The sequence below is a fragment of the Aedes albopictus genome, chromosome 3 (genome assembly GCF_035046485.1).
Source record: "Aedes albopictus strain Foshan chromosome 3, AalbF5, whole genome shotgun sequence".
Classification (NCBI taxonomy): domain Eukaryota; kingdom Metazoa; phylum Arthropoda; class Insecta; order Diptera; family Culicidae; genus Aedes; species Aedes albopictus.
Genome location: NC_085138.1, coordinates 173,287,744 through 173,359,832, shown reverse-complemented (window position 1 = coordinate 173,359,832; position 72,089 = coordinate 173,287,744). Strand labels below are relative to the sequence as shown.

General features: G+C 37.8%; 2 protein-coding genes across 2 annotated transcripts; one reads left to right on the top strand and one right to left on the bottom strand.

Annotated features, from left to right (window-relative positions):
- Positions 1–18,263: 18,263 nt before the first annotated feature.
- LOC109401796 (prespore vesicle protein) lies at positions 18,264–41,539 on the top strand. The gene is made up of 4 exons (XM_019674410.3): positions 18,264–18,921; positions 30,568–30,686; positions 30,825–31,279; positions 40,442–41,539. The coding sequence occupies exons 2-4, from the start codon at positions 30,647–30,649 to the stop codon at positions 40,859–40,861; spliced, it is 915 nt and encodes a 304-aa protein (XP_019529955.1). The 5' UTR covers positions 18,264–18,921; positions 30,568–30,646; the 3' UTR covers positions 40,862–41,539.
- A 4,988-nt stretch (positions 41,540–46,527) lies between these two features.
- Positions 46,528–60,227, bottom strand: LOC109406163 (uncharacterized). Its single transcript, XM_019679231.3, has 3 exons — positions 60,026–60,227; positions 47,065–47,182; positions 46,528–46,989 (listed from the first exon to the last, which is right to left on the bottom strand). Exons 2-3 carry the CDS (start codon positions 47,173–47,175, stop codon positions 46,762–46,764), a joined length of 339 nt encoding a protein of 112 aa, XP_019534776.3. The 5' UTR covers positions 47,176–47,182; positions 60,026–60,227; the 3' UTR covers positions 46,528–46,761.
- Between the last annotated feature and the right edge of the window lie 11,862 nt (positions 60,228–72,089).

Below are 72,089 nucleotides of genomic sequence, written 5' to 3'. Positions count from 1 at the left end.
TCTTCGTTTCCTTTGAGAATTTATGTTGAAATTGCTTCTGGAATTCTGATGGTATTCTCAAGCAATTCATGGTGGGAATCCTTTAGGAAATCTTGCTGGAATTCCTCAAGAAATTCCTGACGGAAATTCTCCAGCAATTTCTGAAGGATTCCTAAGGATTCCAATAAAAATGCAAAAATTTCATCTGGAAATGCTTTTAAAATCCTAGTATGAATCCTTGCTAAATCCTGGTAAGAGTTCCTGAAGGAATCCCAGCAAGATTTCTCGGAGGTATTCCGTGATGAGTTCCTAGAGGAATCATTGAAGAAATCCTCAAAGGAATCATCGGAACAATTTTTGGAGGAATCTTCGAATAATCAGCGGAAGAATCTCAGCAGAAATTTCTTGCAGAATCTCATCATGCATTCCTGGATGAGTTATAAGAGGATTTCTCGGAAGATTAGTTCAGCAATTCTTGTAGGGATGACTGCTGGGACTCCTCCGAAAATTCGACCTAGGATCCCTTCAGGATTTCTTCCTGGGATTCTTCTCCAGGTATTCCTATTGGAATTTCTCTTGCAATAAATCCAGCAAACAGCAGGGATTCCTTCAAATACTCCGTCTAAAATTTCGTTGGACATTCTTGTTGAGATTTCAAAGCATTTTCAGCAAGAATATCTCCAATTATTGCTCTTGAGAGTCCTAGAGGGCTTACTGGAGGATTCTTTGCCGAAATTGCATGGGGAAACCAAGAAGAATAAAGTCTTGGAAGATTCCTACCTGAAATGTTTAGGAAAACCCCAGTAATAGTCCAGCAGAAATTTCAGCAGCAGTTCATAAAAAAATATTATTTAACCACCGTTTACTGATTTTTAAATATCAGTAGTTTATAAAATAATCTCAAGAGGATTCCCAGTAGGACTATCTAATCCTAAGTAGGAGGAATCCGTAAATTACAGCAGGAACTACTGCAGGAATCCCAGCAACAAATTCCTAGTAGAAATGCCAAAAGAATTCTTGGGTGAGTCCTTCAAGAATTCCTGGCGAAATCCATGTTAAACACCTCTGGAGGAACCACAGGATAAATTTCTGGGAGAGTCTATAGAGAAATCCCTTCATATGTATCGACAATAGCTTGTGGAGGAATCCCAGCAGACATTCCCGGATGATATTTGAGAGTGAAATCTGAATGTATCCTTAAAGAAATAACTGAAGGAATTATTGTGGAATAGTTTGGAAAAGACCCTTTCTTCAACAATTCCAGCAGGAATCCCCTAGAGATGCCCATCAGGTATTGCTGGAGGCATTAATCTTGGAATTTATTTACCTTACCGATCAGGCTAAGGCCTGGGTGGCCTCTGCTGTACATAGTAGTCGCAGTATGGACGATGGTTGGTTCTCTCAGCAGCCGATGCCGATTCGAAAACTCCAAGGGCGCGTTGGTCCTCTGCACGTAGGGTCCATGTTTCGTGTCCATAGAGAACGAGCGAACTAATCAGCGTTTTGTAGATAGTTAACTACGTGGTACGGCGAACTTTATTCGATCGTAGAGTTCTGCGGAGTCCAAAGTAAGCACGATTTCCTGCCACAATGAGCCTCTGAATTTCTCTGGAGCTCTTTGCCATCATGTACTTTGTCTTCGACACATTAATGACTAATCCGATTCGCCTGGCTTCATTCTTTAGTCGGATGTTCGTTTCCGCCATCGTCTCAAATTTACGAGCAATAATATCAATATCATCAGCGAAACCAAGCAGCTGAACGGACTTCGTGAAAATTGTTCCACTCGTGTTTATCCCCGCTCTCCTAATGATACCCTCTAAAGCAATGTTGAACAGCAAGCACGAAAGGCCATCACCTTGCCGTAACCCTCTGCGAGATTCGAAGGGACTCGAGAGTGTCCCTGATACTCGAACTACGCACATCACTCGATCCATCGTCGCCTTGATCAGCCGTGCCAGTTTATCCGGGAATCCGTATTCGTGCATAATCTGCTATAGCTGTTCTCGATCGATTGTATCATACGCCGATTTAAAATCGATGAACAAGTGATGTGTGGGCACGTTGTATTCGCGGCATTTCTGCAACACCTGGCGGATGGCGAACAACTGGTCCGTTGTAGCGCGTTCACCCATAAATCCAGCCTGATATTGCCCCTTGGAATTTCTCCAAGGAATTATTTGCAAGCAAGAAAAACCGGAAGTTGCCAATTTTCATTGGGAAATTAAAAGATTTTCCGTGGGTTTGCCTGCCTGGGTTCTAGAAGGATATTTTATGCAAACATATCTTGACACCTACAATGATCACATTCAGGAATGTTTTGATGATTCGGGTCACCTTGGCATTTGTGACAGTGTTCCGTTACCGAAAATTTACACTTTGAATGAGTCAATCCTCTGTCAAAATAACCATATCCCCAAAGCACTTCGAACTTGTGCAGACGCAGAATATAGTCGTGGACAAGTGATTGCAATTTCCTTTCTCTCCCTACAAACCTACAACAGTTGTACAGTTACTGATGTACACTAAATTCTTTTTTTACACGATCTTTTTTTACGCGGTTTTATTTTACACGATTTTTTTTACACGATTTTCTCGAAATTACGCGATGTGTTTTTGGAAAGATTCTTCTCTCCTGGTCGCAATTTACTTCCGATGGGGCTCAAATTTCTATCAGAGATCTCTCTTATCATCCTTGATACCCTGTCAAAATTTTAGGATGATCCGATAAAAAAAGTTTTGAAAACTTTTTTTACACGATATTTTTTACGCGGAACAAAAAATCGCGTAAAAACAGAATTTAGTGTAGTTAATGTCATTCTCACCCAAAAATAGAAGATCACCAATGCTCGCAGGCAGCTATGTCATTGATTCCTTGTTTGAGTGTACAGCTGGCCTGAATTATGGGAGGGCCAACCAAGCTCAAGCTAAAGCGCAAAATCTTTATGGATACCCGATCAGAAAGGCATAACAAAAACATAACATAATTATATCAACGGTTGATATCTATATCAAGGTTTGTTATATTTAGATATATTTGTTTTAATCGGTACGAAAACGTGTTTGTATTATTTCAAGGTTCTAACAAAGTCAGTTACAATAAATGAATATGTGAGTTGATCATCATTACATCAACATTACAACAAACTCAGTAATTATTTTTAAAATGCAATGTGTAACTAACCAATTTTTTTTGGTAGTGTTTAGTGCGTAAATAAACCGCTGTATGGCACTATTGTGTTTAGAAAATACACAATTGTTGATATCCTTTATTATATGAACTACCAAAAAAGCTCATGTCTTCAACAAATTTGTACAGAAAGCTTATGACTTTGGAAGGTGGAATATGAGGTAAGCAACTCCACCATTACGTGATGATATTGGGTAATTTTAAATATTTAGTTTAGTGCGTAAATAAACCGCTGTATGGCACTATTGTGTTTAGAAAATACACAATTGTTGATATCCTTTATTATATGAACTACCAAAAAAGCTCATGTCTTCAACAAATTTGTACAGAAAGCTTATGACTTTGGAAGGTGGAATATGAGGTAAGCAACTCCACCATTACGTGATGATATTGGGTAATTTTAAATATTTCTTATCATGATCCAGATCACCTGCACAGTTCGTATGTTCAGCAAAGTTGTTCATGATTCTTGAAATTCTCGAATGGTGTAAAATTGTATGCAGAATTTCACTACTACGAGTTATTTGATATGTTAAATATCATTATTCTGCTGTCCGAGGAAGTTCGGATCATCACTCATCAGTTGTCGAGAAGTCCTTGGCTCTCAAGTGGAAAATGTTATATGTAATTGAACCGCGGCGTTCACATTTGTTTACGGGATTTTATACATGTCTTACAGGTTGTCTGTTTATTATGGATGACCACGGAGTACTTTCATGGAATATTTCTAGAGATATAAAAAGTATTTCTCTTGTAGGTCTTCTAGGGAGCTTACTAGAAGTTCCTCCATAGATCTCTCCGAGAGTTTTCTCAACGATGCCTACGTGAATTCTTATTGACGATCCTCCAGTCAAATATTCAAATATCTCTCCAAAAGTTCTTAAAAAGATTTCCCCTAGAGTTTCCTCTAGAAATTGTGGTTAGAGAATTCTTCAGCAACTTCTCCAAGGATTTCTTAAGAAAAGCTTCCGATGATTCCTACAAAAAATACTCTAAAGATTCCTACGGTAATTCCTCCAAGGAATTCCTCTGGGGTTTTTTTCCAATAATTTTCAAAGGATTCCTCCAGGAATTTCTGCAAAAAATCCATAAGAAATTCCTCCACGTATTCTTCCGGGTAATCCTCTAAGGAGTTCTTCAACAATTCCTCCATGATTTTTTCATGACCTCCTCTTTGCCCCAAGGATTTGTTGATACATGTTGGGATCCCAAGTAAACCACTCCTATGAACCATCATCTCTGATCATAGAACACGAAAACACATTTCACTTCACCAATTATATTTCACCGATCAGATCACGTCGCCTTTGATCTGTCGGAGCTCTCAACTTAAACTACTAATATGAATTCAATTGTACAGTATACATATCATTCATGATAGGGATTTCCCGCAAGGTTTAACTTAAGTTTAAAATCCAACATACATTTCCTCCCTTGAGAATTTCTTCAGAGTATCCAAAAGGTAGATTCTTTAAGACGTTCTTAGCAAATTACTTCAGCCTATGCATCACAAATTCCTTAAAGGATTCTCCATCAGGGAAAGTCCATCAGAAATTCTGAAGGATCTCAGTAATTAATTAAATTCTAGTTTTAAAGTTAAACTTTTCAATCCAATTCCAATTTCTTCGAAATTTCTTACTATGTGGTCACTCAGTCTCTGTTGTGAATATCACTACAATTAACTACAGCTTTTTTCCGCATAGATAATCTGTGTATGCATATCTGCCGATCGAAATAGTTATGTAATAAAATGTCACTCTAAAAATTGATTACCCAAAAATGAGTTAATTTTAACACAACTTAATTTTTACCCAATATATTTATAACTGCTTTATAACAACATGTGATATAATTTGATTTTACTTTCTTGATTTTTTGTATCTCATTTTGTTATAAGCTTGTTATAATTGTATCAAGACCTGTTATAATTATGTTATGGCTAGAATTTTATAACTCATTCTGTTATGGAACATCTTTGAAATAAATAACTTAATCGGTTATAATTTTGTTATGTCTTTCTGATCGGGTACAATTGAAAAATACCACCGTCAAAGTGGTAAGAAAAGTAGGTATTTTCAGTGTTCTTTTAAACAAAATTCAAAACAATTTTCAAAAGGGCGAAGTGAGAACGGTCCAATCAAAGTTAGGCCATCTCCAAAGGATGTGCTTAATGGCGATGTCTGGAGCGTTCTCTTCAACTCCCACGGCAGCGCTCGAAGTTCTCTTTGACGTTGTCCCACTACACATTCATCTCAAACAAGAAGCACTTTCTTGCACTTACCGTCTATGGGTACTCGGTTTACTAGAGGAAACTCCTGTGAACCGCAGTTCAACACACACCTCGTTGTTTCCACTTTTGGTGAATTGGGACAAAGTTGTCCTTGCTCCAAGTGATCTTACAATTGCTTGTAATTTTCCATATAGGACATTTTCCACGAAATTCCCTTCCCGGGAAGAGTGGACATCTGGTTATCTGGAGAGAAGTATTTCAGACGGCATCGTATGTTACACTGATGGCTCCCTTCTAGAAGGTCGAGCAGGTGCTGGTGTTTATTCTCGTGAGCTAAGGCTGTATCAGTCTTATTCACTTGGCAGACACTGCACCGTTTTTCAGGCCGAAATCTTTGCTCTTATGTGCGGAGTGCAATCAGCACTTCAGCAGCACGTAATGGGCAAAGTAATATACTTCTGTTCAGATAGCCAGGCTGCTATTAAAGCACTTGCTTCGGCCAACTCCAGGTCGAAGATAGTTATCGCTTGTCGAACTCAAATTGAGGAGCTGAATTCAGCAAACGCTGTTCACCTTGTATGGGTACCTGGCCATTCTTCCATCGCTGGAAATGAATTGGCTGATGAGTTAGCTCGCACTGGAGCATCACATGACTTCATTGGCCCTGAGCCAGCTATTCCGGTATCCAAGTGTTGGGTGAAGCTTCAGATTGACTCCTGGGCTGCCACTCAGCACAAACAATACTGGAATAGTTTGGAGTCATGTCGTCAAACAAAATTGTATTGTACTGAGCCATCTATAGGGGTGGCAAAGTATCTAACAAATCTGTCAAAGCAGAATTGCAGCATGCTGGTCAAAGCATTGACTGGCCACTGCCGACTCAGTTATCACATGGCGAATATTCAGCAAGCTGATTCATTTGCATGTGATAGCTGTGAATCCGATTATGGAACTTCGTATCATTTAATATGTAACTGTCCAGCTTTTGCGCAATTGCGTTTCCGAGTACTCGGGAAACACTTATTAAGTGAAACTGACTTCAGAAACCTGAATCTTCAGGACGTTCTGTTGTTCTTGACCCGCTGTGGTAAAGAGCTATAGGCTCTCTTTACGCTTTATGCATTATCACAGTGCCCTTCTCAGGGCGCTGTTCGAACCCATTGTGGCACGCTTATGCGTTATTACAGTGTCCTTTTCAGGACGCTATGTGAACCCATTGTGGTACGCTTTTGCGAGTATGACGATCCTATTCCCTTACCTGTCCTTTCCCATCTCCTATCCTTTTTCCTTCCCTTCTCCGTCAGGTAAATGATGAATAGGCTCGTGTTCATGGCGATGGCACAAATTTCCCAAATGGAGGAGAACGTGCCTCTAGAGCCGACCTACTGATACCGTCAAAGTGGTAAGAAAAGTAGGTATTTTCAGTGTTCTTTTAAACAAAATTCAACAGATAACAACGTTATTGGTTCCATAGCAGATGCAATGATGATTGCTAATTACGATTGTTACGACACGAGAGACTTGCAATCTACGATCTTACGAGTATAAAGCATGCTCGTTCGATCTTTAAGTGTGCTATTTTTTAAATCAGATAAAGCACGTTCGATTCTGTCTTGACTCTACACAACCAAAAATGAAACAATTTGAAGAGTGAACGAAATTTGCCAGACTATGTCAAGTGTTGCATGAAAAATCATGCAACATTTGGAATAATTCGGAATACATATGCACAATCTTTTACGTTGATGCTTACTATGTTGATAAATGCCAACTTGATCGAATACAGTAGAACTGCATGATGTATAATCGATTGTTAGATATTATGCTCAATTACGCAACAATTGGCAAGTTGCTTTTTGATGAAGATGTAGAACACAACTGTAGTCTTTTCAATGAATACTAACTCTTTTGGGCTAATCTTAGCTTTCACTGCCTCTTATCTTGTATGCTTAAAAATACCAACAAAACTGGTTTTCAATAAAAACAGTTCAATGCAGACTGCATGACCGATGTGCACAAATAGGTACATGACAAGTCGGGAGCAACCTCTAAAAGTTAGCCAAAATCCAGCATCCAGTCACTTTCACGAGGCGTACAATTAAATTTCTCTGTGGCTCCCGCCAAGTTCAGACCAAATTGACGACTCCACGCCGCATGATTGACGTACCTAGCTACTATACCTTCTCCGTCGTGAACTTTGCCCGTTTTACTTTGACATCGAAAGGGTGAGTCAGATACATTCGTGTTCAATGTCAATGTTAGTGATTAAAAAGATACCGAAAAAAAAACTTTCCTCTGATCCGGCGCTTGTCGAACATTTTTTACAAGTTTTTTTTTCCTCTTTCTTGATTTGGTTGTGAATGGATCGTTACATAATCATATGCAATTGTTGCTTCCTTCGCTCATCAGTCGGTACGATGCTGTGGATAATTTGAATTAGGAGATAGCGAGGAAAAAATCTGAAATTAGCATGCGACTTTGCTTTTAGTTATGAAGTAGGTAGGTAATATATTTTTTAAATAATAATATAATACTTACTTTGTTGCTGTCTCACCATCAATTCGTCCCCTTAATGCTAGAACCAGGTAACTCAAAAATCATAGTTTCGAGAAAAACGACTTTGAAAAATTTTACAATTTTTCATGCTGTTGTTTCAAAGGTATGGAGCCTTTAAAATAACTATTTTTTTGCATTGATTAGGGTTCATTCACAAATGTCATAACGCCAAAATTGGCCTTTTTTGACACCCACCCACCCCTTCGTAACATTGTTTATATGGGAAGAAAATTTTTTTGTTCGAGCTGTAACACCATGAAGTACACCCACCCACCCCCTCCAGCGTTATGACATTTGTGAACAAGCCCTTATTCAGTTTCTACTCTTCCTGATACAAGAAAAAGTTTTGAACTATTTTGGTTTAAATCTTTGATAAAAACAATAAATGGTTGACAAATGGTCGAGTTACCTAGTTATAGCACTCAAAACGCAACATAAACAATGGAGGAGATGTTCTGAGATACCTAGTTTTTATCACTATTGATATCATTCTTTTCAGTTTTCTTGTTGCAGTATGCAATTTTAAAAGGGTTCACATATTTAAATTAACTTGTAATAACTGAATTTGCTAGGATGCCTGCTATATTACAACATGACACCTCAAAATGTTCATAAAATAATCGTCTACGAACAATCACAGTTTTTAGCCAAATCAATACAAGTAACATATTTTAAGTTTTTAGGCCTAAAATGAAAAACAATAGTAGATTTTAAAGCTACTAACAAAAGAATGACTAGTAACATTTCCTCGTCCAAGCGTCCAATAGCTTGTAACCTGTGCGGTTGGAAATAGATATGATTTTCCTAGTTACCTTGTTATAGCACTCAGTTCTTGTGTTCTACAATGAGATATCTAGTTTTGAAAAAGATGACTATTTTCGTCATTTATAATCATATTTCATTGGTCTTTGGATGTCAGGGTAACATAGTTCATTTTTTCTATCTTTCTTCATTAGTTCCCTTTTTTCTTTTTTAATGTTTTTATATTGTTGAAATAAGTTTTGGCCGTCTGGAAATATAATAAACTGCTTGGAAAGTATTTGGACACTCTAACCATGTTTAACAAGTTTTTTAACCCTCTAATACCCAAATTTTTTATTTTGATCTAAATATCATTTTTCGTCATCTAAAATCGATTTAAACATGTTTTGGAAGATGATTCTTTTTAATTCTCGATTTCGTGAATTTCAGTTTTTTAATTTTCTAATTTTTATTTTTGAACATCCCCACACTTTTATATTTTTCCTGGAAGCCTATTTGGGGTACGGATTTTTTGAGATGAAAACATTTTGAGATTTTAATTGATGAAATATTTTTATTCTAAATTTTTTTCACAGAAAATTTTATTTTCCGTGTAATTTTTAATAAAAAAAATTTTAGAGTGTATTCGATTCGCTTAAACCACTAAACTAGGATATAATGATTTGGGAAAAAAATGAATATGTTAATTATCCCTCTAATACCCAATACCGCCTTTAGACGGGGTATAGTTTGAGCATTTTTGTAATTTTTGTTTCGCAGAAAATCATTTTTTTTATATTTTTGGCTGATATTTAGGACTGTTCTGTATATCTCAAAATGGTTTTTGGTGTATTTTAAATTGTATTTACATTTTTAAAAACTCATTGAAATAATGATGTTTTATTCACCTTTTAGAAGTCATTGTTTATTTTGTATTGAATCGATACAATTAACATATTTTAAATTTTTCCCAAATCATTCTATCCTAGTTCAATAGTTTAAGGGAGTCAAATACACTCTAAAATTATTTTCCTTAAAATTAGGCCGATGCAAATATTTAATTTGTTTTATGTCACCCCCCCCTTCAAAAATCCCGAAATTTTGAAGGGGCGAAAAAAAAAATATGGCGGCTCATGACTCCATCTTCAATAGAAAAAATGTTTTCAAGCAATAATTTTTCAATAGTCGAAAAATATTTTTTCAATAGTAGATGTACAGTAGACGTTCGCTCGGTGCAAACGCTTTAACTGCAATGCTTTTTAACTGCAAGTCCGCTAAGTGCAACAATTTTGCAGTTATCGCACCGCTATCCGTCAAAATGAAATGTCAACAGCGATGCGATGTTTTTCGCATGCACTTTTGCTGCAATGCGATGTTTTCCGTATGCACATTGACTGCATTCTGCAGCAACTGACAGTTCTTTGACGTCTGTCAGTTGTTGCAGTTATCGAATTTCATTCGGTAACTGAAACGTAAACATGTTGCAGTTATCGAACGTCTACTGTAATTTTTAATTTTTCAATAATTTTTTTTTTCGTTTTTATTTTTTTGTTCCTTTTTATTTTTTGTCCCCCCCCCTCGTACCCGATGAGAGGTCTCGGACATAAAAGAAATATAATATTTGCATCGGCCTTACACGGAAAATAAAATTTTGCATGACAAAAATCTAATATAAAAATATTTTAACAATAATCATAAAATCTCAAAATGTTTTTGTCTCAAAAAATCCGTAACCCAAATAGGCTTCCAGGAAAAATATAAAAGTGAGGGGATGTTCAAAAATAAAAATTAGAAAAATCAAAAACCGAAATTCATGAAATCGAGAATTAAAAAGAATCATCTTCCGAAACATGTTTAAATCGATGTTAGATGACGAAAAATGATATTTAGATCAAAATAAAAAAAATGGGTATTAGAGGGTTATAGCGATTCAATACAAAATAAACAAAGACAAAGGTGACTAAAACATCATTTTTTTATAGATTTAAAAAAAATGTAAATACGCTTTAAAATACACCAAAAACCATTTTGAAATATACAAAACAGTGCTAAATATCAGCCAAAAATATAAAAATTTTGATTTTCCACGAAACAAAAATTACAAAAATGCTCAAACTATACCCCGTCTAAAGGCGGGGTTGGGTATTAGAGGGTTAAACTTTTTTTTTTGTTGATTTGGGTTACCATTGACCATCTCAGTGATCAATGTTAGTTTGTGTTAAAAACACCCTTACTTACTAAATTCGGGGACCCTGATTACTTACAAATGTGTGGATTAAATTCTTACAAGTTTTGTACTTTTTGAATCATTGCAAGACCAAAATCCTCTGAACCGCTTATAACGTCTAATGGTGGGAAATTTCTTTAGAAACTTTGTAATTATTAAAAAATCATCTATTTTATTAAAAAAAGCACTTATATGGAAGGGATAGATTCAGTAATTTCAAACTTCAAATTATTTCTAATATTCATGTCAAGCCAAGTGGCAAGTATGAATGTTTGAGAATGTATTACGAAATACAATTAAGAAAAAAAAAATCGATTTTTGAAATGTTTAAGAAACTAAATTTATGAATACAGTGTCATTTAATAGCTAAGTAATAATAGATTACGAAGTAGGTACCATGCGTAAGCAGAAACTGACTCAATGAAAAAAAAACTGTTTGAACAATTGATAGTGTGGATCATGCCGATCAGTGCTACCCGCTGATCAATGATATGCCGGCATACGGTATCAAAGTGAATTTATAAAATCTAAAAAAAACTGGCGCATAGAGATGCAATAATTAGAATAAAATTTCAAAATTCAAACTGCATTTGCAAATTTAATTGCTAATTTTAGAAATGCTCATAGAGCTGGAAAGCAGGCAACTGACACGCTAAAAAGAAGAAAAAATCCATGTCTTCTATTTATCTTACATTCAACATTTGTCCCGAACTTTTCTTCCAAGTTCTGTGCGTTGCGCAATGCGGCAATACAGCAGTGTAGAGCACGATACCCCAATGATGCAATATAGAGTACAATGTACAATTTTCCGGCTGCATAACTGAGTGTGAGGGGCATTTTCGTGATAACAGGTTTCATTTTTATTAGTTTTATTAAAATCAGTCAACTGAACTAATGATGGCTGGCCACACCTGATGCGGACAAGCATGAATATCTAATTTTGTTCCACCAACATGGGGCCTTTCTTGCAGAAGTAAAAGCAAAAGTAAATTCATACGCGTCTCCAGAGCGTTACCATATACTGAATGAAGGTTGTGAAACCCGAGTGGCACAGGTGTTTCCGAAAACATTGTTTATAGTGTAGTCTAATCTAATCAAACCTAATGTGATCTGTTATAACAAAATTCATTAATGATAAGATGAGCTAGAAAATACTAGATAATACTTACTTATAACTTTCAGTCCTGTGCGCCCGTGCTCGGCTAAAGGCAAAGAACTTCATCTTGAGTGATTGGCAACGTCGCCTTGACCTGTACGGCATACCAGGGAGTGGTTCACGTGGCCAACTTTCCGATAGAAGGGTCCGATAGATCGACCGCAGGGTACCGGTGCGACCTGCGTAGCCGACGTCCAAACACTGAGACCACCTTTTTCTTGTGACTGATCTAGCTATTCCTCGACTCCACGTGCCACCTGCTCTGTAGTTCCGAGAGGCGATAACTGATGAAACGACGTGGTCTAAAATTATCTCTTCATATTCTCTGGACAAGATTGTACGGAGTCGTGTCTCCACCACATGTGGTAGGGTAAAAGGGTATAATACGCCCCACCGGGGCAAAACGCCCCCTACATTTTCTAGCGATTTAAGCGCTTTTCGCATGCGTGATCGATTAGAGATCTTAAATATTGAAGAATAATTGCCATCAAGCTGATCCATTAGTTGATTGGTACAGAAAAGCAATAAAAATATCAAAAAGTCTGAAATCGAGGCTTGTGACGTAATATTTTACCTCTTGCAAACTGACTTCATTGGAAACGAAGCTAGTTCTGTTCGCTTGTGTTATTTTGCAACTTTTATGCAGTTGAACACTTGGTAAAAGACCCTCCTAGGAGAAGCATGTGGTGGAATTAATCCTTGGTACAGTTTTATCACGGAGCTGGACGTTTTTCTTTTGATGGGGCGTATTGCCCCGTTTGTTTTGATAAGGTAAATTTTGGAACGTTTTCGAAAAACGTTTCAAAGCTGACATAGCCGTCCCTCCATAGGCAAAGTTCTCATGCAACACTTCACTGACTTTAGGAACAACAATTTGCAGTGGACAATAGATGGAATAAGGCGCCAATTTTAGATATATTGCCATTTCTGCTTAAGGGGGGCATATTATACCTGTTTACCCTACCCTACTTCCACATGTGGTGAAACACGACTTCGTACAATCTTGTTTAGAGAATGTGAAGAAATGTTTTTGACAAATCTTTCCGGGAAATGATTTCCCAAGTGGAAAGTGAGCTGCTGGTCGACATGAGTAAGCTGTGTAAAATGAGCGATTTCGGTTGATATTTAGGGGTGGCGCAAAGGGTTTAAGTTTAAGGGAACCATGTTCAACTTAAACGGCTTCGCTATTGCGATGAGCTCGACGTTTGTGACCGGGGTGACTTACCTTTGGGCGGTTTGACCATATGGAACGGGCCCATGGTCTTGTAACGTAGCGCGGGATCAACGATTCTACGATCATCTGCAGCATCTCGGGGGAGCGTTCTGGGGATGCTGACGCGCCCTTCGTTTCAGCCATGACAAATCTGTAGACATCATCCCTAGGGGCCATGTTGGCTGCCTGGCAGAGATTTTCTAAGCACGCCCGCTTACATGCCTTAATCTCTTGCAAGCTCTTTGCGCGAAGTTCTGCGATTTCTGGACACCACCAGTATACCAGTTTGCGTCCATTTCTGAGTAGCGATCACTTTAGCATTGTGGCGTCGCATGTACAGCTTAGGGTTCTGACTAGATTATCGCTTGAAAGATCGTCGGTGTTACCCTCCATAAACAATCGCTCCACAAATGCTGGCTTATCGAAGCGCGAGGTTAGCCATCCCAGATGACGTTCGATGACCTTCGGCTGCGGCAGTCTTTCTTCGTATTCCACCCTGTATAGAACCGCGAGATGGTCACTGTACGTGTATCGATCGTCGACCATCCAGTTCTAGCAAAGGTTTAGACCCGGGCTCCAGAAGGTCACATCAATGATGAACTCTGTATCGTGCCTAAAAAATTGAAAAGTCCCAAAAAAATGACCACGTGGTTTATGGACAGCCCCATATTGTGAGGCAAGGACAATGATACACTATGCCCAGGGAGTCGAGAAAATCTTCCCGACCGGAACGGGAATCGAAAACGCCGTCTCCGGATTGGCGATCCATAGCCTTAACCACTAGGCTAACTGGACACCCTGCACTGCATCAACGTCGTTTCCTGGGACAGATGCTACCGATTGGCAATGATCATGGTTCAATGACAATGATGATTGAGTTTTGGTTTAATTTTCATGTCAGCAATAGTTGATTCAAGATAACTACGAGAGCCTTATAAAACTGACATTGAGATCAATAGTTCTTGTTGTGCTAGTGGTTTTATGCACTGAATCCCAAGTATTCTTGGAGGCGTTCTTAAAACCACAGATTGATGAAGAATAGTTGTTCTCAGCAGAATCTATTAGACACATTCTACCGTGACGTTACAACGTTTTGACGCCTTTTCGGTTAGATTTACCACTATAACTTGTATGTTCGGCCGTAAACCCTCAAATATTATTACAAATATTCGAATTTCTTGTAACAGCGCGTCACTCCATTCGCGCTTGCGGGTTGGGTTCACTTTTAGCAATTCCTTCTTCTTACCAATCGTAATCCAAGGCTCAAGGGTTCTTCTTCCCTTGGTTCGGTTCGCCCCCGTTTTTATAGGGTAGGCTTGTTCAACAGATTAAACTTATTAGAAATTTTACAAGGAATCCGAATCTGCAAAAATATTTGAGGGTTTACGGACGAATTTACGAGTTATAGTGAAAAATCTGACCAAAAAGGCGTCGATAGGTTGTAAAGTCACGTTAGAATGTATCATTATAAGTGCAATTAGATTAGGCAATGCTTTGATAAAACGATCATAAAAACGAATAAAACTAAATAGAATCAAGATTATTATTTGGGCAGCCTTTCGCGTTAGTCAAGCGGCCCTAATCAATCGCCCAGACGTTGAAGTCTCCATCGATGACCTTGGGACTTAATTCCACTAGTGCGCTTGATAGTTAACCCAGCATAGATGAGAGCTGGTGTATTGGTGACCTGGGCGGAACATAACTGCAGTAGTTCACCCCGTCGTTCTTCGCTATTGCAAAGCCCTCGTGCAACGTGGAAATTAATTCTTGGATTGGAAATGACCGGTTGTACAGATCGCCTCAAGCTTGGCCTTATCCGCTAGCCAGTTCCCGTTATCATCGGGAGGAATGCGGGTATGGGTCCGATAGTAGTACGATGTCTGTACTTAACTCCGAGACTGACTATTGTGCGGATTCACAGTGGTTCAGGTTAAGCTGTGTAACCTGCATTATCGTCGGTTGGTTCGACCTTGTGCAACCCTTGTTCGCCGTGCAAATCGAGCATTTTGGTGCCGAGTTGCGAGTTTACTCCTGTCGGGGCCTTCACATGCCCATGATTTGTGTTTTTGGTCAAAGCACTTGAAACACGCTTCTGGCGGCGCGTAGATGCTGAGTGGGCACACTCACCAGTCTACTCTGATCTTGGCGACTGCAGTCGCCTTATCCACTTCCCGTATAGGGAGCTTGATAGTAGCGATCTGCGTGCCTGCACTTTTATACTACCAATCGTAATCCAAGGCCCAAGGGTTCTCCTTCCCTTGGTCCGGTTGGCCTCCGTTTTTCTTAGGGTTGGCCTCCTGGGGCTTGAATTCCCTGTCCCTTGCGCGTTTCGCAACCGACTTGGGAGTCTGGTTGGTCGCGCTGGCCGCCCCTTTCTTCCTCTTTGGCTTTCGCCCACCAATGCCGGACGCTTCTTGCTCCCCGCGGGCCGCGTCTCCTCAGCAGGTTTCGGCCATCCTGCTCAAGCTGCAGGGCGGTTTGACCTACCCGTTACGGCTCCCGCGAGCTGCATGGTCTTATGCGCCATTGCCGCGTTTCCTGCAAAGAGGAAGCTGTCCGTTTGGGTGGATCGCTCTTTCCTGCTACAACAGCCGTGCTCCGCTCTCCAAGCAGGTGGTCGTACTCCGATGTCAATTATTGAAATTTAGAACATTGGTCGTACTCCTTCTTGGTCAGAGCCAGAAGCTGATCAGCTCGTCTAGCCGTTCGGCAACTACCAAAATCTTTGGTAGCCCGCCCCTTTTGCGGTTCAGCGTCCGCGTGAAGTGCACGCCGGTCATCATAATGTAAAGTACAGTAAAGTAAAGTAAAGTAAAGTAAAGTAAAGTAAAGTAAAGTAAAGTAAAGTAAAGTAAAGTAAAGTAAAGTAAAGTAAAGTAAAGTAAAGTAAAGTAAAGTAAAGTAAAGTAAAGTAAAGTAAAGTAAAGTAAAGTAAAGTAAAGTAAAGTAAAGTAAAGTAAAGTAAAGTAAAGTAAAGTAAAGTAAAGTAAAGTAAAGTAAAGTAAAGTAAAGTAAAGTAAAGTAAAGTAAAGTAAAGTAAAGTAAAGTAAAGTAAAGTAAAGTAAAGTAAAGTAAAGTAAAGTAAAGTAAAGTAAAGTAAAGTAAAGTAAAGTAAAGTAAAGTAAAGTAAAGTAAAGTAAAGTAAAGTAAAGTAAAGTAAAGTAAAGTAAAGTAAAGTAAAGTAAAGTAAAGTAAAGTAAAGTAAAGTAAAGTAAAGTAAAGTAAAGTAAAGTAAAGTAAAGTAAAGTAAAGTAAAGTAAAGTAAAGTAAAGTAAAGTAAAGTAAAGTAAAGTAAAGTAAAGTAAAGTAAAGTAAAGTAAAGTAAAGTAAAGTAAAGTAAAGTAAAGTAAAGTAAAGTAAAGTAAAGTAAAGTAAAGTAAAGTAAAGTAAAGTAAAGTAAAGTAAAGTAAAGTAAAGTAAAGTAAAGTAAAGTAAAGTAAAGTAAAGTAAAGTAAAGTAAAGTAAAGTAAAGTAAAGTAAAGTAAAGTAAAGTAAAGTAAAGTAAAGTAAAGTAAAGTAAAGTAAAGTAAAGTAAAGTAAAGTAAAGTAAAGTAAAGTAAAGTAAAGTAAAGTAAAGTAAAGTAAAGTAAAGTAAAGTAAAGTAAAGTAAAGTAAAGTAAAGTAAAGTAAAGTAAAGTAAAGTAAAGTAAAGTAAAGTAAAGTAAAGTAAAGTAAAGTAAAGTAAAGTAAAGTAAAGTAAAGTAAAGTAAAGTAAAGTAAAGTAAAGTAAAGTAAAGTAAAGTAAAGTAAAGTAAAGTAAAGTAAAGTAAAGTAAAGTAAAGTAAAGTAAAGTAAAGTAAAGTAAAGTAAAGTAAAGTAAAGTAAAGTAAAGTAAAGTAAAGTAAAGTAAAGTAAAGTAAAGTAAAGTAAAGTAAAGTAAAGTAAAGTAAAGTAAAGTAAAGTAAAGTAAAGTAAAGTAAAGTAAAGTAAAGTAAAGTAAAGTAAAGTAAAGTAAAGTAAAGTAAAGTAAAGTAAAGTAAAGTAAAGTAAAGTAAAGTAAAGTAAAGTAAAGTAAAGTAAAGTAAAGTAAAGTAAAGTAAAGTAAAGTAAAGTAAAGTAAAGTAAAGTAAAGTAAAGTAAAGTAAAGTAAAGTAAAGTAAAGTAAAGTAAAGTAAAGTAAAGTAAAGTAAAGTAAAGTAAAGTAAAGTAAAGTAAAGTAAAGTAAAGTAAAGTAAAGTAAAGTAAAGTAAAGTAAAGTAAAGTAAAGTAAAGTAAAGTAAAGTAAAGTAAAGTAAAGTAAAGTAAAGTAAAGTAAAGTAAAGTAAAGTAAAGTAAAGTAAAGTAAAGTAAAGTAAAGTAAAGTAAAGTAAAGTAAAGTAAAGTAAAGTAAAGTAAAGTAAAGTAAAGTAAAGTAAAGTAAAGTAAAGTAAAGTAAAGTAAAGTAAAGTAAAGTAAAGTAAAGTAAAGTAAAGTAAAGTAAAGTAAAGTAAAGTAAAGTAAAGTAAAGTAAAGTAAAGTAAAGTAAAGTAAAGTAAAGTAAAGTAAAGTAAAGTAAAGTAAAGTAAAGTAAAGTAAAGTAAAGTAAAGTAAAGTAAAGTAAAGTAAAGTAAAGTAAAGTAAAGTAAAGTAAAGTAAAGTAAAGTAAAGTAAAGTAAAGTAAAGTAAAGTAAAGTAAAGTAAAGTAAAGTAAAGTAAAGTAAAGTAAAGTAAAGTAAAGTAAAGTAAAGTAAAGTAAAGTAAAGTAAAGTAAAGTAAAGTAAAGTAAAGTAAAGTAAAGTAAAGTAAAGTAAAGTAAAGTAAAGTAAAGTAAAGTAAAGTAAAGTAAAGTAAAGTAAAGTAAAGTAAAGTAAAGTAAAGTAAAGTAAAGTAAAGTAAAGTAAAGTAAAGTAAAGTAAAGTAAAGTAAAGTAAAGTAAAGTAAAGTAAAGTAAAGTAAAGTAAAGTAAAGTAAAGTAAAGTAAAGTAAAGTAAAGTAAAGTAAAGTAAAGTAAACCACATGATTGAAGCAAAAACAGATCACCGAGAAGTTAAGAAGTAACACGAGGCCCCAATGTTCCTTAAAAAAGTTACCCTTTACAGGAGCCAATCACAGCATACATTTTACGCCACCCTACATCTCTATCGGTGAACTCCCAAAATAAACCTATGATTTGAGGTACCTTGTTGTAAAAGTCCCATCTCTACACCGTCGAAAACTCCAAGCGCAGCCAATTTAACCAAACATCTATAAAAGCGATCGCGTTGATTAGAGGGGCCATCATTTGCTACCGTGAAGCCGTTCGGTCAATCCATTTTACGAATTTCTCCCGCGAATCGAAAAACGCGCGCGCGTTCGACCATTCACCACCGTTGAAGCAAGAAGTGTGCTGCTGCTCCACTGTACCAGTACCAGTAGTGTGCTGCTGTGTCGTGTGACTTTTTCCCCGGTCAACTCTTTGAAGAAGAAAGGAAGCATATCGTGCCGCAGAAAAAAAAAGCTCACAGCATTTCCGCGTACCGACCGGAGTAGTGCAAAAGCAGAAAATCCAGTTGGACCCAACCAAGCCGATCAATCGTGATCTTCAGCTCAGAGCTTTCACGACTTTTACCCGTTGCTAGTGGTCAATTGCGTTCCAGTAGCGTTTTGGTGCTCCAGACCCAGAGGCAGTTGCGATTAGTGGCGAACAGTGCAAGTGCAAATTTGCGGTTTGGTAGGTTTTCCGGAAGTGTTTGGCATGAGATCAAAAAGGGGTGGTGTGTGAATTTGAGGAAAAAGGACAAATGTGAGATTGTGCATAATGGACGATAAATTTACAGAAACGGCCTTTTGTCGTTCAGAACAATTGACGAACATTGAATGGACTGTTATTATGTAATAATATGTTATCGAGCGTTGTCGTCATGAACGTTGGAAAAGCAGAACCGATCATTTAAAAGTGGAGTGATTTAAAGAAAATATCCTATGAGGTGTATCCTGAATGGACTGTGACGTTGGTTGGAATAAGAATGCCTAAGAAGGAAGAAGCTCAACAACTGTTTTTTTTTTATTGACTTGATTATAATTAAAAGTGACTAACTGATCTGGATTGTACGAAATAGACCCGGATTTGAAAAGCAACTTGTCTCGTACTGCCAAGCGGCTCGAAGAAGTGTTACATAGTTGACCAGAAATATGTGTCTATGGTTTTGATTTTTAAACATTAATTACTTTTTTTGCATGACAAACTACGGAACAGTCAGTGAAGAAGAATTTTTCAAGATTATTTTTCATGCGGAAGATCAAACTTTGAATAACATTTCAAACTAATAGCATAATTTTAACTCCAGTTTGGAATATTTTATGTTCTAGTATTATTTTTACATTTCTATGTTTTAGTTTCGAAGTTGTCATAAAAATATGAGGTTAGAACCATTTATTTCAAAGCTCTTGAATATTTTTTATATGTGGCTTGAAGCTGGGAACAAATACATCTTATTTTTTTTTTGTAATTTCAGTGTTTGTTTTTCATTTCTGTTAAAATTAAGAATTTAACTAAAAACTCACATTTTAGTTTAAAAATATTTAAATTTTAAATATAAATTTTCCAATACGCAACTTTTTTGTTCTCTGAATTTATTTAAGTTCACATTTAAATTTACGTGATTCATGCTAACGTAAGAACAGTAACGATATTCACAATACGTGCGACGTGAGACGAGACATAACACATTATCAAGATATTAAAATTGACCTTTCGTCCAACTATACGGCATTTTGGAACTCGGAAAGCTGATGATCATTTTTAATACAGAATCCAGAGTTCTAAGACGTGAATGTGAAAAATAGGTATATTAAAGCGGTAATCTGTTCGACTTCCTATACAAGACTGGTGACTTGAAATCGATTTTTGATCCATTTTCAAGCAAAGTTAGTCACTACATATATCTCATTCTCTGTAATCAATGCTTCGTTTAAGCTAAAATTTTCATTTTAACTCGCTATTATTTTATGCTTCAAGATTTTTAAGATGCATTTTCTCGTTTAAAAATACATCTCTAGAAAAAAAATAAATTTTGCAAAAATGAACATTATTTCAAATACTAATTAGCTGATAACACGACTTTCATCAGTTTCATGAAAATGCTGGCTTCATTTTAATTTTTTTAGATCTCGATTCTGAATTCAAAACATGCAAATTTTTGGTCATCGATAAAGGGAGCTATCTTTCGATTGATTTTGTAGACATGTGTGTTTTGAAATATAAACGAAAATTCAAAATAAAATTTATATTAGCCTTATTACACAAAATAACGATTAAGATAATAATGATTCTTCTGACATATGCAATAAGAAAATATTCGGAACGAGCGTATTTGACATTCGCCAGTGATACTCTATGACGATTAAATATAGAGTGACTTCCTTCGGTTCAAACATAAGCACTTCCATCTGATGGATCAATATAAATTGAATATCAATAAAACACATTCATAAATGCTATGAGCTGGTAGAGTAAATCAGATCACAGAATACTGCAATGAAACTGACTATATCGCCAATACATAATAATTTCCGCTAGAAATTAGTTGAACAACTTGACCTGCTCCCAAAATCACGGGCAAAATGCATTATTGGAAAGGGGTCGCGAAGAACCTTCATCTTTAAGGTAATGAAGGAAAATTACTGGTTTACACAATAAAACAAAGTCATAAACTTTTACCAATCACCAAGCTCATGTGTTGATTAGATAATGTTCCATCTCAAGTAACCAAAAGTTCAGATAAGAGGGTACTTTATAAGCTAAGCAGCTTGTTAGAGGTCGCTTTTAGCCTTTTAAGCAGGTTCATTTTTAAGTTATTTCGGAACTTGAAAGTTCACATAAGAAAGTCGAATGCCTTCTAAGCAGCTTCTGACGGAACTTTCTCAAAATTAATGTGAAAACAAAAATATGCTTTCCAGAATCATCACAACTTGTTGTTGCTTGTATTATTGGGAAATGTGCTCAAACTTACTTTAACATTTTTATTTACTTAAGCATATGGCTCTCCTATGTAGATTTGAATCGGGACCTCCTGCGTGATAAGCTGCCGTCATACCGCTGCGCTGCTACAGATACATAAGATGGATAAGTTAACTTCGTTACTGTACAAGTGCAAACCTAGATGTCGAGAGAGAACTGCTTCATGTCAATTTTCATCCGCTTTGCACTTCATTGCAATTTTGGTATCGGGGTAGAGTTTAGGGCTTAAACGCAGCGAGTGCCAGTTCGAATCCGGTAGGTGTCATATTTTTTATCATTTGCATTACTTATTCATTGATTTGACGAATTTAACCCGGGAGCGGTCGCGTCGTGTACTGAGTACACGCACCTTGAAAAATGCACTTTTTTGGTAAATAGCGCGAGCGTGGCGTCGTTGCAGGTAATCAAAGACGCGACTGCTCGAGGGTTAATATATGAAAAGTTGCATATAAAGATGTTTTTGCTAAAATGATAAAATCCTTAGAATATCAAGCTACTGAAATGAACTTCAAGGAACTAGAAAGTTCCAACAATGTTCCGGGTTGCAACTTAAGCAGCTTTCAAGTTCCACAAAGTTCAGATAAAGTTCCGCACGGAACTTTCTAGCTGCTTAAGAAGCTAACAATGAGCCTTGCTGGAGCTTATGTGCAAAGTTCCAGCGAGGCTCATTGTTAGCTTCTTAAGCAGCTAGAAAGTTCCGTGTGGAGCTTCATCAGAACTTTGTGGAACTTGAAAGTGCATTTTGTCATGGAAAGCGGAACTTTTGGGTACCGTGGGTACACAGTCATGGATCACTTAGTGGTATTTTTCACCTTCAAAATTCAATTAAAAATAAAAGAAAACAAAAACTACGACTTTGAAAGCACCGTTGACTATGTTTTGATTCGAACTTTTTATTACCGATCCATTTGAAGTATAATCGCAAGTCATTTCCGCGTAAAAAAAGAATATTTCACTGTTTACAAAATGCCCTATTATGGATCAGCTTCACAGAGTCCCACATATTATGGATCAATTTTTGCCATATTATGGATCAGTGCAAAATTACTCAAAATTCTAACTCTAATAATAAATTTGCGTTTGTAAGGCTAAACTACGCAGTGTATTCATTATTTTACTGATGGAGTACCCGATTTTACAACAGGAATAAAGAGAAAACAGAAAAAAGTCCCGAATCCATGTACTTCGATAGAGGTGCGCCACTAGGGTTCAGTGATGCTCTCCATTTTAAGTGTTATTATTGCAACTCTGTGTTTCAAGACATCTGGTTTTCAAGGTTACATGTTCTTTAATGATACTTTTGATACTTTCAGGTAAGAATATTGTATCAAAAGCGTTGAGTGGAACAAAAATCTATATTTGTTTAAAGTGATCCATAATAGCGTCAAACGATCAGTTTTTGGGTCATATTATGGATCACTGTTAAAAGTCACATTATTTTAGTATTTGAATCCCAGAATGAAACAAAACTTCTTTTAATAGATACATACATATCTTATCCAACGTGTACGAGCGATTTTTATATCAAAATTGATGGATTTCGACACTTTTAGAGCTTACCGCTGCAGGAGTAGCTTCTTATGGAATTCGGCTGTTTACTGGCAGATGTGAGAGGACAACACTATCGTTGCATTAAAATACATTTAATTTTTAGATTGAACTCTTGTTAATGACTTTTTATCTCAGAAAACAAATAGGATCATGCTACAAAAATGAATTTCGTGCCGAATTATATGTTTTGAGCAAGATATTCGACTTCAAACATCAAAGTGATCCGTAACTGTGTGTGATCCATAACTGTGTAGGGACGGTACTTGGGCATGTTTTACAGATATTTACGCATGCTTTATACATGATTTATTGTAGAATCATTGGAATAACTTCACCTGCAAGCTCTGACGAAATCTCTGTAAGGATTCCAGATGAAAGTCTAGGATAAATTCACGTAGAAATTACTGAAAAAAAAGTTCTGAGGAAACATCGGTAGCAATTCTCGGAGGAATTGCATCAAACATGGTTTCAGAAATTTCACCATGAATTCCAGAAGAATTTCTCAAAGCAACAGCAAGAGATATTCTTATAAACTATCACCACAATTATTACCACAAAAAATCCTGGAGGAATCCCAAAATGAATCCTCAAAAAATCCATACGAAAAGCCCTATAAAAGAAATCCCCTGAGAAGAATTGTTTGATTCATTCCTGAAAAAAATAATTGAAGACGTCCATAGACATTTGTTCAAGACATTCCTGGATACAACCCTGGAGAAATTAATGGATGAATCCCTGGTAAAATTTCTATTCGAATCTCAGTAGGCACGCTAGAGGAAATTCTGAATGGAAAATCTCTAGATAAATTCCTAGATGAATCCACGGAATAACTCTACCCAGGTAACTAATAAGTATTTGAATAAGCCGTATTCCGGTTTTATATCTGCATTGTGCATTCGGCCTGCTTACTGCCGTAACATAGCAGTTCGACTGCTAAAATGCCCCATATTAGCAATTCAAATGCCACTTAAAATCTGACAGCAGTTTGGTAGCATTTCAAATGCACGGTATATTTTGGTCAACAAGCATCATAACTGCTACTTTATTGCCATAAAATTGCTAAGAGAGATGAGTGATGCTGAAACCACAACACATTTACGTGCCACGGCTGTAGAAGTTATCATCATTCGCATGTTCAGTCAATAATAGGTAACAACGAATAAAATCAATGTGAAAATATGCATTGGCAAATTAATTCAATGGTTGGTTTTCTATGATCGATTTTATTATCGCACCTGCCGAGCTCATAGCATAACGAAGCAACTGCTGGTGTAAAACTAATGTCTTAAATAGATCACAAATCCAACGCGCTTTATCAGATCATTATCCAGTAGCGCGGTTCAGCACCATCGTTAACCCGAGGATCAAGGGATCGAATCCCAATTTGGCCGAAAGCAGCAAAAAAACAGCAATAGCAGTTCAGGACGAGCCCCAAGCTTCAAAAGTTCCACAGCAGGAGAGTGAGAAAAAAGAAGAGAAAAGGAAGCCGCAAAATGAGCAGGGGAAATATTTTGTTTTTATTTTTGACAATCTTGGGGATAGGAGGGATAAGCATTTAATCAGCCGTATATCGGGCCAAAACCTGCATTTAATTAGCACTGATGGCGCATATACGGCAGATTAGCATTTTATGACCTGCTGTAAAGGTGCATATAGTGCCGAATTAATGCTATTTTAACTGCTTATTGGTTACCTGGGTAGAAATAATTATTGCAGAAATCCATACAGAATATTCAAGATACATGTAGAGAAGTGAATGTAGAAATTCTTGGAAAAGTCCATGCCCGAATATCAGCAAGAAGTTCTGAAGGCATCCCAGTAGGAGTTTCTGAAGGAATACTAACAAAACTTTTGGAAGAAGATCTGAAAAAAATCTGAGGGACATATCAGAAGGGATGCTAAAAACCATGGAAGAGTCCCCGGATTAACTCCTGGAGGAACAGCAAAAAATCCTAGAAAAGTCCCAGCAGAAATTGTTGAATTGATCGCAGCAAGATTTTCTCGCGGAATCCCACCGCAAGTACCAGAAGGGTTTCCAACAGAAATTTTGGAGAAATACATGTAAGAATCCCAACTCCTAAAGCAAACCCAGCAGGAAACCTACAGTATGTCCCATAAAAAAAAATGCGAAAGTTTTCGAAAACATTGTTCACCTACTTCCAACCGATAAACCATACATTTGTCTATTGAATTGTATAGTTGAAGCACTAATTTAACAGAGGCAAAAATTGATACACTTTCTCTTGCGTGGCTATCACAAACAAACAGACGTAACATTTTAATGATTCCAATCGTACACCGATTCAATGGTTTATTTATTATCAATCCTATTGACAATCGGAGTTTTCGACTAGCGAAGTTGGATTTTTCTCCATATCCGTGCGTCGGACCTTACTTCGGAAGTGGTGCGCTGTACCCAACTAACAATTGCAAGTCACAAACAAGCAAGCTTGCTGAATTGTAACTCGATAATGGTAATGATAGCAGAACTAAAATTTTGCTCTATACATACTTATTCATTTTATTTTTCAAAATTTCTTTCAAATTTGTATATTAAGAACGAGGTTTTTTGGTAATGTAGTACTTTTTACAACGGTGCGCGTCCTGAAGGGTTAATTGAGTTTCAATGGATTTCAAGAATCCTCAAAAGTCTATTTTATTGATTTCCGGTGATTTGTTCAATTGGTTTTACCAGAGTTTTCCAATAAACTTACGAAAGGCTTTTTTTCTGAAGAGTAATCAAAATTTTTCTCAGAAGATGTGTAAGAAAATTTTCAGTAATCATTACTAAAACCATGGACATGGAGGAATGCCAGGAGAGATTACTGATGAGATTTCTATATGAGTTTTTGATGGAATCTTCGGAAGATTTTTTTGATAGAATCTTTTGAAAATTTTTTGCAGGAATATTTGGAGAAATTCCTGATGAAAATCATGGAGTAATTCTTGCAGGAATTTCTAGAGTTTCTGGAGTTCAAGAAAAAATGGTTGAAGACTGGAAGAATTTTTGAAAAAAATACTTGGAAGAACTTTGAAGAAATCTCTGCAAAAAAGTTTCTCAAGAAATGTCTGGAGGATTTTCTATAACAAACATCTAGATAGTTTTATGGAGAAATCTCTGAAGGAATTTTCGGAGGAATCCATTGAAGACTTGCAAAAGAAACCTTTGAAGATATTTGGGATGGAATCAACGGCAGGTTTTCTAACGGAAAACCTGGAGAAATTTCTGAAAAGCATTCCAAATTTATGTTTTTTGAAGCAATTTATTAGAGAAATCACAAAGGGATTTCTACTGGAATTCCAGCAGACATCTAATGGTTTCGGCTTGCAGTCACAGAAATAAGCGTTGGTTATTTATGAATAACCAGAAATAAGCGTTGCAGACATTTATGAAGCAATCTCTAGAGAACATGGAACAATTTTTGAAGGAATCAATGGGAGATTTGATGTGTATAGTGAGTGATTTTTTCTTTCTAAAAAAATCTATAGAATGTTTTCTAAAGAAAACTATGTGTAGGGTCCACTTCCGGAAGCAACTCTCGCAACGGCAAACTCCAGCTCTCCAGTCCAGAAGCTTTTCTCCGGTCGTTCGGATTCACCACATTCCCACATGTTCGCTGTCCGCCGTCCGCCGACGCTCCACTTCCTCGCAACTGTCACTCTACACGCTTATTCGTAACTGCTCATTTCGCACTATCTACACACTCAATGTAAACATAGAAAGTGCATGCCAGTACAAACCCTACACTATGGTCGAATTTCTAAAGAAATCTATAGAAGATCTTTTAAAAAATCTCTAAAAAATAATCTGAGATGATTTTTCGGAGACAAAGGGATTACTAAGGGAATACTTGATTTTTTTTAACCCTTCAGTGCGCGCGCTGTTGTAAAAAGTACAACAGCATTAGCATTAGCATTAGCATTAAGCGAGTCGCACAAATTCGTAGGTGGTACAGTCCTAGACCGCTGTTATGAGGGTTGCCTCCTTCCCCTCCGAACCAAAGCACAAAGATTTGGGACTAATCTCTGACTCTTGGACAAGACTGACGCAATCCTCCAATGGTCGAGCACTGTCCTGGCCACGTCCTTGCGACTGCTGAGGAATGGGAAAGGATGGTTAGTTTCGGACACCTATGAAAAATGTAGACAACTCTACGATCTCTCAGGCCTAGGTGTCACGGGAATTTGGGTGTTGTTAGTGGAAGGGTAAACTTCAAAGGATACGCTTGGTTAACGTTCAGGCACACCATTGTTAGACTGCTTCGAATCAGTTGTCTGCCCAATTCATCCAGGTTTCCTAGTCATCTTGTTGGCATTTGGTTGAATTACTAGATTCTGCGGTTGATAATCTGAAATATAAAATAATATTAACATCGTACGTCAAATAAGCTACATATTAGTGATACGCTCGCCACAGTTACATATTTTTAAAATATTATTTATATCGTACGATACATTTACCTGAATCCTGCTGAAATAAAATGTTAATTAGCAGTACATTGAAACACAAATACTACAAAACACAAGGAAAAGAGCATCAAACTTTGATCTTGGAATATTTAAAAATACGGTAAATATCAAGATCAAAATTTGATTTGGTAGATCTTACACCGCAACGCACCATTCTAAGGTGATCTACCCACGTTACGGGGACGCTGTTGTAAAAAGTACAACAGCACCAAAAAACCTCGATCGTTGTATACAACGTGCGCGCGGTGCAGTTTCGGTTGCTTGATGGCGCGCGTCCTGGAAGGTTAAAGACGCTTTAATGCGGGTCATTCGCGTCATACTTAATTAATACTTGCATGGTTTTCTATGGGAATCCATGGAGAATTACTAAGGAAATCTATTGAAGGGTTTTTAGGTAATCCCTAAAGATATTTTATAGGAATCTCTATATGCGTTTCTGAAGGAAACGCAGGAAAATCGTTGATTATTTTCCTGGAGATACACAGAGAAAAATGTGTGGGTATAAACCCCAAGAAGAATTTTTGAAGGAATCAGTGGAGGACTTTCCTTGAGGAAACTTTTCATAATTCAGCCCTGAATGATTTTTTTAAAGGAATTCTGCAGACATTTGGAAACTGTGGTAGAATATCTAATAAAATCGTTGGATTTATATCGGGAGGGATTCTTTAGAAAAAATCTGAATATATTTCTAGATGACCTAGGGAATCTTAAAAATAGTTCTAGACGAATTTCCAAAACATGTTTTGCTTTGTTTCTTTTTTTTAATCCATGAGGAAGTTTCTGTGAGAATTTCTGGAGGTATTCTTCGAAAATTTTCCAAAGAAATCCCTCGAGGAATTTTCGAAAGTTTTTTCTTGAAAGAAGAGAAGAAATTCCGAAGAAATGCCTGGTGAAACTTATGAAGGAGCTCCTGGTATATTTAATTTGTTTTGAGGAGAAAAAGGAATTGTTGACTTTTTGCGGTGAAAACGACTAGACTTGTTTCTGCTAGATTTACAAGAATTCGATACAAAACATTCAAAAGATGATCTTTCAGTTCATACAATTGTTATCTCCAGTAAATATTTCTTTGGGCGTTTTGACTGGAGATAACAATGGGGCACGTTCGGTGTAGTACTAGATTTGTAGTAATGAGCTGAATTTTTGTATGGTGAGAAGGTCAATTCTCCGTTTCTGCAATGAAATGATGCAAAAAGCGTGGGTATTATGATTCCTTGCCTAAATTGATGCTGTTTGAGCAAAACTTTGGATAACTATGTTGTTTATGTTGCAAGAAATGGAGAAAACAACAACACTATTACCCAAAGTTTTGCTCAAGCAGCATCAAATTAGGCAAGGAATCATAATACCCACGCTTTTTGCACCATTTCATTGCAGAAACGGAGAATTGACCTTCTCACCATACTAAAATTCAGCTCATTACTACAAATCTAGTACTTCACCGATCTGTCCTATTGTATGAACTGATAGAGCATTATCTGAATATTTTCCTTTTAAAATACTTCTTGTCAACACTATACAATATTTCCATAAATGCCTTGAAATCCTCGGAAGTAGCCTCAAATATGTAAAGTAAGTAGCCTCAAGACACTCCCCAGCGGCAGCGTTAAGGAATTTTTAGAAAGAAACTTTCACCAGAATTTCGAAATCATATCGATTTTTCTTATCTCGCTAAAAAAAACTAAAACAGTTTCTTAAATAAAATAGTAGTTTAATTTTCAGGTAAACATTCATAATCTACAAAAATTCGTATTTTTGAAAATACGGAAGAACGTAAAAAATACATGATCAATCTTAGATACTGTTAACAGTGGAATCTTGAGCGTCATCCTGTTTCCTTCTAGCCTTAGGCCTTCTCGGTGCCCCTCTGAGGTTGGCGCCTTAGACGGGGGCCAACCTGACCAACCGTACGCTACGGCTCTGATCCTAGCTTGGCTGTCAACTAACCCAGACAACAACCGTATTGAGCACACATGAACAATATTGATCATCAGTTGTAAAATTAACAAACTAAAAAATCGCCAAATCTTGTTGGTTTTTGTTTGAATTTCTTTTTATTCGTGAATTTTAACTTAAGCTAATTCTTCACACAAATCTTATTGGAGCTTGCATGGATATTTGATAAAAATACACTGAACGGCAATGGGGCACGTTCGGTGTAGTACTAGATTTGTAGTAATGAGCTGAATTTTAGTATGGTGAGAAGCTTTGTTCTCTGTTTCTGCAATGAAATTGTACAAAAAGCGAGGGTATTATGATTCGTTGCCTAATTTGATGCTGTTTGAGCAAAACTTTGGATAACTATGTTGTTTATGTTGCAAGAAATGGAGAAAACAACAACACTGTTGCCCAAAGTTTTGCTCAAACAGCATCAAATTAAGCAAGGAATGATAATACCCACGCATTTTGCACCATTTCAGTGCAGAAACGGAGAATTGACCTTCTCACCATACTAAAATTCAACTCATTACTTCAAATCTAGTACTTCACCGATTTGTCCTATGGCATAAACTAGTGACCCCAATTCCAAACCGTGCCAAAAGAATAGTGAAGGCTCACAGAAGTACATATTATAACCTCGATTATAAGTAGTTTCTGAGATAGGATATCACACTTTCTTTACTGGGTTAGCATAGTGTCCATAATTTTGGCCAGACTGTTTTTGACCAACTTCAAACTTCGCTGAATTTAAAACAAGTGGTTCCCAATAGGTTCAAATGGGCCAAAGATTAATTACTCTCCTCATAAACAGAATATTGACCCCATTAAGTTCAAAACACAGAAAAACATTGAAACCTCTCTAGTCGATAACGCGTATGTAGGGCACGGTGCTCTCTAGTTTAATGACGTAAACCATAACTGGGTCATTCCCCCTTACACAATTTTTATGACTTTTCACGAGAGCAATAAAATGACAATAAGTTGTTGGTTTGGTTTAGCCACGTCGGATGATAACAAGGTGCCGATTTGATCAATGCCAACGAAAATGGTATTTTGTTCAACAGTTTTATCGAACTGTATCGTTGTTACATAATTATAAACTGATTTCGGTGAATTACCAATCGTCAAGTTCGATCGGTTAAAAATGAATGCAAATAATCTGACCGATGAAGCGGGTGGAAAACAATAACGGCTATGATGTCATGACCATCATCTCTAGCGTAATAGCTCTTTCTCGACAGCTCGGGCTTGATAAATATTTCGTAATTTGGATTCACTTTCCTCATTTTCACACCTGTGTGCTGTATATTTCAACCAACAAACCATTAAATGAAAAAAGGTCAGTAGATGATGAGGTAGTTTGTATTGACTGTTTTTTATCTTTCCTCGTTGCAGAGGCAGATTTTCAAGTATCGACCAATAATCTTACATCGCTGGGCATCACTTGTGGCGGAAAAAAACGCAGCACTTGAAAATGAAAGTAGCGGTTGCAGCAGTCTTGCTGATTTGCATTAGTGAGTATCGATAGTTCCCTGTAACTTTTTCTCCAGTTACTAGTTACGTCGTCTTGTAAAAAAAAAAAATGATGCTTCACTACCCTTTCCCGATAAACGAAAATCACTAAATCTCCTTCACAATTGTTGTTCAACCAGGTGCCATCGAGGCGCGAACCAAAGCGGAGAAACGAAAGGATTTCGAGTATGACTACGACTCGGCGGCAGCCAGCGCTGGCTATGGGGGCTCATATTCGCCCAAGTCGGGATACAGTGCCGGAAGTGGTCTCCGCTCGATTGCGCAAGGATCGGCCGATCAGGCGACATCAGCTGTAGCCAACCAACATGCGGCAGCCAAACAGGCAGCTTATGTCGCTCAAAACACACTCGCCCAGGCAGCAGCCCAAGCCGCGGCCACCGCACAGGCAGCTCTTCACGGAAAACAGGTTCTTCTGCAAGGTCTGGAACAGCAGAGTCTGGAGGCACATCAGGCACTCGATGCCGAGATTCAGCAATTGCAGCAAGCCAAGCGTTCCGCCAAAGCCGCGCAACACGCTGCCCAACAGGCGTTGAACCATGTGCAAGTGCTGACAGCCGCTCTGAACAACGCACAGGTGAGCATATAACGAGCCGATTAAATTACGCGTGGCCGGGTTTGGCTTATCGTTTGACTTCTGATGCATTCGATTAATGGTGAGGATAAATCAAGATGACATAACACGCGCTGCATCGGTACACGACTATTGCGTGGCTCCAATCGGTTTTTTTTTCGGTCGATTTGAGCTATCGCTAATTACTGTGATTCACACAATATAAAAGTTTAATGCAGACCTGTCAACGGTTTTAAACGGTTGACCACATTTCACATTAACAATACCAACTAGCAGATTGTAAATTTTCGGGTTATTAAATCGCTGATTAGTTTCGAAATTTTAACTGGCTCGAAGTTTTATCTCCACAGTATTTGAAAAGAAAATAGTAACTTAAGCATTTAAAAAAAATGACAATTTTGTTCGCTGATATTTACATATTATAACACAGTGACGCATTTGTTTTGCCGCTGAAGCAATTTTGAGATATTTTTTAATTTATAAGACATTTTGCGATTTTTATGACTTCTGACACTACAAATCACTAAACACGATAATGATTTTTGAAGCAATCATTGAATACCTACATTTGTTGAACAACATCTAAACAAACTATTGAAGTGGAACATCGTGTTTTAGCAAAACAAACTTAAAAATTGATTTTGCATTTTAACATATGATATTTACTTGCATTCAACATTTGTTCTTTTCAAACAACAGGTTGTTTTGTATGACACATTTTATAACTATTGCACGGTATGTCTGAACCAGCAGATTAAAAAAATTGAATGTAGGGTAATTGTTCCCTTCGTTGTGGTAGTACCTAATGTTGCGGTAGTGGCAATTCAGTACTTTTTCGGCTGAAATGCCACCAAAAGGCATTTTTAATAGATGTATGATGCTTAAATTATGAGATTGCACCATTCATGTGCTTAAGATTTGCCCAAAGCCCTATTTAAAAAAAATATTTTTCTTAAAATTTTTGCTGCTGTGTTCCTATTGTTGCGGTAGTGTTCCTAATATTGCGGTATCCCCAGTGCCGGATTTAGGGGGGGGGGGGGGGGGGGTCAGGGGGCCAGGGCCCCGGGCCCCCACATTTTAGGGGCCCCCACAAAATTCAACTTCACGAAAAAAAATGTAAAGCAAGAAAAAAAAGTAGTGCAAGAAATATCTCTTGATATGATTTTTGTCATAAGAGCTTCGAATTACTGTTTACTGCAAGATGTATGTGATATGTTGTGATTCTTTTGAGTAAGACTGCAGATATTTGTCCATCTATTTATAAAATTTAAATTTTGCTTCCAAAATATATTAACATTCATTTTTGTTGTGCATTTGCTTAAGAAAAATCACCGGATATCCTGAAAAAAAAATACAACTAATTCTAGAGGAATTCCAAACCTCTATAAATTACAGTTCCTGCTTAATTTGTTCGTTTTTTTTCTGTCAACTGTTTTTGAAAACATTTTGAAGAATATTCTACAAAGTTCTTGAAAGAATCAAAGGATTTTTTTTTTCGAAATTTAGAATTGTTTTTGGAACTCTTGTGTTTGATTTTACTTAGACAGCTTACGACTTACTTAAATCGGAGAACACCAAATCTGTTGAATCATTTTTTAGAGAAAATCTAGCATGAATTTAAGGCAGATTGTTGTGAAAAGTTTAGGTCCAAACTTTTTGAGTAGAGAGATTTGCTCACTGAAATGAGTATGAATCCATGGCGAACTCCAAACGAAATGAATTGAGAAAATTTCAGTAGAAATTTGTAGAGAAAATGGCTAAAAACTTGTATAGGTTTTCTGATTAAAATTTTTAAGAAATTTAATAGAAAATTTTATTGAAAATGGAGTGAAAAATTCCTTCAGGAACTTATCATAAACTTCCTCCAAAATGTCTTTAGCATTTTCAATAAGAATATTCTCTGTGATACCAGAGTAATGTGGAAAATTCTTTTGAAAGGCCGCCAAAACCTTCCCTAACAGTCGCATTAGAACAAGTTTTTGTTAAGTGTTCCTTATTTATGGTGATCGACCAGCAAGTTCTCCAGAGAGAGCAGCAGAAATCCAATTTAATTTTCTTTGGATTTCACAAAAACGACACCATCGATAACGCTACAAATTTTACTAGTAATTTCTTGAACATTTCAGCTATAAATTCTTGTAGTTTCTCTATGAACTCTGGCTAGAATTTCGACTAAATCTGGGATCCAATGTGGCGAATGTACTCTTGAAAAGAATTGTTAAGTTTGTATAATTATAATTACTTTCACGCTAGAATTTTAGGTCTGTTATAAATAATTCAATGGAAGTTGACATTTTTCCTAGTTCTGCTTATTGTTATAGATCCACAATCTTCCACAACTACATTAATATCTTAACTAACATATTTGCAAGAAAGATTAATATTTTATAGTTTTTTATTCCATGTTATATGGGCAAAATCTATCTTCTTTATACAGGGCCCCCACAACGCTGTGGCCCCGGGCCCCCACATTTGTAAATCCGGCCCTGGGTATCCCATATGATTTCAATGGGATACCGCAACAATAGCAACCAAAATTAAATTTTACCTCCATAATAGGAACAGTGTGCCTAATGTTGTGGTAAGCGATTTATGATCGAAAACAGAGAGAAACGATAGTTTTTATATTTTTCCAAGCAAATCTGGATAGAAAACTACCAACTAACGTTTTGCAACCCTTTATTAGATGGTACGATCATTGTTTTTTAAATGAATTTACCTTAATACCACAACGATGGGCACACTTACCCTACATCGGGTTTCTTTCCATAAAACATCAGTATTCAAACTATATTTTCATTTGCAGAAGGTTTCAAAATATTCTATCGGTGAAAGTTTTTCCATACATTTTGTATGGGAGAGAAATTGACCCAAAATGAGGATTTCAAGCAAATTTGTATGAAAAACGATCAAAAAGATGGAAAAATAAAAAAAATCTCCGATAGAATATTTTGAAACCTTCTGCAAATGAAAATATAGCTTGAATACTGATGTTTTATGGAAAGAAACCCGATGTACATTCAATTTTTTTAATCTGCTGGTTAAGACACAGCGTGTATTGTAAAAAATAATGATTAGAGTTTGGTGGAACGCAAAAAAAATGCATAATTCGTAATTTTAGGTATTAAATTAGAATTAGAAATTGATTATTGAAAAAAAAAAAAACATTCAAATGCTTAACGTTTTGCAGTGGAAATTTGATAAAAATGTTGAAGTTGTCGTTTAAAATGCATTCATATATTTATTTAGAACAATATACAGTAGACGTTCGATAACTGCAACATGTTAACGTTTCAGTTACCGAATGAAATTCGATAACTGCAACAACTGACAGACGTCAAAGAACTGTCAGTTGCTGCAGAATGCAGTCAATGTGCATACGGAAAACATCGCATTGCAGCAAAAGTGCATGCGAAAAACATCGCATCGCTGTTGACATTTCATTTTGACGGATAGCGGTGCGATAACTGCTAAATTGTTGCACTTAGCGGACTTGCAGTTAAAAAGCATTGCAGTTAAAGCGTTTGCACCGAGTGAACGTCTACTGTATTTGTATTGATAAGACTTCCACAATTCTACGCCATACATCTCGGTTCGTTGCTGCTTCTCTCCAATCTCGATACCAACCAGGGATACTTACCAACATTTTATTTTTGTGTCATTTTAAGGAAAATATTTTAAAGTGTATTCAATTCTTTAACTATGTTAGAAGGGTTGAAGAAAATTGTTAAATTTGTTAATTGTTGTGATTCAGTACAAACAGTGGCATCTAAAAGGTGACTAAAACAACAATTTTCAGAGATTAAAAAAATGTTAATATGCTTTAAAAGACACCAAAAACTATTTTGAGATATTACAGAATAGTCCTGAATATCAGCCAAAAATTAAAAAAAAAATGATTTTCCTGGAATGAAAAAATACTAAAATGGTCAAACTCTTTCTGGCATTCAATTTTTTTATTTCTTTCCCAGGAGTTTAATATGGAGTTCCTTTTGGGTTTCTTCTTGGAGTTTCTTTATGGATTCCTTTTCAACTTTCACCAGTGATTCCTCCTGAAGTGCTCTTTTGCATTTTTCCAGAGATTCCTCTTACTGTTCTTACAGGAATTCCTCATTGAGTTCCTCTAAAGATTCTTGGTTCTTCTTCTTCTTTATGGCTCGACGTCCTCACTGGGACTTGGCCTGCCTCGCTTCAACTTAGTGTTCTGAGCACTTCCACTGTTATTAATTGAAGGGCTTTCTTTGCCTGCCATTGCATGAATTTGTATATTGTGAGGCAAGTACAATGATACACTATGCCCAGGGAGTCGAGAAAATTTTCCCGACCGGAACGGGAATCGAACCCGCCGTCTCCGGATTGGCGATCCATAGCCTTAACCACTAGGCTAACTGGAGACCCCAAAGATTCTTGGTAGAGTTCTAAAATAGAATGCTACAGGAGATCCTTCAAGGATTTCATCAATTCCTTCTTGTTTTCTTTTGAAGTTTCCTCAGTTATTTCATCGCCAACGTTTCGATCCTCGGGTTTGGATCTTCTTCAGGGCTCGAAGTTAACTTGTGAAGTGCCGTGTTTGCACGGTGGTAAGTCGGGATTTTGATGGAATGGCCTTATTAACAATTTTGTACCCTTGCTAAATTAATGGGAGAATCAATTAATGGGGGTTTTCTACACTGTCCGGAGTTCTTGCACTTTAAACGGATGTTTCACCGTCGAAGAAAGGGAGATTAGGTATACGGCACTTCACAAGTTGGTTAACTTCGAGCCCTGGAGAAGATCCAAACCCGAGGATCGAAACGTCAGCGATGAAATAACAGAACCAACGCTTATTTCTGTGACTGCAAGCCGAAACCATTAGAAGTCCCACCAAAATCAGTCATCCAAGAAACTATGTTGTCTTTCTTCAGAAAAAAACCAGATAAATCCACCTAGGGGAGATAGTGCCTCAAAATTTTGCGCAGTTTTTTAGATGCAAAAGGGGATTGAAAATACTTTGATCGGGGTTGTTGCGATAAAATTTTAATTTTCTCATTCAACGTTGACCCATTCATCTGCATATTTACACTTCGGGAATCTGAAACTGTGTGGTTTGATCCAGTGAATCAAAATTCAACCATCACGCAACAATAATGACAATGTCGCAACCTGTATTTGTTGCGACAAACAAACCCATGCAACATAAGTTTGTCCCAACTTGAAAATAATGGGATTAACATCGTACACCACGAGTTTTGAGATTTTTAAGCCTTGCATTGCGATTTTCGAACGGTAACTTCGAGTCGGTAAACACTGCAACTCTGGTGAAGCTCTATCATTAAACAGTTTCGACTTTGGGTTAGCAATAATTGATTATTCACGAGTTGAAAAGTACGCAACAAATTCAGCTTCCGTTTTGTCTGCAACAAAAAAATTCGAGATCATGTCATTATCTGTTGCCAGTAGGGATAAAGAGTAATCGTCGCACCTTCTTTGGTGCTTGTTTTGTGCCTCTTTTGTCTGACAATTCTCTTTTGAAAATAAAAAGAAAAACGGGTTAAGTACGGTTCCTTTGAATTCCACTAAGAATTTGCATCCTTTGACAGATACGTATTTCGACCTCAACTGTAAGGTCGTCTTCAGTGTCTTGTACTTGACTTGACTTGACTTGGAGTCGAGTCAAGTACAAGACACTGAAGACGACCTTACAGTTGAGGTCGAAATACGTATCTGTCAAAGGATGCAAATTCTTAGTGGAATTCAAAGGAACCGTACTTAACCCGATTTTCTTTTTATTTACAGATATTCCCCTAACAAGCCCAGGTTAATCATCATCTCTTTACTGGTTTGATCGCTTTACACGGCCAATAATTTGGTAATATCCAGGCGCGTAATCTCTGGTGGTGTATCTATTTTCGTACGTAATTTTACTTGGTTACATCGATTTCCAACAATAATCACACTCATCATGTACACCCTAGTTGGCTCCGGAAAGTGTCAACAAATCCATTCCAGCGGACACCAAGAAGCAGTATCATATTTATCATCTACTTTCTAATTCGGAGGAATGATCCGGAGGGACACCCGGAATCGGTTTCGGAACACTACCGGCTCTCCATGAATATCTGTTGGCATTTTTCAAAGGTAGTTCGTGACATTTACCTCAAATATTAGAAACAAATGGTTTCTCTGTGACTTTCTTGTAGAACTGGTCTAGCCGCACAAGTTTTACATATATCATATTCTCTGGTTGAGTTTCTCAAATGAGCTGTAGGTTGTTGAATTTAGATATGGCAAAATAACATTTTCAGCACTGATTATCAGAGATTTATTATTCTTCAAATAACAGCCTTTTCTTTCGAGTTATACTTATGTAGAAAACAGTGGCATGATCACTTAAGTTTATCGTTCATTTTTCGGCCAAACGGTATTCGGTTATAAAAGGCGTTTGGACAAAAAGCATTCGGACAAATGACCCGGAACCACTCTAGGAGTTCTTCTGGTGATTTATTGAGGAGTTCCTCCAAAATTTCCTCATGCAGTTCTTTCGAGGTTTCCATATGGAGTTTCTCCAGGAATTTCTCCTAACATACCTTTTGAGGTTTATCCTGGAAATCCAACAGAGATTCCTCATGGAGTTTCTACAAATATTCAGGGATGTATCCTATAGTTCGCTCAGTTACGATCCCTCCTGATGCACATCCGGAACCTGCAGTTTCTTGTGATTCCTCTTCTAATTCAAAAACTCTTTCCAGAGTTTCATCTGGGAGTTATCCTAAAGTTATTCTAATCTAAGGATTTGAGTCACAATAGACGTTCGATAAGAGCAACATGTTTAGTTAGGGTGCCTGTACCAGTTATCGCACTACCTAAGGAAAACTACTTCTACAAAAATAAGAAGAAGACCGATGAATGTCGTCAATACGTCAAATGATAGATCTGTTTTCATGCTTTACAGGAAAAATATAAAATTTTGAGCCAAACCCACTTTTACTATTTATTACGACGTGTGCCAATGATAGGAAACCTGTACCAGTTATGGACATACTTTTTAATTTCGGTTCCACTTCGCACTATTCACATGCATTCCTTATGGGATTTGCCATAACTGGTACACTATGGCGAAATAGGGTGCAAGGAAGCCGAAATTTTAAGGAAAATGATTTATTTCTATCATAGTTTGAGCAAAATGTGAAATTTGAATGAGTGCAATCATCTTTTATGAACATGATCTATTGTTCACATATTTTTTCTTGATGATTTGCATCGTTAAAGGTTGAAAATCAACTATGGCGAATTTGAGGTACTATAGCCATAACTGGTACACTGAGCCTACTGAATGTTTTTTTTTCTGTACTAGAATCGGCGTCTATTGTGTGGTGTCCTTACACTGACACCTGGGGTAAACGGATCGAAGCTGTCCAGAAGCGTTTTATTAGATAATATCTAATCTAAGTCATTTTATGACCTCAGATTTTGCCACCCTACGAAGAACGCTGTCGCCTTTTGGATATATGATTTATTGCTAAAGCAGCATTTGTTGGAAAGCTGCTACTGAACGTAATTGACTCTCCCACTCTATTGCGGCAAATAAACATCAATATTCCTCCTCGGATCAACGACTTGCTGCGGCTGGAGTTTCATCGCACAGATTATGGCCAGAATGAACCAGTTAGGGCAATGTGTATCGTTTTCAACAGTGTCGCCAGTGTACCTGTTTGATTTTTGTGTATTTGTAGATAGTTTTATAAGAAGACGTAGACAAATGTTCATTAGAAATCAATTCATGTAGACATTGAAGTCAGATGGACAAAAATAAAATAAAATGAAATGAAATGAAAATGGAATGAATAATTGCTATAACTAACAGACATAAAACAAACTGGATAAACTGAAACAAATTTTTGACTTTTTATTTGAGAAATCTTTTGACAGAATTTTTAATATTACTACTTGAAGTACTAGGCCAATCTTAAATTTCAAAATATATACGGAAAACCTTAAAATTTACATCAAAATACACAAAGATATACAGAAATTCCAGTAATATGTCCATAAGATGCGTATCATTTTTGTATAAACATTCCATTACTAAAATTGGTACGCATCTCATGGAAATATTACTGGAATTTTTGTATATCTTTGAGGATTTTTGACATAAATTACCCAAAAAAGTTTTTTGACGAAACCCTTAAAGATAACTTTTAAGAAAAGGCCTCGAAAAGTTAGTTAAAATTATGTTTGAACTCCTATACGACGACTTTAGGAAATTTTGAAAAAAAAAAACAGCAAATGGAGAAATTTATGTGCTAAGCTTTCATTAAATTATTCAATAGAGTACAATTCTGGAAATTCATGAAAAGGATTATATTTCATATGAAATTGTCGAATGATGAATGCTTCTTTTTGTAAGGTTTTCAACTGAATTCCTGGAATATCAGGATACAGATAATGGAGATTTATCCACAGTAAAAAATAGCAGCATGGCGAAAGTTGTTCATCTTGCTCTAACTCTAGCCTATCTAGAGGCTAGAGTTAGAGCATATAATATAGGCTAGAGTTAGAGCAAGATGAAATACTTTCGCCATGCTGCTATTTTTTACGGTGGATAAATTTCCATTATCTGTATCCTGATATTCCAGGAATTCAGTTGAAAACCTTACAAAAAGAAGTATTCATCATTCGACAATAAGGAATATGAAAAAATTAACAAAGCAATAGAAATTTTGCAATAATTTTCCTAGATATCTGTTTTAATGTCTCACTATCGGTAATTCTTAGCAACTTATTTACTTTGGCATTGTTCAATAGGTCTTTCATATTATGTAATTTGTTAAAAGCGATTCTCCTACTTTTAGGAGATCCATGGAATTTCCATGAAAACTAAATTTCAACTCTGAATGTTTAACTCAAACGTAAATTCTGGGCTGCTGTAGCCCAGTGAAAGCTTGTGTGTATCATTGGAGAAAACTCAACGGATGCAGATCCTCATCAAAGATGTGGTATATAGCATAATGCATGGTGGCCTTATAGCCACCAGATATGGCGTGATTCGGTGATTGTAGACTAAAACCGTCAGAATAAAGATGTATTTACAAATCTAGTGTATCGGTATAGAGTAATGCACGTGGTAAACATTATTGAACAAATTGAAACCTTTTATCATTTTCCTCTATTATTTCCCTCCAACAGGTTGCCTCTGAACATGCCCAACAGGCTGCTAGTGAAGCCGCTGCCGAGCTGGCGTCGCAAACGCAGATGGTGGGAGCAGCCAAAGCGCGTGTAGAGAACATCGAAGAACAGCTGAATGCTGCCCGTGTAGACTTCGAAGCCACTCAGGAAGCTGCCCATAAGGCTGCTTCGTCGGCTCAAGAGGCTCAGAACAATGCGGCCGAAGCTGCCGCCCATGCTGCCATCACTCACCGTAGCGGAACGGTCGCTGTTGAACACCAACACCAACATCAACAAATCCAGGCCAAAGCATTCAAACCAACAGGTCTACTAACGCAAGGAGATGATATCAACAGTGCCGAACATGATGCCCCAGCCAATCATAAATTCAACGATTTCAAACCCGCTGCCCAGTCTTACAATTACCCAGGATACAAATAACTTACTGCGAGTGACTCTTCCAAACAAATGTAGCGACCTCTCTATGTTTTAATAGAAGCGAAAAGAGATTTACCTAAACGTTTAATTATAAGAAAAGCGTTCCGTAATTGCCAGCTTCGATCGGCGAAACGAAAGCGATCGAAATCGCTATATTATATGTGGTGAATTTGATTGACCATTGTGCACATACCGAGCGTGATCTGCGGAGTTGTGAAAGAAAACATCTCTATTATAACGGCCGGCATGAGTTTCTCAAGCGCTGAATAAACTAAAATCTCGAGAGTTTATCGCACAACCGGCTGCCCATTAGCGTCAGTTTTGGGTGTTCGGTTCATTCGTACAGTACCTATGCAATAGTAGTACGTAGTTGTAGTTCGTCTATTATGATTTTACATTTCCTAGGCCGTTAGCTAATTTTGACGAATAGTTACCAGTATCACTTTAGTTTTAAGGCACTAATGTATATTTATTGAGAGAATGATTTGGCAAGTCTAGCAGCATGCACCATCAATCAAGTTGAACTCATGCAAACTCACAGTCTTGGATTCAATAGACAGTAGGTTATTTATTTCAAAATTGATGCGATATGTTTTCGATTCATAGTTTAAAACTGTTGTTATTGTATAAAATGCTTCATGCTTTCTTAAAATTTAAATAAAATAGAACGTTACAAAAAAAGCTCGTGGAATGTTTCATTTATGTAGAGAAAACTCAAAGATCCATATCCTCTCGGCTTCATCATAGCGGCATTGATGTTAGTGATGTCAGTACAGTACACACTTGATTGTCAATGGCATATACATCGAATCACGAATATTTATGTATTATACTTATACTAATAATTTGTCTAGATTGAAAATAGTCATAATTATTCAAAATTAATCACAAAGCTGTTATTTTTTATTAAAAGCAAAAAGAGTGAAGAAAGTCCATATAATCGAAGCGATAATCGTTCAGACTATTACGTTCATTTCATTCATTTATTTAGTTAACATCAAATTCATGATAATACTGAATTAGCAATTTTCCGCCATAATACTGGATTTGCAGCTGCAGCTCTCCAACGTCGGTCACGCCCAACACTCGCCAGCTCACGCTCCACCTGGTCCGCCCATCGTGCTCTCTGCGCTCCACGCCTTCTTGTACCAACCGGATGATTATCAAACACCAACTGTTGTCCGGCATTCTTGCAACATGCCCTGCCCACCGTATCCGTCCAGCTTTAGCCACTTTCAGGATGTTTGGTTCACCGTAGAGTGCAGCGAGCTCGTGGTTCATCCTTCGCCGCCACGGCGCCAAAGATCGTCCTTAGCACGCGTCGCTCGAAAACTGCGAGTGCTTGAAGGTCCTCCTTGAGCATGGTCCATGTCTCGTGTTCATAGAGAACCACCGGTCTTATTAGCGTCTTGAACATGGTACATTTGGTGCGGGGGTGAATCTTTTTTGACCGCAGTGTCTTCTAGAGCCCATAGTAGGCACGACTTCCACTGATGATATGCGCCTTCGTATTTCACGGCTCACGTTATTGTCAGCTGTTAGCAAGGAACCGAGGTAGACGAATTCTTCTACCACCTTGAAAGTATCCCCGTTTATCGTAACATTGCTGCCAAGGCTTGTCCTGTCTCGCTCAGTCCCACCTACCAGCATGTACTTTGTCTTAGTCGCATTCACCACCAGTCCGACCTTTGCTGTTTCACGTTTCAGGCGGGTGTACAGTTCTGCCACCGTTCCAAATGTTCTAGCAATAATATCCATGTCATCCGCAAAACAGACGAATTGGCCGGATTTCGTGAAGATCGTACCCCAGCTGTTCAGCCCGACTCGTCGCATAACACCTTCCAGGGCGATGTTGAATAGTAGGCAGGAAAGTCCATCACCTTGTCGTAGTCCCCGTCGAGATTCGAATGAACTGGATAGTTCACCCGAAATCCTTACGCTGTTCTGCACACCGTCCATCGTTGCTCTTATAAGTCTGGTAAGCTTCCCGGGAAAGCAGTTCTCGTCCATGATTTTCCATAGCTCTGTGCGGTCGATACTGTCGTATGCCGCCTTGAAGTCGATGAATAGGTGATGCGTTGGGACCTGGTATTCACGGCATTTCTGGAGGATTTGCAGTACGGTGAAGATCTGGTCCGTTGTCGACCAGCCGTCGATGAAGCCGGCTTGGTAACTTCCCACGAACTCATTTACTTTAGGTGAAAGACGACGGAAGATGATCTGGGATAGCACTTTGTAGGCGGCATTCAAAATGGTGATCGCTCGAAAGTTCTCACACATTAACTTGTCGCCTTTCTCGTGGATGGGATAGATTATCCCTTCTTTCCACTCCTCCGGTAGCTGTTCGGTTTCCCAGATCTTGACTACTAACTGGTGCAGACAGGTGGCACACTTTTCCAGGCCTATCTTGATGAGTTCTGCTGTGATACCGTCTTTACCAGCCGCTTTGTTGTTTTTGAGCTGGTGAATGGCATCCTTAGCTTCCCTCAGCGTGGGAGTTGGTTCGTTCCCGTCCTCTGCTGCACCAACATAGTCATTTTCTCCGCTGCCTTGGTCCTCGGTGCCTACATTCTCTTCGCCATTCAGGTGTTCATCGAAGTGCTGCTTCCACCTTTCGATCACCTCACGTTTGTCCGTCAGGAGGCTCCCGTCCTTATCCCTGCAGATTTCGGCTTGCGGCACGTAGCATTTGCGGGATGCTTTGAGCTTCTGGTAGAACTTACGTGTTTCTTGTGAACGGCACAGCAGTTCCATTTCCTCGCACTCCGCTTCTTCCAGGCGGCGCTTTTTCTCCGGGAGGAGACGGGTCTGCTGCTTCCACTTCTGTCTGTATCACTCCACATTCTGTCAGGTTTCATGCTGCAGCATTGCCGCCTGCGCTGCATCCTTCTCCTCCAGAACCACTCTGCACTCCTCGTCGAACCAATCGTTTTGTCGACTCCGTTCTACGTACCCGATAGTGCCTCGGCTGCGTTGTTGATGGCTGCTTTGACTGTACTCCAGCAGTCCTCTAGAGGGGCCACATCGAGCACACCCTCGTCCGGCAACGCTGCCTCGAGATTCTGCCCGTATGCGGTGGCGACATCTGGTTGCATCAGTCGCTCTAGATCGTACCGGGGCGGCCGTCGATACTGTACATTATTAATAACGGAGAGTTTTGGGCACAGTTTAACCATCACCAGGTAGTGATCAGAGTCGATATTAGCGCCACGATAGGTCCTGACGTCGATAATGTCGGAGAAGTGCCGTCCATCAATCAGAACGTGGTCGATTTGCGATTCCGTTTGTTGTGGTGTTCTCCAGGTGTAACGATACGGGAGGCTGTGCTGGAAAAAGGTGCTACGAATGGCCATGTTCTTGGAGGCGGCGAAATCGATGAGGCGTAGGACATTTTCGTTCGTCAGTTGGTGGGCGCTGAACTTTACAATCCTCGGTCTGAATTCCTCCTCCTGGCCTATCTGAGCGTTTAGATCCCCTATGATGATCTTGGTTTGGGCAGCGGTCGTACTCGCGTTCGAGCTGCGCGTAAAATGTGTCTTTGTCATCATCAGTGCTTCCGGAGTGCGGGCTGTGCACGTTTATTATGCTGATGTTGAAGAATCGGCCCTTGATTCTCAACCTGCACATTCTTTCGTCGATCGGCCACCAATCGATCACGCGCCTCTGCATGTCGCCCGTCACTATAAAAGCTGTCCCCAGCTCACGTGTGTTGCCGCAACTGTGGTAGATAGTATGATTACCTCTAAACGTTCGCATCATGGATCCTGTCCAACACACCTCCTGCAGCGCTGCGATTCCGAACCCGCGGTCCTTCAGTATATCGGCGAGTATGCGGGTGCTCCCGATGAAGTTGGCTTCGTGGTCGTGCGGCTAAGGTCACCAAGCCTTTAGTCGCATCGTGCTAAGGAGCGCGGGTTCGATTCCCGCCGCAGCTGTCAGGAAAAGTTTTCGGCTGTGCCACTGGGCGTTGCATGCTAGTCCGTTGTCTAGTGTCGTGCTTCCTTCAAAGAGCAAATAGCTCACTGGAAGCATTTAACGTGTCTGTGTCTTTAAAAAAAAGTTGAGAGATCTGCAGTTCTACGTACCGAGCTTCCAATCGTAAGTCGTTGTTTCGTTAGTTTCGTTGCTCTGGTCGTCGCCATTGGTATCGGTTCGCATTTTTCTCTAGTTGATTTTTCGGTGCTAGTCTTTTTTACCGCTGGCTCGCAGGGCCTGACAGCAACCCATTAGCCCAGGGAGCTGGGCTTACCTTCCCGGAAGCTACGGGTTCTGCATTGGCATTTCCTTCAACTACAGTGCTAAATAGCTAGGCTCCAGCGCCAGTCTTCGCCGGGGTGGTGTTTTTAATGGGCGCCCAGGAGATAATATTTTACCTGAGCTTCCACCGCCCAATTATGTGAAGAATTGCCGTATAATATATACGTACATGGTCATTTTTCACAAAATTGGCCATAACTCAGAAAAAAAGAAATGTGCATTCCAAAAATTTCAGTGGTCAAATGAAATAACCTTCTCAAAATTTTTTTTTTGTAAATTTTCCGCGAATTCGGGCACTGTTTTTCCGGCTTTTCTTAACGAATTTTCTCAACTGTGTAAAATTCTGTGAAAAACTTTCTCCACTTCATATTTTTCAGGGCTCAGGGCTACATGAGAAACTTTGCTTTCGTTTTCTAAAAAAAAAACTTTATTTTTACGGTGCTTCGTTCTTGAGTTATGATTTTTCAAAGAAAAGGCTTACATGACACATTTGGACATTCTTCAACAAAATTGGCCATAACTCAAAATCGAGAAAAAAGTGCATTTCAAAAATTTTAGCGATTAAAGCTCATGAAATAACCTTCTCAAAAATATTTTTTTGAAAATTTTCCACGAGTTCGGGCATTGTTTTTCCAGCTTTTCTTAACAAATTTTCTCAACTGTGGAAAATTTTGTGGAAAACTTTTTCCTGTTCATATTTTTTTGGATTTCTGAGAAAACTTGCTCTCATTTTCTGAAAAAAAAAACTTTGTTTCTATGATGCTTTGTTCTTGAGATATGATATTTCAAAGTAAGGAGTGTTAGGGGAAAACAAAAAGTTTCCAGCTTAGTTTTCCGGGAAATAGGTGACCCTGAATTTTTCTCAATTTTTTTTGTTCATATATCCATGAGCCCCGCTTGTGGAAAAAGTTTCATGAAAATCTGAGACCCTTAGGCCCAATTTGTACGTTAACAAAAAAATATCCTCATATATGACAAGAAACTTACTATCGCCACAAAGTGAATTATTTAGGGTTTTATCAAAGATTTAAACCAAACTAGTTTAAAATTTTCTTTTTTTTAACAGAAAGAGTGGTATAATTTACCATTGGTGCTAAAAAATATGATTTAAAAGGTTCTATACCTATTATTCGTACACAGGAAAAAAATCTTTCGCTGAAATACTATAAAGTGTAAATAGTAGCAAATATCCAGCTAACGGCTAACTTCAGAAAGTGTTGCGAAAACAATATTCAGCAGCGAAACAGGTAGAGTTCGGTGACTTAATACATGACCACGATTGCGCTACATTTTCGTTGAGGAAGGAGATTCGGGTATCTGGTCTATTATTTGTTGAGCGTTAGAGTAGCTATACGCCGTGACCATCACGACATCAAGATAGGACAATGTAGGACAGTCGAATGAAAACCACATTTTTCGATCCAATAAATTACATTTATTTTCTACAAATAAATAATACCAGATACACACAGACACTCAGTATACTTAGTTTAAATTGATTCAGGAACAGTTTCTAATTCTATATTTACAGGGTGACAGGCAACAACAACTGCAGCATCGAACATTACTAGAGAGGCAACCAATCATTTTCCGACATCATAATTGTTCTACATATCAAGAAGCCAGGTCAGGTTTTCCTCTTCCACTTAGCGCCGACGCACGAATCCGGCGTTCTTGAAGATCTTCAAGATGCGCTCGCGGGGAATTTTGTCAGCGGCTCGCTCGAACACGGGCATTTCCTTGTCGCCGAACCAGGACTCCTTGGCCAGCGCTTCGGCAACGTGTGGGTTTTTGTAGATGTTGTTCCTGAACTCGGCCGGGTACTGCGCCTCGTTCATTGCATTTTCCACCACAGCCGGATGTGCCAGAGAGGCCTTTTTGGAAATCGAATAATGGATAATGTAATTTGAATACCACCTAGCTTTGCGAAAAGTGTTGAATCATCTTACCTGTTGGTGAACCGGTTCATGTTGGAGCGCCAAGGCGATCGGTTGGTTCAGATAGATCTGGGCGGAAGCACCGGCGCAGAGCAGAGCGAAAGTCAAGATGAGTGCATTCATTTTTGATCTGAAACGGAGATAGAAATTAGAGCGGGTGGATTGATTAATTGTGTGTGGGCGTTGCATAAGGTGGTGGTCGCGTTTGGTCAGCGTGAAACAAAATGATTTATGTTGCGCACACAGTTTTTCGGAATGCGTCCGTGTTGAAAATCGCCTTCGGTGGCTTATGGGTTAGACAACATTAACCCACGCCGCGACGAAGCGCAGACTCACGGGCCTCTAAGCATGAAGCAGCCTGTAAGCGGTGGCTGCCATGCATTGTCGTAACTGATCTAATAGCGATTATTTTAATTATGCCGACGGGCGATAATCTGGGAGCACTTTCCAGTATCAATAAAAGTTTAGTTTTAAGTTAAATATCTTTATTTATTAGTAATTAAAATTTGGATCGAGTGTTAAGTAATGCGATGAAAATGTTCTATTATTCAATTACTAACAGACATGCTCATTTTGAGATGACCAAAAATAAGACTCCGTAGTTTATGGACACTAGCAGGGAAACAATAAAACTGCTGGAAGGGAAGAGAACCAGGCCGATTTGCTCAAGCTCGGGAGAGAGCAACAGAATGATTCCATTCACCGGATTCTTATAAAGATATGGGAGGCTGGAGAATATCAGCTAGATGTTTTTGTGAGGTTCGATCAAGGACAAGCTCTAACCCTGCTCCTCGGTCCATAGTGGTCCAGATTTGAAAATATGTGGCAAAAATTGCCAAATAATAGTAGTCAGCAAGTTTTAGCCTGAATGAATATACTGAAACATTATTGAGCTCTCAATTTCATATTAAAGGCATTTTTATTATTTGTCGATTTCTTCGAACGAATTCCGAACAAAATTGCTGTTTTTCATACAATTTGCCTTTACACATATCATTATGGCGCTAATGTTTTGGCAGTTCTTGGCAGCTGCAATTTTCCCTAATCAACTGCATACTTGGACGAGCGTTAGAACCGAATATCTGCGCTGGGAGTAGATGGGAGCGATTTATGAGACACTTTGAAGTTGAAGCACACGAATTCCTCGTACTAATAATATGTGATGGTAATTTTAAAGCAAAAAGTGTTATTTTGATCTTTTTTTTCTATTGCAGGTGCCTAACATACCCAAGAACTTACGAATAAACTTCTGGAAGCCATTGAATTACTTATATTATTCGACTCTTGAGGTGGTTGAACTTGCTTGTGTTCTTTATCAAAAATTCAGCAATTTTCCATCAGCAACTATTTAGCGCTGTAAAAAGATACAAAATCATGATTTCCAATTTATTTAAAAGACAGTCAACGCTCCTGATATTGTAGATGAACGATCGATATACTGAAACCCATTTTAAGAGATGTTCAAAAAATGAGTTTCTGCCAGCTTTTCTCAAAATTGGACCATTGTGCGGTCAGACTAAGGCACGAGTGTCCTTTGCTGTACGTAGGAGCCATCTCCAGTCTACTCGGTGTGCTCTCTGCGAAGGGCCCGCAGATCGTCCTCCACTTGATAGACCCACATAGCTCGCTGCGCATCACGTCTTCTTGTACCGGTCGGATGATTCTCGAGAACCATTTTAGTCGGGCTCGCGGTGTGGATGATGATTGGTTCTCTAAGCAGCTGATGCAGCTCATAGTTTATGTGCCTTCTCCAAGTAAAATATTAAAATATTCTATCGGTGAAAATTTTTCCATACATTTTGTATCGGAGAGAAATTGACCGAAAATGAGGATTTCAAGCAAATTTGTATGAAAAACGGTCAAAAAGATGGAAAAATCGAAATTTCCCCGATAGAATATTTTGAAACCTTCTGCAAATGAAAATATAGCTTGAATACTGATGTTTTATGGAAAGAAACCCGATGTACATTCAATTTTTATAATCTGTTGGTTCAGACATAGCGTGTACCCTCTAATGCAATGTTCAACAGCAAGCACGAAAGGCCAACAATTTGCCATAACCCTCTGCGAGATCCGAATCAACTCGAGAGTTTCCCTGACTCTCGAACTACGCACATCATACGATCCATCGTCGCCTTGATCAATCGTATCAGTTTATCCGGGAATCCGTATTTGTGCATAATCTGCCATAGCTGTTCTCGATCGATTGAATCATACACCCATTTGAAATCGATGAACAAGTGATGTGTGGGCACGTTGTATTCGCAGCATTTCTGCAAAACCTGGCGGATGGCAAACATTGCCCCACGAACTCTCTTGTAATCGGTCATAGACGGTGACATAAAATTTGAGAGACCATCTTGTAGGCAGCGCTCAGCAGTGTGATCGAGCGATAGTTCCCGCTATCCAACTTTTCGCTCTTTTTGTAGATGGGGCAAATGATACCTTCCATCAATTCCTCGGGTAATACTCTCAAATCTTGGTAATGGCCCAGTGTAGTGTTCTCACCAGTGCTTCTCCACCGTATTTTAGAAGCTCGCTTGGCAGTTGATCTGCTCCAGTGGCTTTGTTGTTTTTCAACCGGCCAACCTCCTCCTCAATCTCTTGAAGAATAGGGGCCGGAAATCTTTCGTCCTGCGCACGGACTCCTAGATCCATGGGCGTAGCCAGAGGGGGCCACGCCCCCCCCCCTGGCCGCCAGATTTATTTTTTTTTAATATCGAGCCAACTCAAATATTAAAAATAATGCAGAATTCCAGAAAAAAAAATCTCAAAAAAATATTATTTTAATAATTTGGGTGTTTGTCCATAATTATCAAACCTTTTTTATTCGATAACCACAGGAAATTTCACCAAATATTTCTCCAAGATAATCACTTCAATCTTATCTTAGATTTTTTTTTACCAAATAACAAGCTTGGTTAAATGGCTAAATTTTGTATTGTTTATTCATGGAATACAAAAACAGAATGCCAAATGCCGGAACCGGTTCCGGTAGAGAAAACAACTGTCTTTGTCGAAACATATGCTGCTATAGAGTGCAGTTATGTGCTACCGCAACACGAATTTTCACCAAGGTTGCGACCATTCATTTGCAAAGATTTACATTCATTTGCTATTATCTCAGTTCAGAAGCATGCTATCAAAAAACAATGTATGGATGAATTTAACCTTGTAGTTTTATCTGAAAGTTTGCCGAATAACATTGGAGTCGCACACGCATTCCAAAGTCGTGAGTGAGCTGTGAAGACAACTTTCCACAGCGTGAATGAAATTTACATTCACCACGTGGAGAGTTGCCTTCACAGCTCGCTCACGACTTTGGTATTCGTTTGCGACCCCAATGTTATTCGGCAAACTTTCAGATAAAACTACAAGGTTAAATTCATCTATACATTGTTTTTCGATAGCATGCTTCTGAACTGAGATAATAGCAAATGAATGTAAATCTTTGCAAATGAATGGTCGCAACCTTGATTTTCACAAGTATTTAATTAAAAAAAACGTCATGTCAAGAGCAAAACACCTGAGATTACTTTACGAATACTTTCAAGGACTACTTCAAAAATTCCTTTAGGCATTTATTCAGGAACTTCTTCAGGGATTTTTTTCAGAAATTTCACAAGGGACTTCTCCAGGAGTTTCTCCTTCGTTTCTCCTTCCATCGATATCTTGCAGGGTTCCGGTTGTGATTGTTTCAGGTTTTGTTCCATGAAATGCTTCAAGAATTCCTCCCACGATTCCTTCAGATTTTTTTATAGATACTTCTGCAAGGATGCATCGACGATTTCCTCCAGGATTTTTTTTATAGCTTCCTTCAGTGATTCCATCATAGATTGCTCCAGAGAATTATTCAAGAGTTCCTCTATGGGTTACACCTCCGGGAATTCATCCTGGGATATTTATAGAGATACCCCCAGTGATTGTCCCAGTGTTTTTTCGAGGATTCCTCCAGGAATTTCTTCGGTGATTCTCAAAGGAATACCAAAAATTATTGCAGACATGCATTCCTCCATATTTTTTTTCCAACACAATATTTTCCAGTAATTTGTTAAGAAAGATTTCCTGGGATTTCCCAAGGAATTCCTCATGGGGTTGCTTCCTGGATTCCTCATGGTTTTTTTCAGGAAGGGAGGAGTTCCATGTTTTCCTTCAAGAACTCCTCCAGGGATTCACACGGTAATTTCTTCTGTGTTTCTTTCAGGAACAGCTCAAGGGATTATTTAAAAAATCCTCGAACGATTCCCCTGGGAACACTTTTTAAAGAGTTCCTCTTGCAATTCTTTCAGGAATTAATCCAGTACTTCCTCCATGGACTGTTTAGGGATTCCTTAAGGAATGCCTCTAGGAATTACTTCCGGGATTCCGCCTTGGATTTATTCAGAAGCTTCTGCAGGGGTTCCTTCAGGAACTGCCGCAGGGATTCCTCATGGAGTTCCTCCAATAACTCTTCTTAGAATTCCTTCAGGATTTCTCCAAGGATTCCATCTGCAATTTCTTCAGGAGTTCTTCCTGGGATTCCTACAGGAATTTCTCAAGGGATTCCTCCGCGAATTTCTTCAGAAATTCCTCCAGGAATTATTCCAGGGATTTCTCTGGGAAGTGCTGCAGCGATTTCTCTAAACAATCATCCTGGGATTCCTTCAGAAATGCCTCTAAAGATTCCTCCAGGAATTCTTCTAGAGATTCCTCCATGAGTGTTTCCAGAGATTCTTCCGTTAATCCTACAGGCATTTCTCTAGGATATCCTCCAGGAATTCCTCCATGGATTCCTCCAAGATTTTTTGCAGGGCTTAACTCGGGAATGCCTTCTGTGATTCTTTCTGGAACAAATTTATTTCAAAATTTTCTACATAGATTCTTCCAGGAACTCTTCTTAAGATTCCTTCAGAAATTTCTCCTTGTATTTTTTAAGGAACTCCTCCAGGAAATAATTCAGTACTTCCTCCAAGAACTGTTTAGGAACTCCTCTTGAAATTGCTTCCGGGATTCATTCTGGAGTTTCATCAGGAACTCTTCTGAGGATTCCTCCAGAATTTATCCAAGAATTTCATCTGCGATTTCTTCAGGAATTATTCCTGGTATTCCTCTATGAAGTTCTTAAGAGATACATCCACGAATTTCCTCAGGACTTCCTCTAGGAATTTAATTTCATCTTGAGATTCCTCCAGAAATTCCGCCAGAAATTCTTCTAGAGATTTCTCCAGGAGTTCTTCTGGAGATTCCTTCAGGAATTTCTACAGGTATGCCTTTAGGATATCCTCCAAGGATCCCTCCAAGAATTTCTGCAAGATTTCTTTTTCAGAGATTCCTCCAATTAATCCTCCAGGTTTTCCTCAACGCATTCTTTCAGAACTTCCTCCAAGCATTCCTCTAAGAATTACTTCTGGGATTCTTCCAAGAATTCCTACAGAAAATTATCCAAGAAATCTTCAAGGAATTCCTCTAAGGATTTTTTCCAGAGACTCCTACAGGAATTCATCCAAAGATTTCTGAGGGAATTACTTCAGGGTATCCTCCAAGAATTCCACTAGGGGTTCTCCTAGGCATTCTTCCAGAGATTCATCCTTGGATTCTTGCAGAGATTTCACCAGCATTTTTCAGCGATTCCTCCAGAAATTCAACCAGATATTCCTCCCGAAATTCCAGGAGTTTCTCCTGGTATTGTTTCAGGAATTCTTCCTGGGATTCCTTCAAAAATCCACACAGGCATTCATCCAGGATTTCATCCATGAATTTCTCCAGGGTCTCCTCATCAGGAATTTCTTCAGGGATTCCTCCAGGGATTTTACCAGGGAATAATCAAAGAATTCCATCATAAGTTATCTCAGTAATTCATCCAGGAATTTCTCTAGGAAATCCTTCAGGGATTCCTTCAATTTTCTCTAAAAATACCTTCTACAAATTTTTCAGGAATTCCTCCAAGATTTCTTGTACATTTATCTACAGCAGTGCTTCCCAAACTGTGCGCCGCGGCGCCCTGGTGCGCCGTGGACATTTCGCAGGTGCGCCGCACGCTTTTGAGTCAAAACAAAAAAAAAATGTGATGCAAAACAGGGAACAATTTTTATTCCATAAAACTAGTATCGCTTCACGACATTTTCCAAAACTTATCCCTGCCTTCGAATATTCAGTGGATTCTTTTCAAATATTTTGATTTTTACCAAATTTTTAAATTTTCGGAGTTTTGGGATTTTTTTTTATCAAGATTCTGAAATTGTTGTTTGGACTTCCAATAGTTTCCTGTAGAGCACCAAAATCTTTTTTTTATAGAGCCGTTTTTTTTGCTATGACAAAGCCAATTTTGAACCAATTGAAATAAAAAATTGTACACAGAGAGACACGATCAGTACTATCTGTGGAGCGAACCTGGTGTGATGGTTAGAACACTTGACTATCACGCCGAGGACCTGGGATCGAATCCCACTCCCGACAAACTCGCAAAAATGTGAGTTCTTCCTTCGGAAGGGAAGTAAAGCGTGGGTCCCGAGATGAACTAGCCTAGGGCTAAAAATCTCGTTAATACAGTTAAAAAAAAAGTACTATCTGTATACGTATAAAAATCGAGTCAATAGTTTTAAAGTTGACTGAGTTGTAGTTGTATTTCAAGAACCTTTATGAAGTTCTTTCCAGAATAATATCCGCTGCCAACTACTTTTCGAGACTACATATTTTACTAACATTTCTATCAAGAACGGTTACGTGAGAATTTCAATTAATTTTGTGCACTAAAGATACACCTCAATATTAATCAACTTTTTTAATTCGTCGATCGGAAAAGCCATCCAAAACTCATGAAAAGAAGTTTCTTTAAGCCTGTCACAAGGCATAGTGATTTTTGAATCTAAGCTTTCTGAAATCTTCCACACTACTTTGCTTAGCATCGTTGAAAAATTGTAACTCCTGCAGCAATAAAAGATTCTCATTAAATTCTATTAAACCATTTCAACTCAACCAGAGTTCTCAGTATATTCCGACAGCTTAAGTATTTTCAGCTGAATTGTTAAGAATTAAAAGTTTACTTTATGTGAAGAAACTTGTGTCATATTTAATTAGTTTCTAAGATAAAATCGATATGGCAATTGAAATCTCTTAAGTATTCATGAAATAATTAAACAATCGAAAAACAAACATGTTGAGACATTCAATTTTATTTGGATTTTAAGAAAATACGGTAAGTACTTTGCATTCTTCACGTTTCTATATTTGAATTTTTGATTTTTTAAAGAAAATTTCTCGTAAAAAGATGTTGGTGCGCCGCGTCAGTTTCGAAAATTTCAAAAGGCGCCGCGATAGCAAAAAGTTTGGGAACCTCTGATCTACAGGCATGGATTCCTCTAGGAATTTCGCTAAAAAAATCCTCCAGGAGCATCTTCAGGGATTTTTCCACAAATTCCCCCAAGAATTCCCCCAAGGATTCCTTCCGAAATTCCTTCGAGCATTTCTCCAGGATTTTTTCCAGAAATTTCCCTAGAAATTCCTCCAGAAATTTCACATGGGATTTTTTTCAGAAATTTCTCCCAGAGTTCCTCTAGATTTTTCCCCAGAAATTCATCCAGTATTTGTTGCAATAATTTCTGTAAAAAATCTTTCAGGAATTTCTTCAAGGATTCCTGCAGCAATTCTCGAAGGAAAACCTCTTCCATCGCTTTGCGATCGCGTTCTTCCTGCTGGCGCTTCTTTTTCCGGAAGACAGAGCTCAGTCTTGAGCCACTTCTACGTTATGCATGCAGCTGCTCGATGTTGTGCCGCGGCGTTCGACTTCGACGCGTGGTAATAACCGTCGAAAGTTTTGAGCGCATATGTACAGCGACTAGGTAGTGATCCGAATCTAGATTCGCACTGCGGCGCACATACCTTATTCATTGATTATATCCGAGTACCCGAGTAGGAACAGATAACTGACGCATAACTGCAGCATACCGAAGTCAGGTATCATACCAAGACGAGGTATTGGTCGGTCACCCAGGTATTGAAAATAACTTATTTTGGTATTTTCTTGGTATTGATAATATATCAAAAATTAGTATGAGGAAGAACATAATACAATCTGCTTTAGATATTATAAGATCAAAATAACATCTGAGGAGATCTGAGTCGTAGAACATCAAACCAAAATCTAAAAATGTCAGATCATTGATTGATTAAGTAAAAAAAACTTGTCGCGACCGGAATCGAACTTCCGATCTTGTGCTTCGTTGGCAGTGCTTTAACCACTGCACTATAATTCATTTCTGTAAGTAGGAGGTAACAAGAGCATCAATTTCTGCGTTTTCGAAGGAGATTGAGGCTTATCAAAGTTGTGTTGGTTTGGTCGCGCCATGTTATAAGGACTGTTCAATTTATAAAACGGACAACTTTACAAGGCTATAAAAAGAAGACGCATAGTTCAAATTCAACCACCTTTGCTTCGTTGTTCAGTACATCATCTGTCATTATAGTGATCATTTTTGAATCGAATAAAAATAGTTTTATTTTATAGAAAATCGGCCAGGTGTTAAATAAGGTGAATTTTTCGATTGTTGAAAATTGAAAATATATATAAAATTACTATTATCACATGGTATATCGTTTTAAATACCAGAAAAGTATGTGCCATGCTGCAGCAGCATGAGTAATAAACATTCTGGCAAAATTTAAACTCAATCGGAAAATTAAGTGTTGAGATATTAAAGTCTCAAGTAAGATTCGATTTTTTCAATAAAATTCAATTGTAAAGCAAAAAGGGCATGAATATATTAAATAATCATTTTTTTATGCATCCAGTCGAAAGTGGGAATAATGTGGTTTTGAATGCAGACAATTGCTTCTTAATAGCATTGCTGGTATGGTAATTGTGCGCTATTGCAGACACAGTAATCAAACCGGTTTCGTTCTTTGAAGGTTCTTACAAATAACAATGCAACGTAATGCAAGTTTGGCACAACAATAATGTTGGAAATGAAAATTTTGCATCCGATTATTATTAAATAAGGTGTACAATAACATAGGACCAACTTTGCTGAAAAAAAATAATAATAAGATTCGCTAGAGTCGAAAATCTGCATCAATGGAGCAAAAAGTATGAAATTTTCCGATATGACCATCTTTATGGATTAAATTTTTGATGCAAAATGCAATTATAAGTAAATTTTTCTTCTGTAACATTCAAAGAGCAATATTCTACTACTCTGGACAAATTTTTAGCCGAATCCTTGATGTTATTGCAGCACAGGACTTAAATGAACATTTTTTCATAATTTCTATGAAAATAAGGCAATTCACTATATCAAGCCGGAGACTGCTTGGTGCATTATTACTGATAAACTATTAAGCTTTACCTTTAGTAGAATATTTTAAGATTCCAATACATGGCAAACTTCATGAAAATGTGCATATTAAGTATGTGGAAAGTTATGTCGAATTTTGAGAAATGGGTTTTTATTGATGTTTTACGAAAACTGCTTCAATTACACAATAAAGAACATTTTGCTTAATGTTATATTTTTCCTACATTTGAGAATAGCTATAGAAAGTTATGCAAAAAACTGATAATGGTTTTATTGAAAAATAAAAAAGATATCGCACAAGCAAGTTGTCCGTTTTACAAATTGAACAGTCCTTAGATGAGTTTGTGAAAGAACTAATTTTGATCTTGAACAGTAATTTTTATATTTTCCGATTTTTGGATTGATCTTATGTTGTAATTTTCAGATCTGATGGTTTCCGGAAGTTGTAAATAAAAATGTTAAAAAACTTATTTTGATCTTTAGCAGTACTTTTTAGATCTTTCAATGACTATGAATGTACTATTGGAGAATATTAATACATAATTCATCCAAACTTTGCAAACTGAAGGGACAGTATGGAAAATGAAAGTGAATTAAGGCTCAGTAGAGGATCACATATTTTTCCTAACTAAAACAAAATAAATTTTCTTCAAAATGCCATACAAACCGACAGAAATGAGAATATCTGACTATAGTTTAAAAACAAAATGAACAATCGGAGATTTCTTTCCACCACCAATTGTGAACTGTTGCCTTTGGAAACATTCATGAGATCGTGGCCTGTTCGCATACCCGAGGCAGAATCGTTACGATATTAGTTGGATGAAACTCGAAAGACTGGTCGTTTGCTTCGGTATGTTTTGTTGAATATTAAATCAAACAGTTCGTTTCGTAGTGGTCATATGGTGCTTAGCTGTTGATAAAGCTCTTAAATTTTCAGATGATCAATTTATTGGATTCGTACAACAGTTGCAAGCTCGACATTAATCTGTAAACCTAGATTATAGTGTCATCGAAATCAAATGGAAAGGTCTGAGAAGCCACTGCTGAATTACTTACAGTGAGGCCAAAACTGGGCAAAATTGCGGAGTTCTCGACTAGCGTAACTCTTAATTTTCCAATACACCTTCAGTATCGGACAAAACAATAAAACGACCGGTCCTATTTCATACAAAATGGCGAAGTTTGACGATATGGTACTCGGTTTCTATTAAACCGATTTGGCTAAAAATGGTATCACGGGAATTTCGATTTGTATTAAATTGATTGAGTTCTGTTCGCTATTTCCAAAGTTACAGATATACGGTGCAAAAAAAATAATAACACAAATTTTTTATGATGTATTCCTTTCCCTCCTTCTCAAATAGATGATGAATAGACTCATGTTCATGGCGAGGGCACAAATTTATCAAATGGAGGAGGTCGTACCACTGGAGCTAACCCCGGTTTCCTGAAAACAGGATATTCAACGTCATGTCCTGAAAAAACGATCATTGTCAAGAATTGATCATTGGCAAACTTTTCTAGCACTCCCGGCAGTATGTAGTATTGTAGTATGAAGTATTCGATTTGTTCGACTTCAACCTGTCTGCTCAGGCATTCCAGCGAAAGGTTCAGCAGCGGAGGCATCGTGAGCTGTGATAGCATTATTCGACATTGGATGCAGTGAATTTGAATACAGGCGAGAATCTGTCCAAATATGTTAACGTAAAAAGCTTATCTACATACATGTTTTTTTTTTTTTATTTTCAGTAACTGCTTGAGTGACCTGTTGTTTGTAATGTTTTAATAGTATGAAATTGTTTGTATTATAATGTAGATCCTTGTAAGTCAATCTCTGTAATGTTTGTCGAAAAGATACGGGGTTTTTATGCCTTTTGGAGACTGGCAATCACTTTTCATGGCCAACTCCAGGAGGCTTTTCCCCACCACCTTCATTAAGACACGAGTCAGATGAAGCGAATAAAGAATAAATAATAAATAATAAATAATAATAATAATCAAAACAAAGCTACCACCATAAATTTTCATATAACGAAAATTCGTTGAGAAACACGAAATTTGTTAGCCTATTTATGTCTAATGATTCGGCGTTTACTTATTAACTACCATGCGCCTCCATCTCAGTTAACTGGCAGCTGTGAAGAGTTAAATGGAGCCTCCTGGTATTTCAATTCTCTGGCATCTAAAGTTGTAGAAATTGTCAGAGTATTTATTTTTTATTGGAAAATTTTAAACAAAACGAAGTCAAAACATTATGTACCATAACGCAACCGATTGATGTAGTGATGGATATTTGACCGTTGTAATATTATAACGACAATAATAAATCATTATTTATAGTGCCGAGTTGCAAATAGTTATTTATGCAGGAAGTTGCACAAAGATGATTTTTTGCACAAGTCTTACATTTATCCAACGAGCCTTGTCGAGTTAGATAAGAACGACAAGTCCTGAACAAAGTTTTACAACCAGTTGCATACAACTTTTTCTAACTTTGAAAATTCAGTACATTCAGTACAGTTCTAGCTGCACAAGCATGTAGCTAGCAAAAGGATCCACGCGCGTGTTTTTGTTCGTTTAGGTCTTATGATGTGGTTGGTGTGCATGGAGAAAAGCAAAAGTAGTTCCAACAGCTGATTGCACATCAGATCTACAGTTCAAATTGACATTGAAATCGTCTTGTTTTGAATTAGAGCTGCTCATTGGATGTAGAAGCAGCAGCTAAATATACGGAAGACGCAGCAGTTAGTCAAATGTGTATGCTGTCAAAAGTGCTACTTGCATGTATAGATAGAAACATTGTCATCAACTAGCAAGCGTCGCTACTTGCTCCTTCAATCGCTTAGAAACATGTGGTTGATATTATAATCACCAGATGAGATTACAAACTAACTAAAAATGTTGATTAATTGTACATTTCAATCTCATAAATCCATAGAATCTTGCTAGTTGAAAGTCCATTCCATAAGTAAACATATCTAGACATCGTTCATCACTAATTATGATCAGGACAGCTTATTTTAAATTATGCATATGTGCAGTAATATATGCAAATCTCAAATGCTCGTGTTCACTGTAACATACTTATTTCTACACAGTAAATGTCATTCACTCTAAAGTAGGTATCACATTTCATAGACTCGCATTATTCGCTGCACCAGTTGGAAGATCTATGCGACTTGCAATATTATGCAAGGACAAATTCCACGCCGGATCGCACAAGGAAATCCTGTTGCTCATTTCTTGCTCGCTGTTACCGTTTGAGATTGATTGACAGCTTGCTCGGTTAGTGTCAACTGCGCAATGGCGGTGCTGGAGGGCCCATGCCTCAGCACAAAGTGTCGTTGTCACAACTGAAAAGGCTATTAGAACACTTAACATTTATGTAATTGCCCCTTAGTTGATTTGAACTTGAACATGAACTAAAGTAGTAGGTATAGCCTTGTACTTGGTCTTGTTTGGTTCGGTTAAGTTATCAGCCACTAGCATATTTATGTAAAGCACATGTTATTATTTCACAAAACAGATTTTTAAAGATTCCTTTAATCATTCGGCGTTTGTCGCTTATCCAGCATCCAAGTCTTTTGTATTCACTGCGGCGCATTTTCTTCAGTTTCACTTTTTTATCGACAGTCTTATCTAATATCACACTTGTTATCACGGCTTATCACACCCCATTACAATCAGATCACCACACTTACCTATCAGACCGTTTGGCGCTTATCGCTGAAGACAAAGTTGTCCTTTTTGCTAACGGTTCAGAACGAGAGTACAAACTAGCTGCTGACGAAACCGTGCTCGCGTTCTTATATATCGTACGTGCTCTATTTAGCAAAAAACAGGGCCGCCGTCGTCGAGCTGCACAAGTCGCTTCTGTGATTACACTGCCAAACACACGCCTCCATTTCAGACCCGTCCTGCGAAAGGCAATCGATACTAGAGCTTTAGTCGACGCGTCGGTGGCGTCTAGTCCACGAGCGGTGTTCGTTGTTTGATTTAATTGTGGTGGTGTATAATGAGCCAGCACTATCGGCAGAATTGCTGAACCTGTTGTCTCGTCGCGTCGGTATCGTCATGATAGTGTAAGGTGCCCTGATCGAGCGGAGCAGAGCCTCCTTCAAGACCCGTTTCTGTCGCTGACGTCACGGATCGATCATAAAAGGCGAGTTCTGGTCTGTTGTGGATCGGGTTAGGACGTACTTCAGTTCATTCTAAGGAGCACGGGGATAGATGGCTCGAATTCAAAAGAACTTCAACCTATATTATCGCCGGTTTCCTGCAATAGAAGCACAACTCAAAATTTATCATTTTTGAGATTTTGATGGCAAATGATGAAAAACTATGTAAACTTTCATCTCATAAAGACCCGTTCCAAAATTCGTTGAGTACCGCAAGATTTTGGCATTTTTACTTATTTTCTGTTATAAAAGCACAACTCAAAATCAATCAAATTTTTCAATGGTAGTTGAAAAATAGTTATGCTAAATTCATGAAATAAATAGTTCTTCCGTCCCTTTCCATGATACAAAAATCAAAATTCGTTCAAATTAATCAAATGATAAGTTAAATAAGTAAGCTTGTAGGAGGTGCTTCAAGATACCCAATTTTCAAACGCTTATTCTGAAAATTCATATTTTTTGAGTTGTGCCCCTATTGCAGGAAACCAACGATATGTACCATTTCTAATTTTCAACTTTCCTTTTCTACTAAGTACACCCAAATTGCCGTGACACCTGAGAGAGATCCTAGAGATGTATGCATCTTTTTTGATAGGTGTCACTTACAATCTCTTAGCTATCGCTAACACCTGATCAGAAATTGAGGGTGGGACATTCCGAATAAACTCATCCTATTTTCGGCAGCTTTGTTCTCTTCGTCATGGAGAACTAAATCATACGGTCATGTTTCAGGTAATTTGGTCGACAAAAGCCGTCATGTTAAAAAAATAAAATTGCCAAAAAAAAAATACCCAAATTGATGATTTCTTCGAAATGCTGTCTGAACACAAAGAGTAATGATTGATTTGGAATTTAACCACTAGGTGGAAATACTTACTAACTTGCTTTCAGTCCTGAGCACTCACGGTGGTGCAGAGGGCCGAATTTAAAGATCTCCATCCAGGGCGATTGTCGCCATCGCCTTAACCTGCGGCCAGGTCAGATTTCTGTCAATTTGCTTTATTTCGTTATTGTGACTGCGAAGATTTCGTTCCCGCCCCTGCGTAGAGTGTGGCCGAGGCCGACCCACCTCCACTTTGGCTCCCGAATTTCTGTCGTTATCGGCTTTTGGTGACATCGACAATGGAGCTCCACGTTGGAGATCCAATTGTGAGGCCACCATACACGCACGAATTATAAACCGCAGGCATCTATTGATGAAGAGCTGCAACCGTTGAGTGTTCTTCGCAGATACACACCAAGTTTCACTGGCGTACAGCGTCACAGATCTTACGATCGAGTTGAAAAATCGAATTTTGGTGCGTCAACTCATCTGGATGTTATTACATCCATTACATTTATTAAACTCGCAAAAGCAGCCCTCGTTTGCTTGATCTGTGCATCTATGTCGATCTTGGTGCTGTCAACGGCCGCCATTTGGCTACCAAGATATTGGAAGCTTTCAACATTCTCCACTGCTTGCCCAGCTACCGTAAAGCTGGAAGGGTTGATCGTGTTTATATCCAACGATTTGGTCTTGTTGACGTTGATAATAAGACCTGCCGTCGAGAAGCGATTGGCAAGATCAAAGAGCTTACTCTGCATATCAGAGCGTCGGTGAGCTAGCAGAGCAACGTCATTAGCCAATTCGAAGTAATTTGGGTGTTTCATGGTAATGGGCTGTCACAGCAATCTACGATTTGGTACCAGGATCTCGTCGATTACGATGAGGAACAGTAGCGGTGATAGTATGCATCCTTGCCACACTCCAGCAACGACCCGGATGGGATCGGACAAAACACCGTTCAATAAGGGCGATGATTTTCTCAGGGTCACCGTTGCGCCTGAGGGCTGCTCGCATACTTTTGTGATTGCGACGGTCGAAAGCTTTGTCGTAACCTATAAATACCATGTAGAGAGACTCTTGGAATTCAATGATTTGCTCCAGGATGATCCATCCATTTATTTAGTTCAACATCAAACTCATTTTCGGATGAGTTTCATAAGTTTTGTACCTTTTAATCCACCCTATTTTGCTTATCCTTTGACAGATATGCGTATTTCGACTACCACCTGTAATCTTCCTCAGTGTCAGTTATCCACTCCATAGTTTTTCTATAAAGTAAGTACTAATTTATGGAAGTATCGGTTTTGTGATCAATCCCCTTAAAAGTGAGAAACGATTTCCATCTTTTTTATTCATTTATTAACTAAAAATATATGTTTTTTCAGAGAAATAAGCATAAACCTGATTTTTGGGGGTGCTTCATGAAAAAACGCCTCAAATGTACATACAAATCAAAAGATAGAAATTTTGTGTCTTCGGCAAAACAAATGCCTTTGAACAAACATATGTTTTTAGTTTATGAATAAAAAAGATAGAAATACGGGCTTGGACTTCGATCGCAGCAGTCTGCGAGCGCGCGCGCATGCCTAAAATTTTCTGGCTGTCATGTTTTTGCTCCTTAAATTTTTGATTCGACCGATCGTTTTCAAACTCATATTTAAAGAAATGTTATAGTGCTTTGGTGAATTTAGTTATTTTAACACGTGACCACAGGTTTGATCCGGAGTTCCCATACAACTAACAAAAGTTCAGTCTCGCGCATTGAAAAAAAATCGTTCCGTCGAGCACCAAAGTTATCGCCACTCGCGTAGATTGCAGTGGGAAATTGTGTGTGTGTGCGTTTTTTTTTCTAACCCGCAAAGATACTGTTTGACGGTAATAAGTGACCACAATTTATTTTCGCGCTTCATGTTTTGTCGTGCGTTTTGCGAAAAAGGAGAAAAAGTTGGAGTTTCATTTCTATTATTGGAAAATATGAGATAGCGGCAGTACGATTGCGGCGAGCCTTCGAATGTAGGATGACCAAGCAACATAGGTGGTCGATTGGTCGGTTTTACCGTCAAGCTACTTAAGTATGCGAAGTGCGAAAGGATCTACGACTAAATACAACGAAGAGTGAAAAAAATGAAAGCGGAAACTCAAGGACAATGAATCGGATTATCAACGTTGGACTACGAAAACAGGCTAAAATTTGGTGAGATCTTTCCAATATTACCTACTTGTTTAAACATAACTCTATTATATACATTGTCATATTTTTCAAACATATTTATCAACACCTGGAGCGTTTGGTACGGTATGTCCACGCATCCTTCCTCCCCTGTAGATTCGAAAAGTACCTTGACGAAAGAAAAAATGTTCTGAACTCCAGGTACTTTGAAGAATCATCTTTGCGGTAAATACAACGCAGTAGGCCTGGCCGCTTTGACGCTTGTGTCATATCTCTGATATGCTGCAATCATCAATATTGACAAGAAAAGTAATTGGGCCTAATCTAGCCCGATTACTTTCCAGGATGCTTTCTCGTACTGGCTGCGTCTGTATTAGATTAGATTAGATTAGAAAAAAGATAGAAATACGGGCTTGGTGGTCTAGTGGCTACCGCGGGGCCGGATCACAACGTCCGAGGACATTCAGTCCCGGACATTAAGTCGCGTTTTTTTGCGAAATGACGTCCAAAAGTTTGGATGTGTCATAATATCCTATGTGCCTTCTTCCCTTGGGCTTCGTGGCGCATCTGCAAGTTCGGACGTTGTGCCCCGAAAAAATGCGCCATAAAGTCCTGGGACTTTATGGCCTCGGACGTTATGATACTGCGCCGGCTACCGCTACCATGGATCGCATCACCGACCCAACGGTGACTCCCAGATCTCCCATCCTTTCCGTCTAACAAATACCCCAATCCGTGCTGGTTGTTGGGATGCAGAGGTGCTCTCGGTCTTTAGTAGCAACAACCAGCACACTCTAGCATTCCTTTCCCTTCCCAACTGACTATAAGGACGTTGCCGGCGTCGTTATTGATCAAAAATGTATGAGCTACTTAAATTGCACTTTGAGAATAAGTGGAGTGTCCCAGCCCTTACTCATTTGGATCTCTGTGCAATTGGTTTTTAAATTTAGATAAATGTATTGATATTTTTATTTTATACGAAAGAGCACCTTTTTCTGAGTCACTATGATTTTTTTCAGATTTTTAGAACCTTATTTTGATACCTAAAATAAATTTCAAAGAGATTTTTTGAAATCACCTTTTGACAGCTGGACAACTGTTTGACAGCTCCGCCCAGTACAAACTGCGACGAGGGGTGATTCGACAAATCGCTCCCATACAAACTTCAAATTGATTTTTAAATAGGTTCCCAGGCTCCAAAATTCATGAAAATTTGGATTTCGGCTCAGTTTGACATGCAGATTCAGAATATCGAATTATCTCAACACCGTTAAAGAAGCCAATTGGTACCAGCTCAGATCAATCACGGAGGTGCAACCGTTCGTTGACTGGTATAGTAAGATTTGATCGTTTTGATCGTTTAAAAAAGATAAAAATCGTTTCTCACTTTTAGGCGAATCGATCACAAAACCGATATTTCCATGGATCAGTACTTATTTCATTGAAAAACTTTGCCGAAGACACTAAAATCACAAAAATCATATTTTTATGGTCAAAACAATTTCGATCACGTCTGTGCTCACACAAGGATCCAGGAAATTCAACTCGAGATTCGTTGCACTACATACACTGGGAAACACTCATCGGCTTTGGTAACACTAGTTTACAAAATAAAACGAAAGTCGTGAACTTCCCTCAAAGACCAAAATTTTTGAAGCAAAATTAAGTGCTGATTTCGAAACCGTGCTTCAAAAAATTTAAAGTAGAACATTTTTTGAGTTTTAGCTCAATATCGAGTTTTACAACTTTTTCAAATATGGAATTTCATAAAATTCAAAAATCTTGCGTTTTGCTCAACCAAATTTAAATCTTTTTCCATAAATTAAAAGCTGAATATAATACAATTCGATCATCCCAATGCAGGTTTTATGTCAGGCTGATGCAATTCAAGATATTGGCGAGTTTTGGGAACGATCTCCTCAAATTTTGACAAATTTTCAAAAAATATATGAAGAGAAATATTTTTTCCAATAAGAAAAAAACAATTTAAAAATTCTTTCTCAATGTTTATTTGACATATTATATGTAAGCGAGTTACAGTAAAAAATTCAGCTCAATCGGAGCATTGATTACGGAGAATGAGATGTGTGAAGTGAGCGACTATGCTTAAAAATAGAACAAAAATCGATTTCAAATCATCAACCTTGTATGGAAAGTCGAAAAAATTTCCGCTCTACTGTAATTTTTTTCCTTCGCGTTTTCGAACTCAGGGCATGATTCTACACCAAAAACGATCATCAGCTTACCGAGTTCAAAAATGCTGTAAACTAGTGTAATGGTTTCTCAAACTCGTTTAGCAGATTTAGCAAACTTATTCACAAAAAAAAACAGTAAAATTAATAAACAACTCTAATTAGAAATTTTATCATGAAAAATCATAATAACTTTATTTTTCAACGGATGTTTCTAAACTTTGAACGAAGATATGACTTCATCCGGACTAATAAGTAAGCAAAAATATCTTAATGGTATTTGTTTTCTGGTGTCTGAGCTATTCATTTTTTTTTTATTTCAAAGGATTGCCTTGATAGTTCAATAGTTCAATAGTGTATTTTCAAAGTTTCGGGATCCAATTACAATATAGTATCATTAATGACAACAACCATAGAGTTATTAACAGAAGGAGTGAAGGATGAACGAAAAGTTTAACTTTAAAACTAGAACCTAATCAATTAACTGAGATCTTAAAAATGGCACATTCATAGAGCTTTATAGAAGGCGTTCAAGGATATACTTGTTAGAATCCCAAAATGGCCGCCACAATGGCCGACTTTGGCACCTTTCTTCGTGAACAAAACCAGTGTACCTGATCTTCACATTTGAAGCTCATTACAAGTGAGCAAGAACAGAATAATAAAACGCACTGTTGTTTGAAGCATGATTCTTGAGATTTGTGTGTCGTCTGATGTTCTGATGTACTGTTGAAGCGGGATTTCAAGACGTTTGTCCTTAAGGTGGGCACCATTTTAGTCTCCAGGGGAAGGCTGTTCCATAAGCTGACACCATAAATTAACACACTACTTCTCAGTTGAGTTGAGTGTGATAGGACGATAATTGTTTATATTTTTGTAAACAAAAGACATAAAAGACATAAAACGAGCTCACGAATGCTAGCGCAGGCCGGGCGAGGGTTAAATTCGAACGGCAATACCAGTGAATCAAAATTCAACCATCGCGCAACAATAATGACAATGTCGCAACCCGCGTTTGTTGCGACAAACAAACCCATGCGACATAAGTTTGTCCCAACTTGAAAATAATGGGATTAACATCGTACACCACGAGTTTAGAGATTTTTAAGCCTTGCATTGCGATTTTCGAACGGTAACTTCGAGTCGGTAAACACTGCAACTCTGGTGAAGCTCTATCATCAAACAGAACTTTCCGACCTTGGGTTAGCAATAATTGATTATTCACGAGTTGAAAAGTACGCAACAAATTCAGCTTCCGTTTTGTCTGCAACAAAAAATTTCGAGATCATGTCATTATCTGTTACCAGTAGGGATAAAGAGTAATCGTCGCACCTTCTTTGTTGCTTGTTTTGTGCCTCTTTTGTCTGACAATTCTCTTCACGGGGCAATACAGAAAAGAAATAACATTCAACAACACACTCACTATTGCCAGGGCCCGTGGCGCAAGTGGTCACACTTTTGCTTCATGGGTTCGATTTCAGCCAATTGTTCTGAGAGCTGCTGATATTGACGCTTTCTGAGCCCATGGGTCAAACGGATCCGGACACTTGGACATCGGCGAACGGCAACTCATAATGGACACTCAATCGGACTGGAAAAAGGATCAACCAACAACTACACATCAACATCCTCGTGCTCAATATTCTACCTTGGCCTTATTGCGACATTTGCACCCATTTAGACTCGGCCGAAATTCATTATCATCACAGTCGAATTTCGCACACGACTTCGCAGCGGCTGGCATACACAAGTTCGGTTGAGTTCATCACAGGGGCGTTGGATGCACAACAGGTAAACAAAATAAGTTTGATTAGTGTGAAATATCGCTGGGGAATGATGATTCAGAGGATTCTCAAATTATCACAGTAGTCTAAACATTAATGAGAAACCCAATATTACTGCTCACACCTTGTTGAAAGTGAAAGGTTCCGGTTTAGGTGTGGCCGAGATGGATCTTGAAACAAGGAAACATGGGTTAGTATTCCTAATCTTTTATTCGGAGAGACGAACCAGCCAAGGGCTGAAAGTCTCTCTAATAAAGACAAATCAATCAATCAATCTTTTATTCGGTGTACACTGGTTTAAAACAGAAAAGAATAGGGTTCCGATGCATGGTCAATGTCGGTATCATTTCTTGACGTTCTCGTTAAGGGATACGATTTTGACTGAAAAAGGAGCGTGTTAAAAGCGGAACCTATCAATTAGAATCTTATTATATTATTTTTGGCTCATTTCAAAGATAATTAACTAAATTTACGTTTGATGTCTTCAACTTAACGTATTTAACGATTTTTGTATATAAAAATGTTATGTAAAGTTAGCACATTTTACCACGCTTCAAAAAATGAGGCAACTTTACGTTAAGTTTTAGTATGTAAATTTCAACAAATATGTGTGGTTCAATGTCTATGCAGTAAGTATCATTCATTTTGTTTCAAATAAGCCAAGAAGAATTAAAATTGAATGAAAGATGACAAAGATATCACCAAATCACTTTTCCATGTTTTACGATAGTGACCCCAAGCTTTTGGTCGATGACATCAAGGATTAATTTACTTAATAACTTTTTTTTCTAGATTTTTCAATTAAGTTCTGCAAAAAGCAGTTGAAAGCTAATAGAAAATGGGTTATATTGCCGCTCTCATTTTAAAATTTGGTCGACCCAACTTCCAGCGACACTGCCGTAAGTTTATATTCATTTTTTAGAAAATTTGGCAACTTTGGGTTAAGTTTACATACAATTTTTTTTGAAAAAGTTTCTTTCAAATCATGTTCAAAGTTTCTTTGACTTATTATCTTTTAAATGAAACCTAGGGTTTTGAAATCGGACGCAAATTGGCGGAGATATGGGCCTAAAAAAATGACATGTTTTTGAGGGGGAGACCCCAAACTTTTGAACGGGAGTGTACGTGAAGCAAGATTATACCAAGGATTATACTGAATGGGTATTTTTAGCAATTACAAAAAATGTTGTATGTAACTCGTTGCAAAACTCGATTTTTTCAGCACTCGTCGTATTTATCCAACTCGGCAAGCCTCGTTGGATAAATGTACGACTCGTGCTGAAAAAATCATCATTTTGCAACTTGTTGCATAAATAACTATTTGGGGGCTTAAAGTGAGCCAAACAAGGTTTGGTTGTGGGGTGTGGGTGTTTAAGTGGAGTCAAGCATGGAGTCAGTCATGTTGTTCATAATACCACAGCATGATCACTCGAGGGTTAATGGGAGTGGAGGGAAGAAGAGCCCACCTCATGTAAGGTTTACAGATTTCAAATGTTTCACCATACTCATCATGCCCCCTATTCCCTCATAACAACGGAAAGTAGTCAAGCGACAAAGAATAAGTTAAACATCGATTAATATAGCATGAGAGCGTGTTGAATCTACCTGAATCACTCCGTTTGATCGGATGCTGCGAATAGGAAACGAGCAACCCAGCACGTTTTTCACTGGTCGTGCAATCAGCGGAGCCTTTACTTAATAGCAGATTCCTGATTCACTCGAGATGTAATAGATAAAAAAATACATTATTTTTGCACTATACGTATTTATTCTGTGGGGATCTCCTATCATGTATGTACAAGATCGCACGTACGCTTTGTGCATACCGGTTCCCGTCGCTGAGCGTTTGCAGGGATCTCGCAGATTTCCGCAAGAATAGTCTGGTGCGTGGTGGTTTGTGGTGTCGCCGTACCGGAAGGGGGTAAACCGGTTACCGGAATATCAAGGTCGCACATCAGAATGGGCAGGACAGGAAAAAAGGAGAGTGTAGAATTGAGAATAGAATAACACCACTCAGATTGGGAATCCAACGTTGTTATAGAACCTGCTTCCCGTCACGTGACCATTTGCTATCGTATCAGATAGTGCGGTAATGTCGTAGTACAACAATTGGCTACAAAAGTTTAAACATCAAAGAAGAGTTATATGTGTTCTCTGTAAGTGGGACATACAAACATTTATTATATAGTTGAGTATTCATATTTGTATTTGTAATCGTTTGTGTAACAAAACAGATGCAAATTTTCACAGATTTTGTTTTGATTTCGCTATGCAAAAATAGGCTCAGTTGACTAATTGTTACCGGAAATATGCCTAAAGTTTGTCTGTATTAAACATTCCGAATCAGTTTTTTCATGTAAAACGACATATTGATTTCAAGTTATACTCTCTTCACATATTATTCAAAAAAGGCAATCAATTTAACGCCCCATAGTAATTTTAAATATTATACAACAAAAGTTTCATAAACAAAGCAGAAAGTGAAACATACTTCAATCAAAACTTTTCATAAATAGTTGAATTTTGAGCAATAAAACCTTAAAACTTAATAAATTATCCAACAATTTGAAAAAAAAATACATACCATTAAATGTTTTGATAAATAAATACGATATTTCCATAACAAATTTGAACATTTACACAAATTGTCATAAATTATTTATCAAACCATAGCATTTCCGACGCTGTTTGTTGCTCAAAAATAAATTTTGATTTATTTATGTACTTTCTGATTTGTTTATGGGTTCCTCCATTTCTTTATTATCAGTTACTAGCTGTCCCGGCAAACTTTGTCTTGCCGCAAGTCTTGCCGTCTTGTGGTGGTTTGACAACTGTTGAGCTCAAAATAGCACCGCACTCTAGATTGATTTCATTTCGGTCGAATTGATTTCCTTCCCAGTTCATAGAAAATCAGTTCTTTTTCAATTTTGTTACTTTTCTAGTTGATTTTCGTAACTTTTTGTACATATAAACACAGCCACCATGAAAACGAATCGAACCGTGCAAGAGCCATCCTAATCGGTTCAGCCGTTTGTGAGTTTTGTTGCCTCAAAGGGATTTCAAACTCATTTTTATATATATATAGATTTATTATGTAATATAATTACTTATTAGGTTTTGCACCGACTTTTTGAACCCTCTAAGCAGAATACCGTCTTCAAATAAGTCAATGAGTGTAATCAGTTTTGTACTTTTTAATTCCACCCTGTAATGATTATCATTCAATAGACACGCGTATTTCGACTAAGGTACACCGGGGCAAGTTGAAACGGGTGGGGCAAGATGAAACGCGAAGTTTTGAAATAGATTTCAATATAATTTTAATATTTTTCTTTCGCCAAAAGATTGTTTGAATCAAAAACTATGTGTTATGGTTTTCAAGCTGTTTCCCATCATTGGATAACATCATGTTAACCAGCTGTTTCATCTTGCCCCACCCGTTTCAACTTGCCCCGGTATACCTTACCACTTGTAATTTTCCTAGGTATCTTTTATCCACGTGGATAACTGGATAACTGACACTGAGGAAGATTACAAGTGGTAGTCGAAATATGTACGCGTATCTGTCAGAAGATAAGCATTACAGGGCGTTTATAATCAGCTGTATCATATCTTCGCAAAAAGGATATTTAGATTGCATGGAAGACGCTTTTGACCAGATGTAATGAGCGATGTAAGATTATTTAGAAAGAGAAGCTGAACATAACTCGTTTTTTTTTTGGTTTTATTATAAACATGAATCTAAACTTTTACTCGTTGACAATATTATTTTATCAACGAATTTTCTATTGGTTTTAGTTTTCGATTGTGAAAATTGACAAAGGAGCATACGAGACGCTACTTTTATTTACTAATCATAATGATTACCGGGAAACCGAGTATGGACAGCATGATGATACAAAACACAAGTCGCTCAACAGTCACTATAATGTGGTATGCTCAGTATTACCTGAGCAAATACAAAGAAAACGCTGCGTGATACAGCAAAGCGCAAATCAACCGGTTGTGATGAATAATCAATTAATATTTTTGCTTACTCCTGCTCTCGTAAGTTGATGTTTTTGTCTGCTTTAATTTCTGCGAGAAGATACATGAGATTGTACACCATTTAGGCAACACTAAATTGGCATTCTTCTTCCTCATGTGTATGCTTCCATAAAGCATGTAAGGCAGGCCTGTCCAACCTTTAACGATCGCGGGCCATAGCTTACACTCCACACCAGCTGACGGGCCGAAATAGAATTTTTAAAATCCGGTTTCCTGAAACTTTTCTGAGTATTTCTCGCCATTTATTTTCAAATTCTTATGGAATTTTTGAGTTTTTGTAATTTTTGGAAAAACTTTGGAGTTTATGTCGATATTGTAAAAATTGATATTCATAAACGAAGATTCTTATTTTTTTGTGTTCTTCCAGAACTTGCCTGAATTTTGAAATTACATATTGCCACATGAGAGGGATCTCTAAAATCCACAAGAATTGTTATTGAATCTTCTACTCATTTCATTTTTTTCCTTTCGCAATTGGAGATATGGAAAATTCTTAAAATATTAGAATTACTCTGATGTTACGCTGAAATGTTTATTTTTAAAATTGCAATGTCAGATAGAATTCCCA

Bases quoted from the DNA above. Each gene is read 5' to 3' on its own strand.
- LOC109401796 (XM_019674410.3), top strand. From the start codon at position 30,647: ATGAAAGTAGCGGTTGCAGCAGTCTTGCTGATTTGCATTA. The intron at 30,687-30,824 runs GTGAGTATCGAT...TTGTTCAACCAG, and splicing joins AGTCTTGCTGATTTGCATTA to GTGCCATCGAGGCGCGAACC. The intron at 31,280-40,441 runs GTGAGCATATAA...TCCCTCCAACAG, and splicing joins CCGCTCTGAACAACGCACAG to GTTGCCTCTGAACATGCCCA.
- LOC109406163 (XM_019679231.3), bottom strand. From the start codon at position 47,175: ATGAATGCACTCATCTTGACTTTCGCTCTGCTCTGCGCCGGTGCTTCC. The intron at 46,990-47,064 runs GTAAGATGATTC...ATTTCCAAAAAG, and splicing joins ATGAACCGGTTCACCAACAG to GCCTCTCTGGCACATCCGGC.